The 56,863-nt window shown below is 44.4% G+C and overlaps 1 protein-coding gene across 10 annotated transcripts; it reads right to left on the reverse strand.

Annotated features, from left to right (window-relative positions):
• Positions 1–327: 327 nt before the first annotated feature.
• Positions 328–55,190, reverse strand: arhgap23a (Rho GTPase activating protein 23a). Of its 10 annotated transcripts, none has more exons than XM_026358694.1 (24): positions 55,167–55,190; positions 22,681–22,884; positions 20,370–20,394; positions 19,909–20,001; positions 18,836–18,914; positions 18,011–18,065; positions 14,875–16,507; positions 10,977–11,132; positions 9,023–9,128; positions 8,879–8,906; positions 8,264–8,401; positions 7,861–8,169; positions 7,678–7,739; positions 7,476–7,594; positions 6,939–7,057; positions 6,695–6,847; positions 6,528–6,606; positions 6,334–6,407; positions 6,099–6,188; positions 5,870–5,995; positions 5,741–5,782; positions 4,986–5,079; positions 2,685–2,716; positions 328–2,563 (listed from the first exon to the last, which is right to left on the reverse strand). In XM_026358694.1, exons 1-24 carry the CDS (start codon positions 55,173–55,175, stop codon positions 1,124–1,126), a joined length of 5,265 nt encoding a protein of 1,754 aa, XP_026214479.1. In that variant the 5' UTR covers positions 55,176–55,190; the 3' UTR covers positions 328–1,123. The 10 variants fall into 10 exon arrangements, with proteins under 10 accessions (XP_026214479.1, XP_026214295.1, XP_026214076.1 ...); XM_026358510.1 differs by lacking the exon at positions 55,167–55,190 and adding an exon at positions 43,914–44,194; XM_026358291.1 differs by lacking the exon at positions 55,167–55,190 and adding an exon at positions 28,601–29,831 and having other exon boundaries at positions 4,998–5,079.
• Between the last annotated feature and the right edge of the window lie 1,673 nt (positions 55,191–56,863).

Here is a 56,863-nt window from a genome sequence, read left to right on the forward strand (position 1 = left end):
TTCTGCACAGTGCTGAGAATCAGAAAGGCCATCTATGAGGAAATAAGGAACAGGTTTAGTCATGTTTATCATGTCTCCTTTGAACAGGTGAAATCACAAGTTTTTCTTTACTTTAATACAATATATATATATATATATATATATATATATATATATATATATATATATATAGATATATATATATATTCATGTTGCAAATACAAAACAAAAAAAAAGAATATATTAAGAGAAACATTTCAAGTAACATCTTGAAAAAAAAAAGACTTGTTTGCAGTTTTGTAAACCATAAAAAAAGAACTAAAAAAAAAAAAAAAGTAAAAACAAATATGATAACATAATATTTATATTTACAAGGTTAACTTAACAAGGCTTTGTACAAATGTTACAAAATAATTCATCACAAACACCTGCACGCTCAGACATGATCACAAATATTGTTGCGCAAACACACAGAAATGTTATGAACAAGCAGAGACGACGGTTCCGTGTGTTTCTGACGTTGGAGTAAAAATGAGAGTTGTTTTGTTTTTTTTTACAGTGTGTGTGGTCTGAGGAGTAACATGTTCAGAAGACTGATATGGAAAATCAGATGAAATGGTTTTAACCTGACCGTTACGTTCTTGTAATCGTGTAATAGGAAGTGTGAAACTCCACCTTGTTGAGATGCACCATTCTGCCGTGAACCAGAGGAAGGCTGCACTTCACCATCCACCTCTGGTCACGTGAGGGATTCAATTTAGGAGCCAGGCGGGAAGGAGGCGAGGATTATTTTCCTCAAATGAGAATTATTGGCTGTAACATTGGATGTGATGAGGTTTGTTTGTGTCTCTGTATTATTTCTCTCAAAACACACATAGAGTAGGGAAAAAACAAAAACAAAAACAAAAGCTTTGGCAATACTGGAATGCCCCTTGCCATGCAAACGGAGCTCATCAAAAAGAACTAAAAAAGTCAGGGGGTGTGGGGGTGGGGGCTGTTAAAGACCTGTTCATTAGTGCGCTGTGATGTACCTGGTAACTAATCACAACCCAGTTCATGCTGCTGCTGGTCTACCGATCTGCAGGGAGTCGGGAGAGCCCCCGCCCCTCAGAACCAGCAGCTTCAGCCTCTTTTCTCGCAGGAATCACAGGTACTGGTGGAATCTGGAGGTGGGTGCTTGACGCGTAGCCGGTCCTTGTTCGAGGCCGTCTGCACCCTGAGGCAGCCGTGGTGTTTTGACCTGGTTTTGATTGATGGGAGACGTGGAGAACTCGTTGGCAGTTAGTGGGGGTCTCTTGTTGGATGCCTCGACTGGCGAAGCCACCACAGTGTGTCTGCGCCAGGCCCGTCTCTTCCTCCGTGTCTCAGGCGACAGCGGTTTTCTGAGTCCCACGCTGCGCAGGTCGTCTGCCGAGCCCAGCAGTCGAGCACGAACCTGCTCGGCCAGAGACCTGTTCCCGGGGCCCGTTGGAGTGAAGGAGGCGGCCTCACTGGGTGGCAGAGCAGGTTTGGGTCGAGTCAGGCGCAGACTCTCCTGGCTGCTGCCTGAGGAGGGGTTGGTTCTGAAGGTCTCCCTGCTCACTCTGCGTGGACCTTCGGATCCAGAGCCAGCCCCGTCGCTCTGAGCCACCGTCTCAGACAGCTCCATCAGGTCCAGGGAGCGAGCCTTGTTCTTCTCCGACTTCAGCTTCTTCCTGGCCAGAGTGTCACACTGGATCAACTTGTGGGAGTTGAAGGAAGGCCGCGAGTGTAGTTTGTGAGTGGTGGAGGAGGAGGAGAAGGAGGAAGACGAAGGCGTGGTCGAGCGCGCCCCTCCTTCGCTCCTCTCTGCAGAGTCCTGTGTTTGTGTGAGGGATGTGGTCGGGGGATGCGGGTTTGTGGGCGAGAGAACGGGGGATTTGTAATGTGTGTAGAGGAAGCTGCGTGGAGCTGCTGGTGCTTGCGTGTTCACAGGTGGAGGTGGGTGTTTATCAGGTCTCTCCTGGGTGAGGGAACGTGAGGCGAAGCCGCTCTCGTTGTCCGTCTCGCTTACCAACTCGCTGTGCTCGTCGTCGGCGTCGTCCCCCCTCCCTTCTGACCCAAGACTTCGCCCTAGCGTAGAGAGGGTGGAGTAACCAGAAACAATAGATCGGGCATCATCTGGAGCTCGCCACGGTGGCCCCTTCACCTCTGCCCGTGCCTCTTCGTCGTGTAGCAACAAGGCAGCCTGCCTTCCTCCTGCCTCCTCTTCTTCCTTGCAGCATGTCCGACTGGGAATATCTGCCACCGCCTCCTCTTCTTCTACCTCCTCTTTCTCTCCGCTTTCTACAACTTCCTCGTCCTCCTCTTCCTCTTCCTCGTCGTCATCGTCCTCCTCTCCCTCTGCTCGAGGAGCAGTGTCTCCTACTGGTGACCCCGCCTCCTCTTCCTCCTCCGCACCAAGGTGTCCTGCTTTGATTGGCTCGTGCTCTGAGTCGTCGTCAGTGCTGCTGCCCACGCGCCAGGCGTTACGGCGCTTCCTGCGTTTACGGCCGGTAACAGCCGACATGATGGAGAGAGTCAGGAAGTCCTTGGCGGTAAGATCTTTCTTTGACCCCCACGACCCCTGTAAAGTGGAAAAATAAACAGCTTAATGTGACACATCAGTGTTTAACACCTTAATAACTGTTTACCAGCCTTATATAAGCAACCTGAGGAGCCGTAGTAACCACATAAGGGGATGTTACCTTTGATTTAGCCGAATCACTGTTGGTTGAGTCTGGGGAAAACAAAATAAAAGAAATCAGCGGGTCAGATAAACTGAGGTTCACGAAAGGCCGGCGGAGTCATGGTGAAGGACACAGAGGCAGTTTGTGTGATCATCACTTCTTAAAAAGAAAACTGCTCCTGCACCGCGCTCTCTCTCCTCTACAAACCGTAGTCTTTGATGTCACAGCGGCTGTTTTCCATCAGTCCAGGGGAAAACAGCTGCTGCCACATCGCCGATGGGAAGCGTGGCTAGACTCACAAAGTGTCTCTTTGTAATGAGCAGTGTAGCAGCAGTTTTTTGTGTTTGTCAAAAAATAATCACAATTACATGACCGATTCCTGTAAATTCAAATTGGAGCTAATCTTCCTCTGTGCCTTCTGACCTTGACGGACGCCAGCACAAAGACACTGATTTACACACTGGAGGAGAGACAATGATTGGGGAAGCAGGGTTTGTTGTTGGTGCATTAGGAAGTCACGGCACACAATGATGACATCACTGAAAACACTGATGACATCAATCAGTGAAAGAAGCACTGGGAGGCATGAAGGCAGAAATAATCAAAGAGTGGGAAAAGAATCACATTCCCTCACAAACATACCAATGCAGGAGAAAAACGACGTTTTTGTCCTTCACATAACTTATAAACCAAAAAAAGCCCAAAGGCATGGGAAGGATGGTTCTCTGAAGTGGCTCTAGATGGAGTCGTTTCTTACTGACAATGACATCAGCAGTTAATATTGAGACAAATATAAATGTGTGTGTCTTGGGCGATGATATCACAGGTGGACAGAGCTAAATAAAAGTCCTGTGAAGAAAAAAAAAACATTTCTCTCTATAACCTAGCAGAATAAATATAAAAGTAATATAAAATTAAAATACTCTATTAAAGTTAGGTAATTACCTCAAAAATATACTTCACCTCACCTCTGACAATAACTGATTATTAGGTTTACAAGCAAAAGTATACCTAAATAATACCTTAGGTTAAATATGTGAGTGTTTTTTTAACTGACTTTTACCTTTATATTTTATTAATATAAACAATATCGTGTCGTTTTCTTAATGAAAGATTTCTAACTGTGAATATTTTGTGACTCTAAAGTTTGAGTGACAGTATAATTGCCATCTGACTGGAAGTCCCCACACAAAACTGCCTGGAAAAGAAAAGTCTTTGAAATGGCAGGTCAGAAACGGCGCCATCTAGAGTCCCTTCAGGGCTACAAGTGGGGTTAGGAACCTGATGGTTGGACTACACTGCTCGCATGATTGAGCGGAGCACAGTGTTTGACAACAAGACAGGCCACCAGTGAGGGAGCCGTCTCTCAGGGACAGACCACACTTTACACTCCAGTGTCAGATACAGCGGCTTTGACAGCAGAGAGCATCCAGTCATCCGTTAATGCATTAGTCAGACCGGGATGACACTGAAATGACATGTTTTTACAAAAACTTCCGTCTGACACTGAGAGGGGGGACACTGACTTTCAGGAGACACAAACCATCACCACCACTGACACTCTCTGTCTCACACACACACACACACACACACACACACCCATTATTTCACTTTCTCAACACTGTATGATGCATTGACTCAGTTGAACACACACACACACACACACATATTGCCAGGGGAGTTCCCATCCTACCGCAGCGGCTGCTCCACAGGCTCAGCTAAGAGAAGGAAATGCAGAAACGTACAGAGAAAGTGAAAGATGAGCAACGTGGAGGGGAAAATAAAAGAGGTCAGCAGTACGGAGAGAAGTAGGCATGCTATCAAACACAGAAGCACTCCAAATGCTAACGGATGTTCATTTCTTATGCTGCGTTCCAGTTCTGTTGCAGAGTGGGGAATTCTGGCTTTAAACTGGGACAAACTTTCAACAAGAAATTTCAATCAAGTGAGGAAAGCAGCTGTCTGTCCTAATGCCAATGCTGTAACATTTGAGTTTATTAATATTGATGGTTCATTTTAGAAAACAAAGAACAGAGATTAATCTACTTGTTCATTGAATCAAGCATGCTTTTTTTTCTTGAGACTGTTTAAAAATGATCTGTATTAATAACAACGTGTTTCTAACAAACATTTCTGGCCTGTACGCTGGATTTTTTTTCCTTCTATCAGTGGACACAGATTGTACTTGTTGTTCACAATAGCGGGGAAATTCCTTCTTCTAGCTCTAAACGGAAAGCAGCATTCATTTTAGGTTGTCAGTTACCGCTACTTGAATACAGTGGGTCAGAGCTGTCAGAGAGCAGCAAGAGCGTCGCTCACCTGAGGCCTCACCGAGCAGAGCAGTCCTGCCGATGTTGGACAACAGGTGGTCGATGTTCGGCGCAGGCTGCACATCCTCTGTGTCTACCGGCGTCTGGGTGGACGGACACAGGGCACACATATTTACATAAACAACATGAGCCTGTGACTCACAGTTACGAGTTAAAAAACAGAAAACTGTAATAGAAAATATTGATGTAGCTGCCATCAATGTGCCAGACCATCTAGAGAAGTGGACCTACTGCTGCTTATTGAATTTATATTACAGAAAACAGTAACTGAAAGTACATGAACAAACATTTATGCATAGATTCATACATGGTCGGAGAACCAGTATTAGAATAAACAAGCAGGAAATTCAGTCTATTGTAAGGTATGAGTATGAATGAGTATTCAGTTAAATAATATCAAATACACTTCCTACAAAAGACACAAGTGATTTTATCTGACATGTGTCTCAAAATCTGAAAAAACATCTTCTACTCAGGCAAAACAACGGCGTGTTTTTCTTTAGAAAAAAAAAAAACATACTGAGTACAAGTTCATGAATCACAATAATATTGTTGCCATCATTTGGGAAAGATTCATTATTTCAAACCAGCTAGAAGCATTTGAAGTTATGAAGACTGCAATTACACACACCCTACTGTACTGCTGCAGTGTGTGTGTGTGTGGTAAACTGAGGCTTTCAGTGTGTACATCTAAAAAATTACAGTATTACTGTCTTATAGTCAGAACAATATATAGAAACATACCTTTTCATCCTTATCCATCTCTTCTGTGAAAAACCAGGTGCACTAAAAGAATGACAACAACCATTATTTAGCATGAAAATAACTACTAGTGGTTTGTGTGTGAGTGTGTCTTCATGTGACATCTCTCACATGCTGGATGAGGGTCTCCACTATCTTATAGCGGTCAGGCATGTGTGTGACCATGTCTTTCATGTTGTCCTCAGACGTCCGAACCAGGGTCGGCCCAAACACCAGGGCCAGGTTACGAGGCTCCATCTACACACGCACACACCAGATAAAGGCAAAAAACATTAACACCCAGGTTCTCTCAGGGATGTGTGTTGTTTTCAAATTCCTTTTACATCTGTCTTTCACACACCTTGTTTTTATCTGAGTGGTCCGCTACAGTCTTCAAGTGACTAACCAGGAACTTCAGAGTGTGGTAATAATAATCTGGGAGGTCTCTGATCTACAAAAGAGAAATGACGAGAGTGATAAACCTGTTCAACCAGTCAGACTGCTGCTACACACATGCACAAACAATCGTGCACATGGTAACCGAGCAGAGAAATGACCATGTTCAATCTGAACCATACACACAAACAAATGCGTACCAGTTTCTTCATGGTTTTTAATCTGTCTGATGCATTTTCCAACCGATTGGCATCGATGAAGTCGTTGTACTTGTCTGTAAAAACATTAGAAATATTAAGAGAGATGTATAAAAAGAAGGTTTGATTTCAGTGCACTGTATTGTGAGGCAGTACAAGAAGTGCGATTGTGCTTGTCACAACAAGTTTGGGCTCACCGTTGGTGAAAAGCGGCTCTGGAAGTTTCCTGAAGAAGGATTTGAGTAAACTGCTAACGACGTTGAGGTCCTGCCACTTCTGTTGACAGCACAAGTCCCAGAAAAGAGATCAGAGATCACAGCATCTCACCTTCTCACAACAAATGTGCATGTTTGCTGTTCCTCACCTCCTCAGCAGGGTTGATGTCGACACCCTTGTTGAGCTGCTCCTGGAGCATCGACACCATGGCGTTATTCCCAGGAACTCGGTAGATTCCGGTGTATTCCAGACCCATGTCCTCCACCAGACCGCAGCAGATCTCCACGATCATCGGTATGAACTGAGATACAAGACAGACGAAGAAATATAACATCAATTAGAAAATCTGCGTTAAAGCATTTCGGCAGAGCTGCATGAATACTGTGGCTAACCTTATTATTTGCACCCGGCTGACATTCCTCCAACCTCACACCGAAGGCTTTGGGCCCGGCCTTCTTTGTCTTCTTCATGATGTTGATTCCCCACGGAGACTTGGGAGGGCTGCTCTCATCTGAGGACAGATCGAGGAAGAATTGACTTCATAGTGCTTGAGTTTACCCAATATTAAAGGTTCTCCTCACAGAGTGCTGTCCAATATTCTTATCTCTACCGCCCAGAAAAAGATATTTCTCAATGGAACTGTGGCTCAGTATATGCTGACATCTGATATCTGTCTTTATATATGCTGGTCAACGGCCAAATATAAATAAAGATACATATGCTGGCCAACTGACATTTGTGAGGGGATTTACTTAAAATATTTATTTAATTACCGTTTTACTGAGTGATTTTTATATGTATTTACTGTATAATATGATGTTTTCACATAACATGTTTAGAATAAGAAGAAGACACTGAGTTTCCTTGAGCTACAGTAGAGTGGTCTGATTAATTAAGTTGTGGTAGATATTTCTTTCCCTCGTACTGACCTTTGCCCTCTGGTTTGGGTGAACGTGGCGCTCCAGCAACGTTCTCCGTCTTGGCCAGCAGGAAGGGAGGCTTTATGCGGGACATCCTGGGAGAGGAGTCGGGTTTGCTGCCTGTTGGACTGCAGAGGGAGACACAGAGGTGGGTTTGAGTCTAGCTTTCAATCACGCAAACATACTGTATTATATGTCATAGCTTTATCACCTCTGCTTTCTGTAATTATCCAGTTTCTTATTGATGAGTAGCTGTCTGAAATTGCCCATCTCCTGCAACAAAAAGAAAAACACATCTGCATTGTGAATCTGCAAGCTCTTATTTTCCAATTAAAACACAGACTGGCCTCTAACAACAAGTTCAAATCTGACAACTAGAGCTGTGACCACTGACCTCGTTGTCTGTCTTGCTGTTTTCCCTGATGACCTTTATCCAGTCCAGCATGTCCTCCCGGTCCTCAGCCTGCAACAGGTACTCACAGAAATCCTGGGTGGTCAGTCGCAGGGCATGCTTTCGCTTGGTCTCACTGTATGCAATGTCCACCAGGCAGCCCCGGATGCTGATTGGCTGTTCATCTTCAGCAGCTCCGCTGATCACGGTCCCACCAAACAACGCCTCCCTCTTATCCTTGTAGATGAAGAGAGATTGAGAACGAAGCACAGAAAAGACTCTCTTCCACGGACGCATGCCACTTCCCACCTTCTGTAAAGGAAAGATGAAATGTTATGTGAGTCTTCGGTCGTTTTAAATGCTTTTCTGCCTTCTATTATCTACCTACAAGGCTTGGTGTGCTCACCTTGCCCGTCTCTGTGAGGATCTGTTTGAAGTGCAGCCATCCTTCTCGCCGTACGTCGCTGTAGGTGATGTTTCCGAGCTCTGATGTGGAATGGCGTTTAGATCGAACCTCCTCTGCTGTACCAAATTTGTCCAGAGCCTGAAACACAGACAGGAAAATGTTCAGGAGAAAGTTTGGTTCATGTAATAGACAACATGATAATAGGCATAACATTTCTTGGAGTAAGAAATGATCCCAAACTATTTCAGTACAGCCCCAGAATAAAAATATGAACCCTTTTTCTGTTTACTTTAAGCCTTGTTTCTTTATTTTCTCATTGGCACTACATCATTTTGCAACAGTCGTACCAGTAACTCAGGCAAACTATCTGGCCTCCTTTGTTCCCCTGTATAGTGAGCTGCCTGATAGTCATTCCAGATTATCTGTGATTCAACATAATAAATACCTGAGTAGCTAGACAGTTTGAGGTTTGAAGAACCGTGAATGCCAAAATGAAAACAATCATTACAGTTTCTTAGGGGGAAAAGTTGAGAAAAGCTGGGAAAGCAGATTTTACTAAGTATTGAGTTTCACAGATACACTTTTAGATGGAAAAAAAGACAAAAGTAAACTCACCTTGTCTGGTAAGGAGCTCTTCGCTCTCCTGTGGACAACAAACAACAACAACAATTGTCAAAATGTCTGCATGAACATGTGCCTTATATTATATTTACATCTATAGTTTCATCCTGTAAACCAGCCAGGTGTCTCATTACTCACGTCAAGACTTCTTCTCTGAACGTGTTGAGTCCTTCATCGCATGACTTGGAGCGCTCGGTCGTGATGGCTAGAAGATAGGAGGAACGGCGACTGGATTTAATATTGCCTGCTCGACCACAGGATGAATGAGTGGAGAGAGAGAGAAAAGTAACAAAGGAGAAAGAGACAGAGAGAAAGACCGAATGTTGATGCAATGCCAATCACCAAAGTGGACGGTGTTGGATTAGGAGGTGGGGACAGTGAGGGAGAAGCGGGAGGTGGCGCAGGTGGTCAAATGGTTTGAGTGGCATGTGAACAGGTGAGGCGATGAGGATGGACGCTGGGGAGTTGAACTGGAGTCGTGGGTCACATTAAATTATCTCTGGACTTAACTCACCACTGGCATGCAGGTATAGCCTCTACGAACACAGACTGACATGCTTGTGGGGCATTTAATTAAAGACATGCAAATCTGTCCAGTTTAAACTAGACGGAGACTTTAAAAAAAAAAAGCTTAAAACACACTGAGTCTTCATGCACAGCTATTGGGCCAATCAATGTCTTTGTGTCCGACATGCAATCTATCAAGCCAGCATGCAAAATGTTAGCACTGATAATAAAGTCATCTCTTCAAGATTGTTGGTCTATTCTTGATTATTTCAATTTTTTACCAAAATATGTGCAGGTTTTAAGAAATTTGTAGAAATTAGAATTATAGTGTATTTTGAAATAAAGCAGAAATACAGTGGCATGGAGTTTCTTGGTTTTCTGCATTATTTTTGTCATAAAATGTAATATTATCTTCATTTAAGTTAAGAGTATGAACACATATAATGTAACTAAAGTAATAACACAAAAAAATCAGAGCTTTTATGTCTTTATTGAGAACAACAATAAAAACCTCATAGTGCAAGTGGAGAAAGTATGTGAACCCTTTGAATAATGAGTCAGGTCTTATTGTTTGGAGGTGATAAAAAACACTCTAACATTCTGAGTTTAGGCCACACAATATACTTCTATGAGCTTTCACAGGATCTACGATCAAGAATTGGTGATTTACAAAAAGCTGGAAACGGTTACAAAGTGAGAAGTAGAAAGTAGAAGTAGAAATTCACCAGTCTACAGTTAGACGAACAACCTACAAACTGAGATACTGAGGGACTGTGGCTACTCTATCAAGAAGTGGGCAGTCAGTCAAAATGACCCCAAGAGCACAACAAACACTCGTTAATGAGACAAAGAAGCAACCAAGAGTGACAGCCAAAGATTTGAAGGCATCATTGGAACTGGCTAAGATCTGAGTTCATGAGTCTACAGTAGGTAAAACATTGAATAAGCAGGGTGTCTATGGCAGGACACCATGAAGGAAGCTGCTGCTTATTAAATGATTGCTGCTCGCCTGAAGTTTGTCAAAGAGCACATTGACACTTCACAGCAGTATTGGCATAAGTATGGTGGATGAAACATCATGGTCAACCAGTCATTAATTGCAAGGATTCACATACTTTTTCCACAAGCACTATGCAGTTTTTATGGTTGTTGTCAATAAAGACATGAAAGATCTGAATTTTTTGTGTTATAATTTTAGGTACATTATATTTGTTAATACTCTTTACTTAGATGAAGATCAGATCACATTTTATGACAAATGAATGCAGAAAACCATAAAATCCCAAAAGGTTCACATTTTATTTCTTTCCATTGTATTAGCCAAGTGTGGCACTAGAATAATGAAAAGTTTGTTTTGTCAAAATAAAACCAATAATATGATTTGTGGTAACAAATTAGCGATGAAAACTAATTTTATAATTTAATACACCAACTAAGCAGGAGGCTTTTAAAAATCTCATGCACATTTCATCAATCCCTCTGTGAAGGAAAAGTGCATTTCAAGTAAACACTACAAATCACATACTTTTCTGCTGCAAGTAGTGGGGAGTAAGGGAGGGGAGAAGTGGGAGGAGGGGGCACTCACTGCAGTCGTATGAGAAGAGCCTAGTGAGGGGGAAGGTGAAGGTGGGGGAAGCAGGGCTGGCGACCACAGCGGGTGCCGAACTCAAGCCGCTGGACACGACGGATGACGCTGGCACGTGGCGGGCGCGTAAATCTGCGCCAGGGCTGGTTGGCTCATCTGTTGGGTGGAGGTGAGGGGTTGGAGGGAAGGGAGCCAGAAGAAGAGCAAATGGTGGAAGAGGAGGAGAAAAAGGAAAAAAAAGAACAAGGATAGTATTAGGTGTTAGAGAAAAAGGTCAGAGGGGATGGAAAGGGAAAAGCAGGGGTTAGAATAGGAGAGGTAAGGTGAAGAGAGATTTTTAAGGGAGAGGAGCGACGAGGGACCGCAGGGTTACCATTAGAGATACTGACCAAAATACACATTTCACAGTTTCCCCTTATGTTTAAATTGAATTCTTTCAGAAATTTCAGACTCCTTTTTATCCATAAACACAAACATTGATGGTCAAATCCACAGTTGTGGCTAAACAAAAACACAAATTAGTTTTCAGATAATACAGTACCTGTGTCTCCTGTCGCCATAAGAAGAGCTATTCAGTAGCTGACAGAGAGCATGAGATTTACTGGCTTCAGGTTTCAGTTCTTTATGAAATCTACAGTAGTGTATGATCTGATACAGTACGTGCATGAGAAACTGTCTCAATACCACAAGTAAAAAACACATCATTGTGAGTGACTTGAACGCAGATATTCAGCTCCAGCTTTATGAAATGAATGAAGCCTCAGAGTCCAAGAAGACAAAGGAATAAAACAGAGTCACACATAGTTCTCGCAGGCTTCAAATCAGTAAGAGTTTCAGCTGACGTAAAAGGATATGAAACTGCAACACGCGCAAGCTTTCATGCAAGCACACACAGACTCACACTTCCTGAGTGACAAAGAGGACTAGACGTCATCTTGATGTTTGCATAAAGTGAGGAGAAGCTTGATTTGGGCTGACATTTTAAACTGTCAGGACTGAAATGTTGCAAAGCTGGCCGCGTGTGAAAACAACAGAGGGCAGCACATCCTCAGCTCTGCAGACTGGAAGGGCTCGGTCTGACATCCACTGTCACACAGACCACCACTTAGTCTTTTTTGTTCATTCTTGCTAGGGTTCTCTGATTTTCCATAGCACCTCACACCTGCTCTGGTTTAGCTTTTCCTTCCTCTGCCTCTCCATCTTTTTCTTTAACCACATAACTGTTCTCTCTGTCTCTCCTTCCTACTGGCTTTCTTCCATCTCCCAGCCTTGCTGTGCTATTCTTCTCTATGGTGCATACTAGTGCCCAGCATAAGGCGGAAAACGTTCCCAATCTGGGATAAGGAATCTGCCTGTTTACAGCATGGCCCAGAAATAGCCAGGCTGTGGGTTTAACAAAGGCCGTCATTAAGAGGCAGCTCTGAGAGTGAGCTCAGAGCCATGAGACCCATACAGGCCAGCAGAGGGGAGCAACATACTTCTTTCCATCCATCTATCCATCTATCTAAGCATTCAACAAGGCTCAACAAGTCAGATTAAAGTAAGTATAAAGACTTAAGACTATCTTCCCTTGCTTCCGTAATTAATTATTTGGTTCTATTAAATATCACTAAATAGTGAAATATGTATTTTAGCGTTTCTTGAAAGTCCAGATGAATTGTCTGTTTTGTCAACTCAGAGTAATTCAGTTTATTATCATGCAAGAAATTGAACATGCAGGAAGCTGCAAATCCTGAAAAGTGACTTTGAACTGACTTTGGTTAATCACAGGCGGGTTATGAAAAACCCCCACAAAAGATGAATGACTCATCAAAATATTTATATTACTAAGGATGGAATAACGAACAGTTTCAATGAATTCCTAGACCTACTTAAAATAAGAACAAATTAATGAGAGAAATGAATCGAGATCCAGAAAAAGAAACTGAGACTGGTGAAAGGAAAGAAGCCAGTACAGAAGGTCTTGGTACTAGTCTGTTGTGTTCAGGGTCCAGCTTGTAAAGAGTGAACCCCCACAGAGTCACACACACACAAACCCCTTCATCCTCCAGAGCAGCACAATAGCAGCATTGAGGGCGGGAACTGAGTGTATGGATCCCTACTGTTCCCCTCAAGAACCGCCACAAGAACCTCCTGGTAATTTACAGCTCAGAGTCATGTTGAAAGATTCCAAGTGGGCACAGAGTAACATATGAATCTGTTGTTACATGCCTCCTTCCATTTTATTCACTTTGACCAAGCTACAAAAAATACTTAAAATACTTTTCTCCATACGCGACGTCCTGTGAACATAGTTTCTGTCAGACACAACATGCCTTTGTGCTCACTACCTCGCAGTTTAGAAGAGCTGCTTTTTCAATCACATGTCTTCAAACAGAGCCTGATCATATCATGAAATCTGTCAGAGAGATAAAGACGTGGAGACGGAAAGAATGAGAGAAAACCTAGTTTTTGTCTACGAGGAGAAACTAGCCTAGTTTCAGTTTATGGTCATTAAACGTGTCTCGGCATGTAGCTCCGAATACCAGGTTTCGTTTAATTCAGGTGAAGATACAAGGCAGGAATGTGCTCTGACAGACACAGTGAGATGCAGAGAAATGTCTCCTAATTGAAGATCTACTGGATTTAATGTCTTTAAATGACTTTCTCGGGCTGAGCGTGGTTTGCCTCAACTATTGACGGTCACTGCCAGCTGGTTTCCAAGCGAGCTGATTTGAATCTATTTGGCATTAAGGTAAACGGCGGTTGTTTCCTCAGGCTGTGACAGGTCGATGGAGGCACGGCTTGTCTGACTTCATTTGCCTATGGTTTGACTTAATGTCTACTGTCCATGTCAAGTGATGGTAAAGAATATAAAGCCGGCAGCTCATTTTCTTTCATTCTTTACAGAACTGGAAACAAGCTAAGACATGACTATAGGTAACTCTGACTGACACTAACACTTGTAAGCCATAACTGTACATACTCATGCAAGCATGTACAGAAGCACTTAAGATTAACAGTTCATGGCAAAACCAATCAATCAGTTCTTTTTTTTTTTAATCTGATTTAATTTGACTTTTATACAAACTTTCTAAATACTGCAAATGAAGATTCTAATTAAGTTCATTATCTGCTTGGTCGATCAAATGTGGATTAAATTATTCACAACTGGTCAGAGTGCACATTTTCAGATGATTAGCAACTTGCTAAAGAGAAGAAATATTAAAGTGCACACTTTGACAGGCAAGTACATTTACAGCTTAATAAATAACATCCGATGACTGTATCGGCGAAATACCACGAATCAACCCTTTGTAATGCTGTTAAACTAATTAGATACATTTAAAATAAAAAACTACTAAACTGACTCCACTAATATCAACTTGCAAATTAGACAGGCCAACGACGTACGAGAGGATTTACAGAAAATCTCTGGCACGGCGCTGCTCATGTGCAAACAAAAACACACAGACATTCATAAAGTCAGGCTCCACCTCATTTCATCAACACGGTGAGCTGGCCTTAGAGAGAGGGTATATAGCAGGATTAGTCAAGTCCCAAATATGATTCAAGCTAAACTACTAATACTCTCTGCAAGACTGTGGGAAGTACCAGTATTACCCAATGCAAACACTCACAAACACATGCCAACAGATTCTCAATGAAACTGAACAGACAGACAGGAAAGAAATTAAGGAAACACACACACACACACACTCCCCCAAACACATGATTTTGTCTGAATTATAGTTTTGCATCTCTTTTCTCCTAAACCTTCACTAACAGTCAGTGAACGCTGCATGTGGACTACATTTTAGAACAGATCTAAAGCACTCTAATAGTCAGTCTGAGGTTTTGTGAGGGGATTAAAGTAGCAGAGGAGACACAAGCTGAAACTCAGAAGCTTCTTGCTTACCTATAAATGGGATAGAGGCCAGAGAGTCATCCTCTGTGGAGAGGTGGGAGAGGTTGCCATTTGGTTTGCGTTGGGCTACATCCCCTGTGGAACCAGTGGCATGGTCTGAGTCCTGGGGGTCAGGAGAAAACAAAGAGGGTTCTAGCTCATCCATAGGCAAGGCATAGTGGGGATGGCGCAGGCCGTGGACATTCCTCCGACCAGTGGGAGGTTTCTGCCTCAGCACCACTTCCTGGGCCTGCGCTACCGCCTCTGTCTGCCCCTCCACTGCCCCTCGTTCCCTCTCGTGGTTAGTCGGCCTGTACGCTCTCTCCTGGGATTCAGGAGCGGTGGAGGCAAGAGGAGCAGCTGTAGAGGCCGTGAGGGGTGCCGCTGTGCCCTCTGGTGGGCTCATTTTAGGGGTTGGGTTCCAGTTCAAGTGTGGGCCAGAGTATGAAGGGTCCCTGAAAGAGTGGGCCTGCTGCATGATGCGCCCCGTCTTACGGTAAAAAGAGGGGCTGTAGCTACGGTATCCTACTGGCTGGTCATCCATGCTCTGAGTAGAGGGAAGTCTACGGCTCTGAGAAGCAGCCTGCTGTGGCTTTGGTGGGGACTGAGTTTGGGTGTTTTTCTGTGGGTGGTGTTTAGCCTGCGACTGTCGGGGCATCGGTGGAGCTTGTGCTGCACCAAAACGGCTCCCCTGCCTCAGGTAGGCATCAGTTCTGGGGGGCGGCTGGGGAGCCTGCTGAGACCATGATGGCCTCTCGGACCGAGTTGAGACCAGTCCAGCTGCTGCTCGGTCAAGCATCTCTAACGAACGGCCGTGACGATCGTACTGGGCCAGCAGGTTTTCAGAACGCGTACGAGTATAATTCGAGTCAGAACGACCCCTACCCGGGCCCTCCTCCCAGTCTCCATATGACCAGTAAGGCTCTCCATGGGGTCCAGGTCCTGACTGCTGGAGTAACAGCAGGGTGTCCTGGGAGGCGCTGTGTGGCCAGCCACCTGTACGTTGTTGCTGCCTCCTGGTTTCACTGAGCCGGTCCTGAGAGTAGCTGCGGTGGCGGCTCTGCATGCTGGGTCCTGAGCGCTCAGGCAACTGGCTGTAGTACCAGTCAGAGAGGGCCTGTTGGCACCGCTCATTGCGGCTGTGGCTGAGCTGGGGCAGGGGAGGACTGGTCCAGGCTGAACTGGACTTACGTGGCTGGGCCTGCGAGGAGCTGGAAGCCTGGTGGTTGGGGTAGTGGACTTGTAGCGGGCTGGACAAGGGGCCTCCTGATGAGGAAGATGAAGAATAAGAGCGCCCCCTGATCTGGCCCTGAGGCTGCTGACTGGTCATACCGTACTGGATCTCCTCTGTGCGGTGAGCTGGGCTGCTGTGACCCACACCACCCGGCTCTCCTGCCCGCCCCTCCTGCCAGCTGGCGGGGCTGCCCACAGTGGAGCGGTTGTCCAGGGGTGAAGAGGGACTCGAAGAGCTGGGCCAGCGACTCCAGTTATCCAGCTGGTTCTGGCCCATAGGGGCAGATGAAGGAGCTCCAGCAGGGGGCGTAGTCTTGGTGTGTGGGTAACACAGGGGAGGAGGAGGTGGAAGGTTCTCAGCTCCCCCTGAGTAGGGTTCGTTTCCTGTCAGGTAGGCATCTTGGGAGTACGCCTGGAGGTAGGAAGAGAAATAACAGACACATGACATATGACATGAGAGGAAGTAAAACAACTTTAAATCTAAATATGCTCTCACTGTAAACACGTTTGACAACAAGACAGCTTCCTGCTAATGTACAATACAAAACAAGTCTCTCAGCTCAACCCTTTTGCCACAGCTTGTCCCCAGGGCCTCAGCTCTCAACACAAACACATGCTAGCTAGCTAGAAAAGTGCACAAAATGCCTTCAACGAAAGCCACAACACCGCACAGCAGCCAGCTACAAATACATGTCTCCACCAGTTCTGTCCTATAATAACCTTATTATAAATACACGATAAATACACACACTGTCCTGCCTTAAGAGGACTCCTTGCAAATAACACATTCATAATTAACTTATAGTTTTAACACATTTAAAGCTCTGGTTAAAACTTCATAACTCCAACAAAACAAAACCTCAGGCTAAAGCTGAACATCTTAGTTTACCTAATTGATCTACTGTAGGTGTCCACCGTAATCCAGAGCCTTTCCTGAGTTTTCGTATTACGCTTGTAACACAAACACAAACAGAGGAGGAAGAGCAGAGGACAAGACAGAACACTTCTCCTCACCAACACTCCTGACACGACACTCCTGTGTCCAAAACCTGCCGTCCTTCAAATTTCACGCCCTCGTTCTCTCAGGAACATTTGCTCTTTTGCTTCTTTCTTTTTTTCCTTTATTGTGAGTTTTCTATCTCTTGATCGTCTCGCTTTCTCCTCTATCGGCTCCTTCCAAACTCCCTCTCCCCTCCCTCTCACTCTCGGACTTACTCCACCCTGTGGGAGTGTGGAAGGAGGAGCAGCTTTGGTGATATCATGCAAGGAATGCAGCAGATACAGGCGTAGCAGCGAGGGGAGGAGTATGAGCACTGAAAAGTGGGTTTATAATATTAAGACATGGCTGTGTGCTCAAATTGAAAACCAAGTTTGTGGCTCTTTAGGCAGGAATAGTGATGTTTCTGACTGGTGTGTGAAGGCTCATTATAATGTGATCTTTTGTGTGCTGACATTTTGCTCCAGGTTAATGGGAGGGGCTACGGATGATGCATGTCTGTTCATGTGCGTGAGCGTGGAGCAACCTGTGGAGCGACAAAAATGTGTTCTACAGTAAAGGGGTGTATGAATGAGTACTAAGCTGCATTTTTTTTTTTTCAAAAGTAGGCTTCAACAGAGGTACCATTGGCTTTTAATGAATGTGTGTTGTAATCTAAACATAGAGCCGACAGCCTGAGTCACTCTCCAGCCATTCTAACAAAATCTGCAAATTCTTCAGCAGTGACGGCACAACGCTGCAAAAAGCACCACAACATATAGTGTTTCCCGAATTCCCCTAAATCCTTCAAAATAGCTAGATATATAATATGTCTTTGTTTGCACAGTGCACATATCTGCATGAAGTGCATGATATATGTGATGATAGTCTGAGGTTTTTGAGGATAAGGTGCATGAAAAACCCCATACCCACACTTACCAACTGAAGCACATCTTCATCTTTTGGCATAATGGAAAGCTCCAAAACACTCTCACTAAAGGGAGGAGAGGAAGAGTAAAGAACTAAAGCAAGACACAGTGATAAAAAAAATAGATTGAGGAAACAGAAACATGCTGAAAACTGATGAGTTCAGGCCTCAAATCCTTATCTAGTGTTTAGAGCAAAATGTGGGATTGTTTTTAAGTAAATGAATTTAAGTCTTTGTGTTAATCTCAATAATAAATACTGTGACTAATTTATAAATGGGTTTAAACTAAACTAAATCAAGTCATTCCTGCTTTAATTGGCACCAACTAGTGCTGTCTGAGTCACCACTGACCTCACTGGCCCAGGGTGTACCAGTTACCATTAATGTAATGCCAGTGCATTAAAAACAGTTTGTCAGTATATATAATAAATAATATGTGATATAATAAATTATATCACAAAACCCAAGCTGCAAAAAACCCTGACCTCAATGTCTGTTGAAAACAATACTCATGAGAACCTGATTTATGACTCCAACAAACGTCAATCCAATGGTTAAACTGTAAATTTCAGATTATAACTCAAAGGTATATTTGAATATATTTCTCTTGTAAGATTATCAACCACTAACCATTAACAGAAAGACCATGGGACATATACAGTATGTAAGTCCTTACACTCTCCCTCTAGAGCGTGTTCCTATGTAGAATCCACTGCTTCAGGCTATTCTAGTTATTAGTGTATACATGTCAGTTCTATGATAAGGTTTCAAAGCAGGAGCAAACAAACTAAATGAACACAGCAAAGCTCAAAGTGCAGAAAGGAAGGAGCTCCTACCTGTTCTGGATGAGGGCGATCACCTGCGAGTATGTCTTTCCCAAGATACTTTCTCCGTTCACTTTCACCAGCCGATCCCCTGCAGGACACAGATGTATCATCAGACATGTTGCAGCACATTTAACTAAATAGAGGGGCCTGTGTTGACCTTAGACAGATGGAAACCTCCTGTGATAGTTTTCCAAGCTGGACTAAGGAGACAATGAGCAGAAGCTTAAACGAAAGCTGCTAAAGCAAAAAATGTCAATTCACTATTTTATCTTTATTAACAATGGTCCAATGGCAAATGTGTCTTTAATGTCAACAAACCTAAAAATGTCAGTGCATTATTTGTAATAATAACCCTGTGATAACCTTATAATTTATTATTTATTATGGTAAACAAGGATTAATGCCTCTAAAATGTATTACCTTTGAATAAATACACCAGGAAATATTCTTTGTGATCTCCTCTGTGAGCTTACTCTAAGAGATTACAGCATTAATCAAATAAAAATATCTTTCAAGTCATTATTAAATTGTCCACAGAAAGATTATGATAAATGAAAGGCTGGGATGTCAGCACGTCAGCCTTTTGTGATCTGCAGCCTGTCGAAAGACATTAGATCACTGTGTGATCAAGGTTCATATGATTTTGTTGTGACTTCATGCAAGCTGAACAAATACAAAGTGCTCAGAGTCTGTTTGTTTGCATATGTTCACACAGGCATTTGATTTTCTGGATGTGACAGCTTATGGCCCAACTACCGGTTTGGTTTGCAAGACATGACAAGAGCAGGTCTACAGCTCTGTCACAAGGAAATGCACTTCAGAATTGGAGTTGTCATACTGGTCTCTGCATTATCGATAACAGAGAGGGGGAAAAGTCCTCATTTCCAGTGAAGAAATGATAAACTAATGATTGTGTTAATAAGAAAAATCTGATGTCACTTTTTGTTAAAGCATCTCTCTCTTCTCTCTAATTTCACTGTACATCTGTGTGTGTGTGCAGCATCACATGACCGGAGCTCTCACCAACAGATTTCCAATTCAAATGAGGATGTTTGTGTTCATGCACCATATGTTTCCTTTACCTGTGCACAAGCCCGCCTGGTGGGCTGGACCTTTTTCTCTCACACTCTTGACAAATATCGTGTCCATAGGCTCCAGCCGACCTTTCTGATACCCTACATGGTGGAAAGTGACAGAAAAACAGAGGATAAAATGTAACGTTTAGAGGCTGAACCTGCTGAATTGTAAAAATATAAATAGCCTTTTAAAAATAAAGATTTTGTCTTGACCTTACTCATACTCTTTTTATGACTTTTTATGACTATGCTTTTCTTGATAATTATTCTTGTCATATGTGGAGTTGGATTTTTTATGTTGTGCTGCACAGTGTCCTTTAGGGGGCGCAATGAGGCTGCAGCCCAAAGGTGCCAAGAGGGAATATTTGAGATCCCATTTCATTACATCATCTTTAACCCCTTATACATGGTTTTCAATTGTTGCCTGATGTAACAGAAAGAGTAGGAGCGAGATGGAGGACACTTACCCTTTCCATTGCCGTTCTCCTCATCCTGCAAAGGACAGAAGCAGAAACAATTACTGCTTCAATTCAGAGCCAGTGTAGAATCATAAAATGATGACAGACAGGTGTCATTTATTTTTAACTGTCTGTTATAAGTTAATCAATAATTAAAGCCAATTAAATTGTAAAGAAGTGTGTCTATAGCTGGAAATTTAAAGAGGACAGTAGAGGGAATATCAAGAACAATGAGGAGATAATTGTTCCAAATATCATCACAGGCAAGAATATAACCTGCTGAGGGTTTACATCTAGAAGGACGGGAAGGAAGGAAGGAAAGAAGGAAGGAGGGTAGGAAGGAAGGAAGGAAGGAAGGAGGGTAGGAAGGAAGGTTTTTAATTTATAGGACCATCACAAATAAAGGTGCCTATCTACATTTCACAGTTTTAACTCTTCCTAAGTGAAGCAGAACCTGATACTGGTCTAAACATCGGCATGATGCAATGTTGCAATTAAAAAAACTACCTGTGTATTTAACAAATCACTAGCCTAAAGTTTTAAGTATAACTTTACATCTCTTTCCGCTCCAGCGGAGTTTCTTAGCAACCGTTGTGTTCAACTTCCCTTGAACTTGGAGCCAAGCCTACTGACACCGAGCTGTTTTTATGAGTAATTCATGTTGGAGTGCAGTCGTAACACAGGGACTGATTTTCAGGTTAGACAGTCTGCAGATACTCATGATGTCATGTGTCAAACTCTGGGGCAAACAGAGTTATCAGGAGTAAGGACTTTGGTGGTGAGATTTTATAGCTCTAGTTTGTCAATTATATCCACACACACATACATGGGCGTACTGAGCTGAGTGGACAGTTTGGGCTTAGGTGGGCTGACTGCTGCCTGGCTTTATGCTGCGCTGAGTGGGCTCATTCCACGCTCAGCAGACAATGGCGGGGGGTTTAGCGGCAGAGAAAGGATAGCTGCGGATCCCAGAATGGAGTTCCACGCTTGGGACACTCCAACAACTGACCAGCCCAAGTCTGACCACATCAGGTGGGCACAAGACACCTGCTATTTCCCCCTCGGTCTAAAGAATAAGAGTGCAAACCCACTCATGCCAGTATTTCTGCAGAAATCATTGTAATGTAACCATGGTGGGCACGTTAGATCCCTGATGTTGCTCACTGAAACCCAGAGAAGTTAAAAATCCAGTCTACAGTTGCTTAACCTAACCGGTCCCCCTAAATCCTTATGCACTATTTGTTCAGTAGACAAGGGGTTCTGATTAGCTTGGGCAGTTCCCTCTTTCTTCATCCTCCATATATTTACATTTATTCAGAAAGAGACATAGAAACAAGAGACAAGCCTCAATATTTCAAAGAGAACAATAAGTTCCACGAAAAATAACAAGAAAAAAGAGAGAGAGCAAGTCACAGCAAACGAGGACGTAATCTTGAAAGCAGCTATTTTTGAAGATTGAGAGGGATTCAGCTGGGACCTTTCCTTTAGATAATATACTTGAAAACCCTTGACTTTCAGGACCTGCAGACACCATGTAATGAGTTCCCAATTGGGTCATGCACCCAGTAGGCCTCTGATAATTGGACACTATGAGGGTAATTTGAGAGATTTCCACCGAGGCTCTTCAGATAAAAACGAGTGGCTCTGTGGCTCTGATTGTCCAAAAACACCACGTGACACTGAAGGCAGAGGAGAGGAAGAGTGAACCAGGGCCAAAGGCCAGCAGTGGGTCTATTGTCCAAGGCGGCCTGGTACAGCCTGACTGCCAGTGAGTGGTACCAGGCTAAGACAACAGATCTCATTCAGTTTGTGTCTCTATCTGCAGCTGCTAGCTGGTGGAGTGGTAGAATGATAATGAAGGCCTTGTTTTGGCTGGCTCACCCCACCCGTCTCCAGATGCCTCCGTTTCACATCTGGAGACATTTGCCCCAACACCTCAAAGAGCTAAATAATTTGCTCATTCCAAAAACTCCAGAACAGTCTGGAATTGAAGTGGACTAAAAAGTGTAGTAAACAATTAAGAGGCGCAGTTTTTTTATATTTATATTCGCTTTTGTCGGTCTAGTCTGTTGCCTCTAATCTACTTTCTTTTTTTTGTCTGTGTTCTGCTTTTTCTGCTCAGCTCAACCTCGGCCCGCGGCATGATTGGTCAAAAACTCCTTCAAATACCAGCTATAATGAAATGGAAACCATGTGTGTTGTTAAAGTAAACGTGAAAGTTGAGAAAAGGACATAATAAAGCCCAACACAAAAACATTACACTTCAACACCTTTCAACAGGGTTTTATCTTGATTTAAGGCCTCGTTAAGCTTGCCTCACCTTGAGGTTAGTGTGCAGGGCGGACTCTGGAGGGTAAACGATGAAGTGCCGTAGTGTAAAACCAAAACCCTGGGAGTTCTTATGGAGGACCAGCGTCCGGGGACCCTTCCAGCCCACACCAACCCCATCCCTTCCCGGCCGGGTCGCCAACGGCGGCCGAGGGTTGTCGCTGGCTGAGGAGAGACCATCCCTCCGGCCCTTAGCCTGTAAAAACACACAGGTGGAGGTTCAGTGACATTCTTACAATGACCCTGCTGGTAAAAAAAAATGCAAAAACACAGAAAATCTGAGGAGAAAATTGAAAGAAAATTATATTAAATTACAATGTGCAGGTTTGCAAGTTGAAGTGTGTGATGATGAAATGCGTTTTTCTTCAGGTCCGATAATCACATCATGTAAAACAGTCTGTCTGGTGCACAATCTTAGCTATAAACTATGAAGAAATCAATTATTTAATATCAGTTTTTAAATAAATACTAATAAGGGGTTTTAGCACCAACAATGGGAAAGATTCCACATGTCATACACATTATGATTCTCTGGAGACGCACAGGACAACTCAACACTAGACTGCAGACTATAACATTAGCAGTAGTTTCCTCATGGAGTCCTGAACGTAGCTCAGTCCTTTATGCCATCCAGGCTCAGAACAATAGTCTTTAAACAAACCCGGGGGGGTCGACCATCAGGAAGGGCCCGGTCTAGACAAGACCAAGGAGGGAATGTGCACCTAGTTGTGGCCACCCTGACCTTGGTCTTATCACAGGGAGAGAGGGTCCATGGGGAATCAGAGATACAGGCAGATTTTTTACCCGTTCTCCACATATCATCATTTCTGCTGCTGAGTAAACAACCCCAGAGAGCTCAGCTGACACACACACGTGAAAACTCTCACCCTCATGCTGCCCCAGCGGCCCACATCTGCCACTCAAACACAATCACCTGACCAAACAGGCAGGAGGAGGGGGGGAGTCATCACGTCAGCTCGGAGTTCAGCTTCAGCGTACACTGTATGTTGTCGCTTAGTACAGGGGCTACTTTCTGTCTAACTCATCTGCCTTAGTTATACACTAAAGACAAATATAACTGGGGTTTGATAAAGATTTTACATAATAAAGAATTTACATACACAATTGAGTCTATATTAAATTTGTCGTTGATGGTCATTAACGTCCCACAAGGAAATGCACCACAGAAACTGTTTCCAAAGTTTCCTGATTATTAATGTAAACATTATCTGGTTCAAAGAGTAAAACAATGGAATGAAAAGATTCAATTCTGAAGTAATAGACGAAGAAGTCAATTTTTTTTTTGTCTGCCTGCATAATTCAGCCTAAATAAACCATTAAGTGCTACAGGGCTACGATTATACAAAGCAAACGAGGAGCGTAGAATAGCTATGAACATACGAGTCAAGCTAATTTACTAGATTATTAAGAGATTTTTGAATAGAATAATAGTTTGAGTAACAGAAACATTGTTGTATATTTCTTCAAAATCTGCAGTTGTAGGAATGTGTCTGTTTGTGTATTTTAATGTTAGAAGGTCAGAGGTGAACGTGTCTAGGCTATAACATTGACCCTGCTGAAATGCACACCCCACATTTCACTTCCTGTCTCCCTTCTACACACAAACACTGACATATAACAAACACACAGACATAGGCACACACTTGACCTGGCAGGCTTGTACGTGGCCACACAACAACAGGAAGTGGCAGGCTGGAGGCAGGAATTGGGGTTGCATTGCAGGGCGGGATAACCAGATGCTATTATAAATATAATCGTTCAGAGCTCTTATTCTCCATCATTCTTCACTCCTCTTTCTCCTTCCTTCCTTTGTCCTTCGTTCACTTCTCCTCCCTTCTACCCCTTTTGTGTAATGGAAATCCGGCTGTGCTGACATTTACCACACATTTTCTTCCTCTTCTGCTTTTATGGTTCATCCAAGAATATTACTAAAAATAAGTTTGGACAACCAGCTAAAAAACATGTTTGTACATGCTTTGTGGAGACAACTGAATGTTCTCTTCCACATGTTCCAAAATATTTTTGCTTATTTTCGAAAGCATCCCCAAACACCCTGTAGACAAAATGAAGTGTATTTTGCAGTTTGAGATCCATAAATCCTTCTGACACTGAAAACCTGATCTTAAGGCTGGCAGTCTAAACAGTGTAAAGTAACCCCTGCTATTTTCTCAAAGAGGCGAGCATCAAGGCCCATTATGCGGCATTAGAGTAGCTTTGCACGTGAGGAAGGCAGAGGAGTGTTTGCAGCGTCAAATTAAAATGATAAAAGAAAACTAAAAGATGAGTAAGAAAAAAAAAAAAAAGAGGAAATCATGGAGCAAGAGGCTGAATGGAGAAAGAGACGGAGGTGAATTCCTCAGAGGGAGCGGTTTGGCTTGGGCAAGTTGAGACACACATACTGCAACTGGTAGAGGAGGGGAGAGAGCGTGGAGAGCGCGAACGAGAGGAGAAGGATGAGGAGGACGAACAGGAGGAGGAGTATCGGGCCCCAGCGAGGGACAGGCTCCAGCATGCCGGTTTCGACCACATGGCCCCTCCCGGCACTGGGAATACCAAACCCTGTGATTACCCAAAATACACAGGGTCTAACTTGGTCTCTGAGCGAACACCGTTTCCCACTCGGCTGCTTTGGACTGTGTGGGATGTGCGTTTCTGCTCGGACATTCTGTCGAGTCAACGGAGCCAGAAAAACAGCTCTCTCGTACCTGTGACCTTGATACAACCAGTTTGTCTACTACCACTTCAGTTTTTGCTCAAAAACAAAAAGCGACTCCAACGTGCTGCCATGCCTGGGACTCTCCAGACAGTGAGACACTGAGTTAACCAACCAAGCACTTGGAAAATGTTTTCTGTGGTTTTCAGTCTAAACTTGACTTCCTATACAGGCTCGAAACACTGACAAGGGAAACCTCACTCTTGTTTTACTGAGAAAAGAAGGCTTTTGGTATTTCCTGCTATGCTGCTGGGAATTTCGAGTGATTAACACCCTTTTTTTGCATGAAATCTGGATGAGTTCTCGCCTTTGGAAGTCAGTTACAATAACATACTCTCCTCAGAGATAGTATTACCACCTGTAGATGATGTAATGTAAAAAAAAACACACACACACACAAAAAAAAAAGCCACAATGGAAACAAGTGAATAAGCAAAGCAGCTTGAAATGTCCCTTGACAGCTTCCTGCGTTAAGTAGGTGTTTAGTGGATACAAGCATATGCTTTGACAACACACTCACACAAACACACACTAGTATCCTTCCCTGATGATATTTCTCTTCCTGATTTCAGTTAAGGAGGATACCATTATTAAGATGCATGAAAAAAATGAGGAGAGCAGAGGATATCCGGCTCGTAGGAACACAATTTTCAGACTTTACCTGACAGAGAAATGTAATATAAATATTTAATAATAAACAAAAAATAATAACTCAATGATAATATTTTATAAAAGCCAGTACATTGTTTTCCTATTTGAGGTTTTTTAGCATATGATGATATTGTCATAATGGTCAGTAACAGCATACATGTTGGTTAACACACACTCTCCTCAATCAATCCAGAGGTAAAGCAGAATGGAGGAATGCAGCGGCTGTGTGGGGGGAGCCCGGCTACTGCTAAAACCCCAGCAGGGCAGAACAATAATGCTCTTTTAAACAGCTGAGAGCTGCAACCTGTTTGAAAAGTGGAGCTTTACGGCTGTTACAAATGCTGACGAGCCTTTAATCCCGATAGCTGTAGCTGTCTGCACCCGCGGCCCTGAGCCGAGCTGCCAAGAGGGAACAGGAGAGCGGCGCTGAAAAGTCAAACCATCTCATCCTCAGGGTTCCCGGACTCACCGGCCACACGGAGGGAGTGCTGCACCACCTCTGCAGGTCTAAAAGCATCCTACGTCTGGTGAAGGAGATGCATGATGTGTGTCCGAAAGGGTTCTTTTGCGCTCTTAACACTCCAACCAATAAATACACAAGGTGCCGTTGACAACAGGATTCAAATGAACGCCCAAGTTCAAATACAGTAAATTCCACTGAAATTTACATAACAAGAGGTTTTAGGAGCCACGCATGCGGCTCAAGTGTGTGTCTGTGTTTGCATCCATCTGTGTGTCAACATGAGTATAGTATGTGTGCTCCAAAACCAGTCCAACCCCAGCGTCAGTTTAACCAGGCCAACAGGTGATGATGCAACGACAGTTAAACAGGGTTTTCTACTTGAAGAGCAAAAACACGTTGTATCCTTCTTTCGCCAGAGTGAAACCTGCATCCCTGCCAGCGATGCCTGCACTTTTCTTTATACGTGCGATTTTGACTCAACCCAAGGCCCACAATCATTTCCAGGAGGAGCTGCAGTTTTTAGAATAACTTTTTACAGGATGACCTAGCAGCTCAGTGGGCAGAGGCATGTGGCATGTAGTTAGAGGGTGATGTGGGTTCAAGCAGGATCTGGGACTTTTTATTCTTCCTGTTTCTCCAGTCTGAAAGAACAGAAGCTGCCACAAATGCTTATCTATTTATGGTTTACGTGTATTTCGGAAGAAAAAATGATGCCGACAATGTTCTTGGGACCCGCATGTTCCCTCTGCTCCAGTATCCTCAAGATGCGGGCATGTTCCACCCTATTACAAGATTCCTATCAGGTTGACTTCATACATTTTAAACTTAACAAACTATGAAACTGGGCATGAGGGCAGCTGCAGGTAAATAAATGCAAGACTCATTGCACAAAGGTGGAAGGTATTGTTGTGGTGCTTGAATCACCATGAAAATCTCAACAATGCCACATCAATCAATTATCACACACTTATCTGACAGAAACCACATGATGCAAAGCGTCACGTGGATAAGTATCGACACATCATTAGTAAGATATAGTGACAGCTTAGTGATTAAAAAGTCAGCATTCATCTATATATATGAAAGAGATGTCCTTTCTTTCTTTAAGGGACATCTTTTTCGTAAAAATCGATGCACTAAAAAGTGTTTGCTTGCCCCAGCTGTGTTCGTACAGCCCCTCTCTCTCCTCCCCCCACACTCTCATTCCTGATTGTGGCATTTCTTAAGTGTCAGTGAGGCAGGGGGGATGGTAACAATCAGGAAAAAGGGGAAAAATAGGTGCCCTCGCTAACATGACATCATGTGGGGAACTGATGTCGATAAAGGAATTTTGGGGGGGTAGGGATGCACAATCGCACCTCGCTAAAATGTGCCACTTAGCAGCCTCGTCCTTCATCTGTCTTTGGTCAACGAATTCCAGAGATGCTAAGCGGAGTGAGAATTGACCAGGGAAATCTCTCCAGGCACAAGGAAAACCAAGCAAAGCACAGATGCGGTATAAACAAGCCTACGTGACTGTAACAGCTCAAAGACGGAAAAGATTCTTAATTTTGAGCACAGTCACAGCTGTATGAATGTAGGTCTGTATCTCATGTGACATCAAAGTAGGTTCCAGGAAAGTCAAAAAGAAAGTGAGCGCCAAACAGTAACAGCCTCAAGGCGACATGACTATCAACCTGGAACAGGTTAAAGAATCTGTCAACAGCTGAGTGGTTAACAGACTAAAAACAATGGGTACAGTTACATGGATTGTTTGCTGACAGATGCGTCTGACAAATCCCACACGGCGGCTTGTGGAAGGTTTTTTCTGTTGATATGATTCTGTGATCGTGTTTTTGGAGAACCGCAGAAATCACAGTGGGAAGCACACCATAAATTTCCAGCATCGTCTTAACATATAAAAAGCTCAAAAGGATATAGTTGTATACGTGACATTTCTTTTTTTAGGCATTAAAACATTTGTATTTGTTTTATAAAAGTCCTGCTTACGTCAAACATTTCACTTGGATCACTGTCTTAAAAGACTCCATATCCACTAGATAAAGAAGGATGACCTCTCCTTACCCTGGGCTGATGACATCTGCTGTGCCCAGTGGGCATTTCAGCTGGCGGGGGCACAGTGCCCGTGGTGCCACGCAGCACCGCCAGCCAGATGCAGCGGGGTTCAGGGGAGCTGCAGTCCACACCCACTGGGTTCTGGAAGCTCCAGTCAGACCCCGCTGGTGCAGGGCATGGGAGCATAGTAGCGGGCATTGGAGCGTGAAGTTTGCTCAGATCCGCATCCCTCACTGCCCACATGGGCTCCTCACACACTCAGGCAACTAAATGAGGTGTTGGGCATAAAAATACGAAACATACAATCAAGAAAAGAGAGGGTATGTGGTTTTAGTGGGGCTTGAGAATCCTCCCCTGGAGCCCTCCGGTCATTCACTTGAGACTCTGAACTTCCCGTTCCTGGCTCCAATCCATTGTTGTCACTGCTGAGTCTCCAGAAAAGTTTAATCCCACAAGTTCCACATCACAGCCTCATCCCTCCTGACCTCCAGAACGCAGCTCCCTTAGACTCTAACACACATTCAGACGCTCTCATAGGGTGTCAGTCCAGAGGAAGCAGAAGACAGGCTCCTGAGAGTGGTGCAGGAATCAGAGGTAGGTCTGGTTTCACTACAGACACACACAGAGAACAACTGACAGCGTCCCTCCTAGTGGTGTCCAGTGATGTTCTGCATACAAAGCCACACTGTCCACCCCCAAAATACACACTGCTGTCCTAGAGGGCTGGATCCTCTGTCTCTCCTCCCTCCCACTGCCCTCTCTCTCTATCCTCCCTCTATATTTCTAGGGGCAAACAAATCTGTTCATCTCATTCTGATCTCTATCCCAAACTCTAACTCTTTTATCTCAGCAAACTCCAGACAGTTCGTCCCTCACCCTGCCCCTCCTTGTCTCTTTTGCCTTCTTTTTCTTCCTTGTTTTTGTTACTGAGTATATATCCAAACAACTACTCACACCCTCCACAAAAACCGATCTGGCAGACATCAGCAAAAAACAATGACGCTGTACAGTAAACTGTAGTCTAAGCCAGAAACACTAGACATCACTGAGGAGAGATGTTCAGGCACCAGCACTTAACAATCCAGATGAACGTCCTGTTGGCTGCTGCTGCTAGGTTAAATCCACCGTAGAGCTTTCCTGTGCTGCACGAGGAGGAAACCTGGCGGCTACACGTGCACTGCATGTGTAGCCGCCAGTGACACAAACACAGCCACACAGCCGTGGTCCCGGTGCTAAACTCCACAAAAAGCTGGCCCTGCCTCCACCACCTCCCCTTCAGTCAGAGGAGACAAACAAAAAAAAAAAAAAAAAAAAAAAAAAAAAGAGGGAGAGAGAGAGAGAGAGAGAAAGTGACAAAATTTCCAGAGAGAAAAGAAAACTCTTTCCTAGCTGCTGTGTTCACGGTTTTACTGCCGTTCTTTTTTGCTTAAGAGAGGAAAATGCAGAGCAGGGAAGATGACGATGAGCGGAGAAAAACAGAAAAAGCCGGAGGAGAGAAGGAGCACGAACAGCAAGCGCATAAATCAGCCGCTACTGGATGTCAACATGACCTCTTCATCAAACCTCTACTCCCTTTCTCTCTCTCTCCTATTCACAGGATCCACCCATACAGCACAGTGACACCTAAACACTACACCATTAAATCTGTGGGAAAGGTGACCTGACTGCAACCCCCCCCCCCCCACCCGCCTCTTGCATCCCGTACGCATCGCCTACGCAGCACAGTTCTCACCAAACAGCCAGGAGTCCAGGATACGTGTGACAGCAGCACACAGGTGACTATGCTGTTGCAGATGAGTAACTTCCATCTCCAACACTCATCACAGCTAACACGCCGCATATCCGTTCCCAATGAGGTCAAACAGGTTTCACCTGCCACAGCGGGGCAAGTGTGAACTCGACTGGAGAGGGCCGTCACCTGCACGCAGACTGTGCCCTCTGGATATGCTGCACCATGCCAACAGGAACACACACTGCAGGTTTGAATAGTTTGTACAGTTCAATAAGGCCATAAACTGAAGGAGAGATGATTTAAGAGCTCAGGAATATCAGGCAGCACAATGCCACTATTATAAAAAGTGAACTGTTTTCCTCTTCTTTGTCAAACGTGCCTCTTTAAAACACTTGCAATGATAGCATCACTCTTGATGTTTACTTTGTGTTGGAAATGTCTGAATGTGACAAGCTAAAACGTGTTTATCTGCTACTGGTGTGTTTAACTGAGTAGTCATGTGTCTTTTACTTACATATTTAACTTATCATTTCTTTTTAAAATTGTCTTTACAGAACTCTTTCTGATCTATACTTTGCTTCACACTTTCACTAATAACACACACACACACACACACACACACTGTTTACATGTGGACACAGAAGCTGCATCTCTCGTCCATGCACATACATACAGACGTGCATCACATGTCCCACTGAGTCACAGCTGAGTATAAATACACTAGGCTATGCAATTAGAGTTGCTCGTAAAGTCAGGAGGCTGCGGCTGTGGGGGGTTTCTTTTTTCTTTGTGGTCCAGACGAGAGCTTTCGGGCTGGATGCAGCGGCAGGCGGCAGAACCGCCCTCTATAGAGGCAAGTGGATCGCTGGTGGGTGCAGGAGGAGGTCAGATTCTTCTCCAGGAGGAAGAGATAAGAGATGATGGGAGGTGAGAGACAAGACCATGTCTGTGTACCAGAGAGGAAATCACAGACAACATCCAGTGCATAAAACAGAAGTTGAATCATTGTGCATCCTTGGTGAAAAGCCAGACTATAGTTTAATATCAGAACATACATGAGTGCTGCCCTTTCAACATGCGCAGCACTGAGTGGTGATTTCATTTTCAGTTTACTTTGCACTTCACATTTTTCACAATAACAGTTAGTTTTGGCAAGGAGGGAGCAGTGACTAATTTGGAAAGAAAGGGTCTTTGTCTGTCCAGCTCCCTCTCTTTCTCTCCCTCTCTGTCTTTCTGCTTTCCATGAACCGTGGAGGCATTTACAAAAAGAGGAGGATGAATGTGAAGAGGTGAAAAAAAAACACGTGGTTGACAAAAGAGAAATGAACAAAAAGGCACTGAGTTACAGTTTACATCGAGGGTACACGGTCACACATAAAGAGTTGTCACAACAGCACCCCTTCCATGACTGACTCGCATTGTCTGGAGCATGCCCAAGCAGGCCGACAGCTACACATCCATCATCTGTGTGTCGACGTGAAGTATGTCACCAGGGCATACCACCCTTATCTGGCTTGTAACTATTCGATTGCTGAGTAAACACAGACTTCATATTAGCAGTTTTTTTTTTATCATAACCTGACAGCACAAAGCTCTTGAAGTCAGGAAATCAAAGGCCAACACACGCTGCTAATCTCAGAGGAGAGACGCCTCGTTGCCTCCTGCCCTGGCCCCCTCTGCTCTCTGATAACAAACACATCCGTGGAAAATGAAAGGGGTGAGGAGGGAGGTAATGCAGGATAGAGCAAAGCACGGTTAACGGTGTAACGGGCAGATTTAGTGTGGCGATCTGTTTTAATCCCCCTTCATACTCATAACACAACCAGGAGATTAACACACAGAGGCCTCCTCCTCTTTCTTTCCACTGCGGCTTCTTTACAAGACCAAACAAAGTTTTCCTCCTGTCTGTTGCGCCTACACATTAAAATGCAGAGCTGTGAGAAGGCAAAATTAAATGAGGCTTGATAGAAAATACACAGAAAAGAGGAGAGAGAAGAGACTGCTGAGTGAACTCAACTTATCATTGGCATATCTCAACCCAAACTGCACACTCAACGCTGTGGTAATTTGGAAAAAGTACAAATAACTCCAGTGAAGGACATGCTGAGTTCAGTGCTCTCAATATAATTCCTAAAAATTGACACAACAAAGCATGAATGAGATGGAGCATTTCACCTGTACCTGGAAACTCTTGTTTCCATAGCTCAGAGTGTGAATCCGTCGCAAACAGGAGAGAGAGACACTGCTCTGACACAGTCCTGACTCAGCATCTAGCATGGGAGGTGTTCAAACAGCAGACACAGGAATGATGTGTATCATCACACTATCGCTATATATATATATATATATATAAAAAAACGTTTCGCAAACAAAACCACAAAATATGAATTCATAAGAATTCATAATTAGAGAATTGTGGGGTGGGCAAAAGACTCAATAGATGAGTAATAGGGAGGGGAGAGTAGTAAATATGCTTTTAATGAACACATTTATGTTTTCCTTTATAAGTTATTAGAAAATATATAAAAAAAACGATCATTTGTAAAGGGAAAAATAACCCCTGGTACTAGATAATTCTTCATTTTACAAAGGCTAAAAGAGTTTGGAGCATGGCTATGTATCATTTGGTGCCAGTACAACATTTTTGCAACCTCATCAGTTCAGCACATTATGTTACTTTAATAACTTTACTTAAATAAAAGATGCTAACGCAATCTAATGACAGAGTAAGTCCCTCAAAAATTCTTAAGCTATTTGGTCAGTCTTTAAATATGACTGCGATGTGATACCCACTGCTGGTGGGAAACCACTGATGTGCAGTAATGGAGTCAATCTCTCTGTCTAGACAGACATTATCTGTAATCTGTTGAAGTGGATTGTGCAGAAGCAGACGCTTATGTGGAAAAAAAAAGGGACGCAGCTGTTTTAAGCAGGTTAATTTTAACCTTAATCTCCAGTAAATCCTCAGACCACAGCTCCCTCAGTATAGAGCATCCAGGGTGTAGTTAGCACCAGCAGGCACTAGAGGGCAGCTACAACACAGAGTCTAACAGCAGATGGGTGGGAAACGGGGACACAGGGGACAGAGCAATGGGTGGAGACTCTCATCATGCATGTACAAATGACTGCACTGTTTGTACAGACATCAGGATGTGTGTGCAGTGATTTTTGACCTAAAATAAATCGTGCTCTAATGTCGGTTACTAATGGAGTCAGAGTCGGGGTGGGACACGGCGGCCACAGATCAGGGAGGTCACACCTGTTGTGGGTTTTCGAGGTGGAAACGACTTCAAGAAGTCCAGAGACGAGAGCAGGTGGGTTTAGAGAACGCGTCACCCCACAAGTGATGGGGAGCAGCTGGGTGGTCCACCCCTACCTCCCTCTCTGACTTACCACGACTGATACAACAACAACAACAATACACGTACACACCACAGATCGGAGGATTAAAACTGTTCAGACAGCCCACCTGACCACATGTTCCTCTGCAGGAAGGCATTATACATGCATTCACATTGACCTATTCATGTGTACAGTGGCAAGAAAACGTATGTGAACCTTTTGGAATTTCAAGGTTTTCTGCATTAATTTGTCATAAGATCATCTAAGGCAAGAGTATTAACAAATATAATGTGCCTAAAATTCTGATCGTTCATGTCTTTATGTGGGAACAACCATAAAAAACCTCATTTAGATGTTCTGTAGTTAAACAATCTACAAATGGAGTCACATTGGGAATGTGGCTACTCCACCAAGAAGTGGGCGGCCAGTCAAAATGACCCCAAGAGCACAAAGAACACTTATCAATGAGGCAGCATCCGTGTTCATGAGTCTACAGTATGTAAAACATTGAGCTAACACTGCGTCAGGACACCACAAAGGAAGCTGCTGCTTACTAAAAAGAACATTGCTGCACGCCTGAGGTTTGCAGAGAGAACATTGACACTGCACAGTGGTATTAGCAAAATGTTTTGTGGACTGATGAAACTGTATTAAACTATTTGTAAAGAACACAAAGCACTAAATCTGGCGTAAAAAGGAAACAGCATATCATTATGAAAATATCATCCCAATTGTAAACTGTGGAGGAAACATCATTATTTGGGCCTGCTTTGCTGCATCAGGGTCTGGCCAACTTGCATGCTTTGGGGGAAAGATAATTTCCCAAGAGTATCAACAAATTCTTAGTATAATGTGAGAATGTCTGTACGTCAGCTGAAACTCTGTAGAAGTTGGGTGACGCTACAGGACAATGACCCAAAACACATAACAGAATGGCTTCAGAAAAACAAAATCCACCTTTTGGAGTGGCCAAGTCAGAGCCCAGACTTCAACCCAATAGAGATGCTATAGAACAACTTAAAGAGAGCCACACACGAGACGTCCAAAGCAGATCTACCAGAGGAATGGGCTGAAATTCCTCCTAAACCATGTGCAGGTCTGATCCACAGCTACAGGAAGCACCTGGTTGAGGTAATGGCTGCCAGGGCGGGGGTCAACCAGTCATTAATTCCAAGGGTTCACATATTTTTTCCACTAGCAGCATGATGTTTTCAATAAAGATTTTAATTTTTTGTGTTATTATTTTAGGCACATTATATTTGTTAATACTCTTGACTTAGATGAAGATCAGATCACATCTTATGACAAATTAATGCAGAAAACCATGAAATTCCAAAAGGTTCATATACTTTTTCTTACCACTGCATTTGTGTGTGTGTGTAATGTGTAAGTCAGCCAGTGTGAATGTCATCACAGAAACACTTGATGTAGATGGCGGTAGATTTACATCACCCCTTCACTCATCCAAGATAATAAAACATGCTCTAATTACTGATACAATCTCATGTAACTACAAGGTCAGAGAGACAAAACAGCCCTTTTGTGATATATGACACAAACGTGTTATCGGCTGACTCAGGGAGAGTGGTCGTGTCCATCATGCTACATCTGCCACACAGGAACGTGGGATACTTGAGTCAGTCTGGCAGCCAGCCGGGTGGGGGTTGAAGCGAAAGCTAGGAGGGGCAATACTTACTGAGAATAAAGAAAAAGAGGTCAGAGAATGACATACAGCAAAAACAGAAAGGGAAAAAGTTGGAGAGAGCAGATGGTGAAAAGAGAGCAGAGTAGGTTTTACACATCTGAGCTAAGCCCGCAATGACATGTGCACATATTTACTCACAGATACACTCTAATTTCATCCCATACAAGATGCTCTCCATTCACGCCGATGATGAAGGACCAGACTAAACGCTAAATGAGAACACATTAAAATCAGCCAACAACAATAGCTATGCCTGCAGCATATGCACATCTACCACTTAGGGTTATTGAGAAATTGTGCATTTTTGGGTGAAGTGGTCCTTTAAAACCGCTTCGTCTTGACACACGCCTTCAACCTAATCACAGTCACCCATTAGCCATCAACTCCGTACTGACAGTTGCCATGTGAACCAACAAAGTGCCTCTGTTCGAGCATGGGAAAACCACTGCTGCCAGACAAGTTTGACGACTGAGACACTTGGACTCATTATACGTTGGAAATGAGCTTTCACAGCTGATTTTTCAGAGTGTGAAGGTTCGGCAAGTCTCACATCGCAAATCCACCTCTAGGCCTTTAGCATCATTTGATATGTTTGATTTTTAGGTATGAAGGGGGACGTGCAACTACGAGTGGAGTACTGAGTAGTGCAAGAAAAAAAAACTGTGCGTGGAAAGAAAAATGTTCCAGCTCCGCGTTTGTTGTATACCTGTCGTAGCTTGGAACAAATCTGTCCCAGTTAAAGTTGTGCCCTCACACATGGAAACAGACATTACACGTAGCTTTGCAGTCACATCTCGCTGTTTCTGAGTGCCACCGTGAGGAGGCGGCGGCGGCGGCTGTGTTTCGTCAGGTGAACTCTGCGTCTGTCTCTTCATATGTGAATACCATATATACCATCAGGGCCAATGACGACATCTGGCAAAGAGCTAACCCTCCTCCCCTTACACTGTTCCCCCCTCTCCTCTCTTCTGTACTGACCACAACCGCTGGGAGCAATCACAGTGTCACGTCTGAGCTCCACTGCAATAAGAACCCACCCCTCCCCCTCTTCTTCTTCTTCTTTTTTTTTTTTTGCCTCTTGCTCTTTTCTTCTCTTTCTTTCCTGGTTGTTTTCAGAAACGAGCCAGAGGAGCAGAAAACCACAGGGCTCCAGAAGGCCTCTAAACTCTCTCCACCCCCTCTGTCTGGGGGTGAAGGACGGCCATACTTGGAGCTGCCTCTTTTTGGTTGCTTCCCTCCCCCTCTACCAGCCCAGATGTATATATTTAGCTCATCCCTGCTTCTGTGTAATTAACATATGAAAATTATAACTTTGGGACTCGGCGGTGACGTCGTTGCTCCCCTTGGCTGAAGCTAGATCCAAGCGTGCGTCTCAGCCTGTGGGTCCAAACCCAGGCAGCAATCCAACATTTGGGGCGTGGTGGAGGCGATGCTGTGCCAGCGAAGAAAGAAAGAAGGAGAGAGCAGAACTGCAGAAGGGAGTGTTTAATAGAGCAAGTGAGATGGCCTGCCTGACTCCAACAGCGCTGGAGTTTCCATTTGAGGTCATCTGGTTTTTACATTCCTGCCATGCACCACCGCTCACACCACGCTGAGGAAGTCCACCATCGCTTTGCTCACACAGCATCGTACAGTCCAGCGATTCCTAAATTGGAGTCTAGGGGCGTAGAGGAGCCGTTTCAAGGAGCTCTCAGAGCTGCGAGGGAAAGTTTAATTAAATAAAAAATACTCCTCTATGTACTCTGTGCATGAATATAGTCACCTGGGAATCTGTGGATTATGTCTGGGCATTGGTGATGAGAAAACATTGAAGAATAGCTGGTGTACACACTGCTCCTAACACAGCACGACAAATTCACTTCTGAAAGTCTAAACATTCACCAAGATTTTCTGCTGAGTGTCTTGGGTCATCCCAAATTTCAACCTCCCGACCATCGTGACTCTCTCTGGGCTCGCACTGATAATCAATTACTTCATGAATCCTGAGGTTGAAAAATGTGACGCACGTGATGCAAAGGCACGACCGAAGTTATAACACATGATTCCTCTGGCTTCAACAGGAGCTCCTTCTCTCACACTGTGTAGGCCAATAAACTGGAGATTAAATTCATAATATATCTGCCCTTTGCCTTCCTTCCTCCTTCCTCCTCCTCCTCCTCCTCTCTTTAACATTCCCCAGTGGCACAAAGATGGTACACAGATACTGCACGGCATGTTTTCAATACAGGAGGATTGGTCCACACTATCGTTCATCTGCCTGCTGCTTCCTGTTGACACACTGCACGCTGTAAAATCCAGCTGAAAAACAGGGCATCTCCAAAGAACAGGGATGCTGCTGATGCTGGTGTCTGTCCGTTCATTGTTTTGTGGCTCACCCCAGAGGCACTGCCCTTTTGCATGTTTAATGTAATGATGACATCCATATGTCAAGCTGCTGTTGTGTCTTTAGCCTCTGTCACTCTGAATTAGCGGCCTTTTAATGGTGTCTGCGACGGTTCAGCCTCCAGATATGAACTGTTTTCTGTGGCTTCATGACTAGTTACACCAGACAAAAAGGTCAGAAGTGAAGCCTCAAGGAATCATGGCTCTTTGCTCGTCTCCCTGTTTTGGCTGCCCAGCAGGACAACAGCGAAGGACTGCGACTGTTGACACGGGCGTCACACACACATATGGTCTGAGTCTGTTACTCAGATGACACACTGGCACTGCTTAGAGCAACGGGGAATGTTAATAGAAACAAACTGTCCTGTTAGTCTTCATTCTGTAAACTCAGCAAGCAGAGTGGGAGGCAGTAGATATACAAAAATGATACCCAAACAAAGCCCTCATGGCACAGATTAACAACTGGAGCATTTTTCGTCAAAAAGCAAAACCTGAATTGAGACGAGACATAAAAACTGAACAGGGGGGACCCCGAGAGGAGATGACCAAAGAAGGCAGCAGAGATAGGATCAAAGCCGGCTGCTCTCTGTTAAATGGAAACAGGAAAACAAGAAGGCTGGAATTTGGAAAACCTTAGAGCGTACAAAAGAAAAACGTTGCCATTGAGAAGGATGACGACACACGGAGGAAACAGAAGAGAGGAGAAGAGGGAGAGCGATAGAAACACTGTTCAGCATGTGCAGAGATAGTGTATTTGCATGTGCAAACCAGGCTAATCTGGCAATGGTTATATTTAGGATTAAGTGCTGAGTTTTGAATATCCCTCAAAGCAAACCCATAATTTAAACAGAGCTGCTGTGTACTTAGCTACAAATTAGTCATATTAACAACTGTATTTTTTATTATTGCTACATTGTTTGTAGTAAAGTGAGTAAGTGATGATGTGGTGCAATGCAAATTAATCCGAAGCTGACTATGACAGATTATAGTATTTTTACAATGTTCTCGTCTAATTCTTAGCAAGTGAGTAAAGGAATTCATTTCAAACGATGTGTGTCTCTCGCGCACAAACTAAATGAAAACAACTTGATGATATTAGAGAAACTCGTGCCGGAGCATCAGGAATAAGGAAAACCACAGCGCTCCATCTCTTCCCAGCATCCACAGCCCCTCGTTAGCTTCCTAATAATCTCTGCCCCGTGATTTTGTCCGAACGTCAAAACAACCTTCTCCCTCCCCATCGAGACTGCTTACAAAGTGTTGTGTGTGTTTGTGTGTGTGTATGTGTGTGTGTTCACTCTGCAGCACTGTGGCCCGTGTTGTTTAGGAGGTAGAGATAGAAGTCAGTGAGTCAGCTCACCGACCTCTAAAAAACAACAGTAATTCTCTGCGTCTGGTTTGCAATTCACAGTTCATCAGCTCTCAAGCGGAGCTCTGATGGACTTCAGCTGGCCGCCTGCCACTTACAGTATAAACAAGCCTGAACTGAAAGGAAACATCATCACAGGGATGTTGCCAGAGCTCTTCTTCTTCTGATTAAGAAACCAGAACATGTTGATTAAATGCTTAAACATATTTATACAAATATTTTAACTGTAACATCACTGAAAAACTAAGTAGGAGAGTAGTGAAAGTGGTGCTCACACACTGCTGTAAGCACAATGCACAATACTCTACTGTACAATATACTTGTTTTGCTTTGCTTTTGTTTACTTCACTATGTTCTGGCTATCTCGCTGGCATCATTATCCCCCCGTGACTCATCAGGACTCTCTATACTGTCTTCTCCTCCTTTTGCTCCACATTCCAGCGCAATCCCCGCTGTTCCTAAAAGACGGTGCTCAGCTTTCTGCAAACAAGCGCTCGTCCTTATCGTCCGTGCTCTCTGCAAAAATGTAAACACGATAAGAGTGCTAAATAGTGCATAGTCGATATCGGGGCGTGAGAAAGACAAAACAAGATGCACAGCCCGATCAGCTGAATCTGGCAAACGTGTCTGCGGGGCCACACACCGTGACATGCGTTCCCCCTTAGCCTCTTTAGCCTCTTTTTTGGGGTGTAATAAGGGGGGGGACTAACCTTTGAACCTTCAACCTTCAATGATTGCTGTCTTCAAACTGATCCTGGAGACAGATACAGGCAGAGTCAAGTCTGCATTACAGAGCAAGATCTGACCTGTTCTCCATTCCTTCTCAGCATCGAAGCAACACAAATCCGCTCACGTACAGTACTGTACAGCGGCATCAAATGTTCCTGCACAGAAACAATACACTTCACCCAAGTGTCTCTGCAGGCTCTAATACAAAGGGGCACTGACGCAGACCAGACCATCTACAGGCTGAATCTAATTAGCTCTCATCTGCTTCTGAGAGAGGCTTTGTTTCACACCAAACCTCCCAAGCGCCGGGGAGTCTGATGCCACATGAAAAACACCCAGCTGGGACACAAGAGAGGATGAGTGTTCCCTGCATGAGCACAGTACAAAATATTAATGCACAGGTAGACTTCATGACTAATACAGTAAGTAACACAGTACTGTTTCTTTATTTTTACCTTCACATAGTCAGGACACACACTGTAGCTTCAACAAGGAGTTTGGAACAATTTCATTCACATCTGTATCTTGTTTTATTAACAGGTAAACTCTGATTTGAATGAATTATGTATAGTAAAATCTGGCTCCTGCAAAGAGAAACACTAACTGATCGACTGACTACGACAAGATCAATAAAGTGCCATTAGCAACAGAAACACGCCTGTTTTGCAGAGCTGCGCTACAACAGCCGCTCCCCCTTCCCCACAGTAAACAAGGTCAGTAATGACTGATGTCCTTCGCCCACCTAAACACGGGCTGCACGATATTTGTACAGCATCAAGGACTTCCTTATGCAAACATGAGGGGAGAAGGCCAAAATACAACTCTCCTGAAAAACAGCGTGTGTGTGTGTGTGTGTGTGACCACATTTCACGCACCTGCGCGCAGATTACGAGTTACGCGTGTTTCTATGACCCTTCAAGTGTGATGTAAACATGCTGGAGCGCCTATATTTTTGAACACCTGTGCTCAGCTGTGAGTGTGAGAGTGTGTTTACAGCGTGTCAACACACACACACACACACACACACACACTCTCTACAGGTTAATGATTGTGGATGTAGGTGTGAGCAGCGGCGCAGCTGTCCTTTCGAGGTCAAGGAATGCAGCAGGGGTGACGGTGACGCGGTGGGAGGTCGATGGTGGGATGGTGTGAGAGATGTTTTAATGGTGTTAACGAACTGATGCAGGACACTCTGTAACACACAGGGTATGGTCGGGCTCTTGTGTCCACTGTGGGAAATGAATCCCTGAGTGCACTAATACATCTAATCTAATCCAACCCAATCCACAAATGAATGGAAAACTGGGTTTGTGATGAGTTTGTGACCTTTTCATCTATGAGAGATGCATTGAACTCTCACCATTACTGATGTTTGCTAATACACATCTTGCATCAGTGCATAAGAGTAGAAAAATATACAATACATTAAATTTTATCATTAATAGACTAAAATATAAACCGATTAATCAGGAAAACAAACAACAGACTAAGAGATAATAAAATTAATGGTTCGTTGTTTCCCTAGATTAAAAACAAAAAGCAATTAATCATCACACTACCCCTCAAATATGTTTAGCATGAACTGACCATCAGATGAGAGAGAATATGCAACTAGGACACACTGTGAATAAAAGACAGTGACAGCTCATAAATTCCCAGCGTTGCTGTACCTGCTGTGCCTATGTGCCTACTATGCGATGAAACCATCTGCTAGTGATCATAGAAACGCTTTCCTCTGCAGCATCGTACAGCTGTTTTCAGTCAACGCTGCCTCGAACAGAAACTGATCCTGGAACTGCTGACTTGGTGGGTTTCCGTGGTTTGAGGTGTGCAACCTTTTGAGGTGGTTGTCCTGTGATCAGCTGGATCAGCAGGCATCCAGCTAAAGGCTCTGTCTGGTAGTAGTTGTTACAAATGATCTCCAGGACGTTTTAGCAGACTTTTTGTTGATGGATTTTAGTGTAACAGCAATTCTCAAGTCAGGGGAACGAGCAGGGTTAAAAAAGTCAGGGAGATCAGCAAAAAACGAAATACTCAGATCAGCAGCATGCAAGTCACGTCTGGAGGCAGCAGGATGCTCGTGTGGAGTCAATGTATCAGGCAGGCTGCTACAAAGGATGACATTTAACAATGACCAGCTCAGCCCAGGATTTTCATAAAAGCACTCTCGTGTTTCCTCTTATCAATATACGCTGACATCACGCGGCGCAATGCAGCATTAGACATCAGGCCCACTGCTCATCCTGCCCTCTGCCCTGCCCTGCTGTTCCCTGCCTCATTGATCTCACCCCCTGCTCTGCTACATTAGAGCCGGCCCGCTAACAGCATTAAACTCATCCCACTGGACATCATCATAACTGCTCTCATCAAACAAGACACTTTCAGCCCTTCCTCTCCTCTCTGCTCAGACTCTCGACCAACACACAAAGGCTGATTTACTTTCTCTCATTCTGACAAATTAAACATTTAATCAGATCTGAGCGTAGGTTCGCATCTCGCCGTTGGTCTTCGTCACGTTACCTAAAAGAATTAGTGTTCAATCAGTCAGGGAAGATAAAAGAAGTAAAGATGTGCACTTTATTTCTATGTGTGTTCCTGCATGTACGTACTGGGAGAGTAAGACGACATGTGGGTAATAAAGCCAGACTACACAAGAGCTGGGTGGTGGCTGAGACATACAGGGTCAAAGGTTAGGTATGAAGCGGGTCAGGGACTGAGATTAGACTACTTAAGGTCAACAGAGGCCTCTGTAAGAAGAGACATTTGCTAACAGTTAAGAGAGGGACGCTTGAAAATGGGGTTTTATGAGTTCCTGTTGATTAAAATGACAGTTTTGTGGGCACAACACAGCAGTCGTTACACGTTTCAAGTTTTACTGCAACGCTTTGTGTAACAGGCATAAAACTAAGAAAACGATAAAAGTGTATTCGAAGTGTTTGAAGAAACATTCGCAGCTCCATTACGGTGATACACAACCAGGGAGGTTCAATCAAAGAGGGGGGAAACTTTATTTTTTGCTGGAGGGGTTCGACTAAACCGCAACAGATTAAAAAAAAAAAAAAAAGAGGGAGAGAGAGAGATGCTAATGTCCTGCAGGTGGAGAAACTGAGCACAAAGAACAGCAACGTGAGAGCAGGGGATGATAGATTCACTGATAGTGCAACACACACAGGAGAGACACTATTAAATATAACCTCACACACACACACACACACACACACACACACACACTACTCCACATTCATAATGCAGAGAACCAAAGGAAATATCAGATATCTAAGCAACTCCTTCACATCACTACATCACACACTCACACAGAGGCACACACACCAAACCACCTTTGACAAGCAGACCACCACCGCCCCTCCTGACTCCACAGTGACACATGAGTGCTTCAAAGCGAACACTGATCTTTCAGTGGGAATCCTCAAAAGCGCTTCACCAACTCACTTTCTGCTGTTGAACTTGTTAAGAAGAAATGATGCAGCTGTGGGGAAAACTCATCAACTCCTTTTTGCGTGACACCAGGCCGCTCTGTGTTCTGATTGATCTCCAAAACCTAAAGGCAGGTCATAGTGTTCCCCAGTGATGTGCGAGTGAAGACATCAAACTGACAAATAGCCAGTTGACAAACTCATTTCTCAAATTCATAATCATAAAAAAAAAAAAACAACAACAACACAAATGAGCCCATCAGTTGCACCATCCCCTGTTTGGGACGTCCCGGCGGGAATGACAGCCTCCTGCTGCACAGAGAGGAGGACAAAGACTGAAGCAACCCGGGCGTTTAACGCGACTCTGGATCAGTTTTAGGGTAAAAGGGGGGGGGCGGCTGGACTCATTTGGATTCACAACAAAAGCAGCTGATAAAACACTTGCTTTCTGTGCAGTTTGTCGCTGAGTGTGTGTACACAGCGGCTATGTAAACTAGTGATAATCCTCTTAGGAAATCACGCTCTCTGACCAGCGACACGGGGCTGCGCTTCATGTCCGAACACCATAACGCACAGGTATCAGCGACAGCGGCACGGGAGCGACCGGCGTGTGTGCTGCGGATACTTACGTGGTTCTCAGAGTAGGGTGGTATTCCAACAAGGCAGAAAGCAACTCCATTCATTGGGCAGCAGAAAGTGACTGGCTGCAACGAGGTGAGGCAGATTTGTTGCAGCGCAGGCGGCAACGGAGGCGAGAGTAACGACGCACCGGTCAAACACAAACTTATATCTTCAACACTTATCCAGCTTCCTTCCTCCTTCAAAAAAAACAAAAAAACCCAGTCTGCTCCGTTGTTTCTATCCGCTCACTTTGCTCGCCCTCCTCCTCCTCCTCCTCTTCTTCTTCTTCTTCTTCCGCCGGAGCGCATCAGTCGCACATTACCAAACGCTCCGTGCGCTTCGAGCTGCCTGGAAACCGACTGCAGCACAGTCAAAACACACGGGGGCGCACAGGAAGTCAGGAAACCCTGCCTTCAAAGTAAAGGAGAAGGAATGCGTCTGCATAGTTTTCTGCGATGAGTCATGAATATGGGTAAAGCACACACTAAAAAAAAAAGAAAAAAAACATATTTCTGGAAAAGCCCAGATAACAATAACAACAATAAGCGGACGGTTTGATTTCTCAGGTTTATAATCATGATTTAGTCTCTAAGAAATCAAATACTACTGTGTCACACTGACCTATTAAGTATATTTTAAGAAATATTAATCATTTTGTGGCGACAACTTTAAGTCAAATTAAAAACTTTCCCTCACCGAGACTTTTAAGAACCGGAAGCGCTTCATTTATATCGTGGGTCACTTGACACTACGGGAATGGCAGGGAGTGAAATTAGTGGAGGGTGCGTTGGGTAAATCAATGCGCACCGCCCTGTGGCACACAGCGTGCGGGCTCCCTCTGGCTGTGCCAAGACAGTCGGGTGCTGGATGAGATGGGTGAGTGTCTCCAGCAGGATGAGGCAGTGAAAGCAAGAGTTTGAGAATGAAAATAAGCAAAATGATTAACGTGAGGCAAAATAAACACGTTTAACCAGAATATGCGCCAAAAAGTAAGAGGGGGTCTCTATGTTAAATTATTCAGTCATGGTTATTAATACATTAAGCTGCATCTAATTTTATCATGTCATCTAAGTTAAGTGGATCTTGAAGGTGATTCAAACCATATATCCTATACATTCAGGTTAATCAATTATTTAATTGAGCAAGTGAATGAATTAATCCTAACAAACTAAAAGCCCAACGTCAAAGTCTTCGTTTTCCTTTCACACAAGGCCAGAAACTTAAAAACACACACTCACTTTAAAAACTCCGGTTCAGTGTGTGACTCACTGTGAACACATGGATACAACAGAAAAGAGCTAAACAAAGACCGAAGGTTTATTTACTGGGAGACTGCTCTCCACGCCCATTAGAAGTCTATAATTAATCCATTCTCGTAAAAGTGTGTTGACAAATATGTAGTTTTAGCCGCTTTGGCTGCAGATGAGTATTTTCCATGTGAATAAGCAGACATACGGTGGAGTCAGGGGAAGTTTGATCATCTGTAGAACAGGATATCCAGAGAGTTGCCAAGGAGTTGCGATACATACAGTAAAGCTCTGTTGTAGCTTTGGCTTCACGTGCAGTGTGTGTGTAAATGTGAACTCCAGTCCAGAAGGAATAAAAGTGAGGGAAAAATAAAAGATGATAAAAACGTGGAGATGCGATGCTGGCTTCAGCTGCTGTGATGACTCAAAGAGGGGGGGGGGTCCATGTGGCTACCATTACTCCGGAGGGTGCATGTATCAGAAGGCCACTTCAAAAGGCTGACAGCCTATCGGGGAACAGAGTGGAGTTATAGCAGAGAGCAGGCAGCTTACAGGAGCCTTCCCATGCCAAGAGCTGCAGCTGCCAACTCAGCCCTTCTCATCTCAACATGTCTCCTCTGTCTGCTCACTTTCTCTTCACTGGCCTCCAACCTCTGCATCTGCCCGGCTCTGAGACACACAGTCCCTGAAAGACATGCTTCAAAAGTCCTACACTCACTCAAATCACTTCCTATTTGAGACAGATCATTACCATGTATCCTAAATCCTCCCCCAGGTTACTCATATAGTGCAGCAGGTAGTTTCTGTGAACACCAGATAGGCTGGAAATCCACTGCGGCTGAGTGAAAGCCCAGAGAGACTTGGCAGGAGTATCCAGGTCTTAAGGTGGAAGAAGAGGGCAGATGGTCTCTGAGAAAACAGAGAGTGATGAAGAGTACACGGGAACTCATAGAGCTTGATTTTGGGGCGGTCAAGTAGCGTGAGAGCTGTCACAGCTGGACACTTTCTGTCCTCTCTGGCCTCAAATAAAAATCTAGGCCTGCAGGCTTGCTGCCTCTTTTTGCACTCCATGTGTTTTCTATTCCAACAGATCGAGGGATAAATCGGTCTGCATCCCAACACTTTTCTGTGGGAAGAATGATCCGATGTTAGTGCACTCCTCCTGCGTTGGGGTTTGTCCGCATTTTATGCCAGATTGCACGCGGAGAGAAACATGCTCACGCTACGCATCAGTTTGCCCGTCAGCAGCACAAAATTTGATTTGGTGTTCTATTATTGACGACTGCTGGTTGGCTGAGACCGAGAGGTGCAGGGAGAAGACCGGTGCATTTGAGGTGTTGTGTGTCATTTCTGGGGCAGGTGGGTAAGCATATTTTAAAATGCTGACTTTGAAAAGCCGGAAGGAGCTGTAACTGTATCCAATTTGAGGCTAAAGAAATGTCTTATTTTACATACTAACCTTTATAGTGAGCATCTGGGGACCCAACCCTCTGTGCTGTGTCTCTGGGTCAGCCTTATTTACTGACACACAGCCTCGGGCGTAGAGTATGAATGAGTAATCCCCAATCTGACAATGATGTGAGGCGACACGCCCCAATCTCTTTCCCTTGAGGGCCGGCTGGGGACGGGCAGAGAGCATCCACAGACTGCAAGAGGCCTCCTCTCGGTCATTACATAATCACACACACAGCCTGGCGCCTTGTAGGCCAAACCCATAAACAACCATCATCCTATTTACTTGCTTGACCGCATGCCCCCACCTCCCTCATGTCTCTCCACTGGCCTGGATCGGCAAGTGGTCTCGTCTGGGTGGAACCCGCTTTGCTGCTGAGACAGTGGAGATGAGGAGGAGTGGTGGGTGGGTGTCTTCTGCCATCCCTCATACCATTCTAGGCCACTTCACAGAGTGTGCGCACTGGTATGCTACTATTAATTGTGGTCACGCCATTTATTCCCAGTTCGCCCCTCCAAGGCTTCAGTTCTGCCCCCTGATTCTTTCATATCTACCCTGTTTCACTCCACTTCCCTCAAGTTATTGAGTCTGTCCTCTCAGTAAACGTCCACCACCCTCCTCTGCACACATACTCTTAGTTTGAGGAATGGAGTTGCCAGATCCTTTCAGTATCACTTACTTTAAGCCTCAACAGTCTGTAACACTCATTTCTCTGTTTGAAGCCACACTGTCCCTTCACTTGATACTGCAGCATTTAATGAAGGTGCTTAGATGTTCTTTCAGACCACAAAGAGCCAAAAAGACACAATGGGAAAGTCCTGCCAAGCAACAGTATCGCCTGCTCTCAGCTGATCGAATATAAAGAACAGCTTTCTTTCTGTCCTCAACCAAAATGTAATAAGACGCTGATTATTGCTGCCGGGTTCTGATAACGTGAAATAAGTCAGATGAAAGCTGTATGCAGTCAGTCAGAGCCAGGAGTCGGACAAAAAGTATGTTCAGCTATCCTCTAGAGTAAGTGTGTGGATGGAGATGTAAGTGCTCGTGAATGAGACGTAGATATCTGAACAATGCTGCTGTGCAGCTCACACTCAGTCTGTGTCAGACTGCCTGTTGACGCAGAGGATCCTGTGGCAATCTTTTGAAGGGGGTTTGTGGGAAGCTTGAGGGGGGGGGGGGGGGGGGGGTGACCCCGGCCTGCGTGGATTCCAGCCAGAGCCATAAATTCCCCCTCTCTCTGCGTGTCATGAGTCCCCTTTGTCTGGCTGGACAACTGGCACGAGCGGGAAGAAACAGCTGACCAGTCAGCACAGACGAGCAGCTCTACTGCACTCGCAAACTGAAACTTGACATAAAGTATTTGTCTGAACTGAAGCCTTTACTCAGGAACATCCTACATGTATAAGATTTAGCTCTTTACAACACCACAATCATTTTGGGATTCAGTTCTGTGGGTATATATCAGACTTTGGGCAGTGTCCATTTGTTTCTGTATATTATAAAAATAAATGAGCCGACTCCTGAAGCTTGCTTGAGCTGAGGAATCGATCACAGCCAGCACTAATTTATTTGAGTGGTAATTTAGTTTATGTGCAGATTGATTTTGCACCGGTAGTAAATCATAATTTTGATGACTCAGGGTTCTACTGTGTATTTACTCTATGCAGTCTATGGTATAAACCAACTGAGGCCCTGGAAAAAACACATTGAGATTGAAACACAGACCCATCATTGGCAGATTGATTAGCTGTGATCTAAAGGATACATGAGTTACACAAAGTCAAGCATGTTTTGGTCAGGCACATCTAAAAATTCACCACTTATTTCTTTTTCTGCTTTTATAAATAGAATAGTCAAGAAATAACATCCACCACGTTTCTAAGAATGGTATATTAAGTTAAAAAAAACACTTGTGTCCTTTCACTTCTGTCTTCACTCCCCCCCTTCTCTCTTGCAGCTGCCTCGTTCATTCTTCTTTACTTTGCAGTAACTGCGGCAGAAAACAACCACGAGCCTCAATGACAACTGAATCTGCCGATACAGGGACAAGTTAGGAGCTGGAGCCCTGGATGTCGAAGAGGACGTTAAGTTGAGAAGGATACTGGAGAGAATGAGTCACTGGACACACACACACTCATGTGCACGGACAGAATCACCGTCTTGTGCTTTTGACTGGATGTGCTGATTTGCCACACCTGAAAGCCTTCTGATCATGACTTTAATAACTTTTCTCTTCCATTACAGCCATGTGTCCACTGGTTTTCACCACTTATACAGACATCAGACTCATCTCTTTCCCTTCGACGTGATACACTCTCATCCCTGCGCATGAACTGTTGTTTTCTTTCGAGCGCTGACACAGACCTTACATGGTGAGGGCTGATCAGAGCGGTCATGTGAGAGCATTTCAGATAAAGTAACAAAGAGAAGGAAATGCCCCAAGTGGAACATGGTGAGTAGTTGATGTTCAGGTGTCACAGTTTTCACAAATGACCAAATTCAGTCTCCAGTCTGTCTCGATTGATCTATTCCTCAAACTCCCAGACAAACACAGACAGCATTAAGTGACTCACATCCACTGGCTCTATAAATACTATAAATACATTTTTTCAAAGGACATCCCCATAATGCCCCCCTCCACCTTTTCTTTTCCTCTAAACCTGTTCTGAGGGATAGGGAGTGAAAATAAACACAAGCTCGTAGTTCCAGTAGCAGCTCCTAAAGCTTCCTTCCTGATGCCAGTCACTTCATTGAGCCCGAATATGTTTGCAGTCTCTTTACCTTTCACTTCCTGCCTTTTGCATCACTTCCTGTGGCACATGGAGGGCACACAATGGAAACTAGCTTTAAGGATGACATTTGTCTTCCAGTCACATTCGGGAACTACTTGCCTTCATATCAGCACCAATATTTACATCACATTTCTCTGCTGGTTAGTGATGAGTCAGGAAGGGTCCTAAAATAACTCACACAACAACACACACTTGTTATTAGACTAGGAAAAAGACTAGGTTGTGTTTCCCTGAATACACTAGCCGGAGTAGATAATGGGAAGCGGACACCTGAAAAAGTCCCACAGTTTAAATAAGCTTTAACAAACTAAACTGATGTGATGATGACAAGAAAATTAACTCATTGTCAAAAGACCCGTTACGTTTTAGAATCCAGTGTACAGACCTAATTTGAATGTTAATGGGACTAGCAATAAATAAATAAATAGGCACCCTATGGCCAGTGACAGATCTCCTGAGCAGTCTTGATACAACCAGAGCTATAAGCCACACCTCACGCTGTATATACAATAAACGGAGTAATCCTACATGTTCAACAGGATCATTTCCTAATCCCAGCATTTCCCTGGCCTTAAAACTCAGAGATAAGTTTGTCTAGACATGGCCTTAAAGCAGGGTGTCTCCTTTTGGAGAACACGAGGTCACATAAGATGATTTGATAGAGTTTTAAACCTTCACAAAGCTCCCAGTTTCCATACATTCAACACTTCATGGAAACTGTCGCTAGTCTAATAAAACAGTTCTGTGTTAGTCTTCATACCTAAGTTGTAATAAATAACAGACAAAGACAGTGTAGACAGTGATCATCTTTAAAACCTTTAAATATGTACGAGGATATATACAGAATTTAAGGGTAATGTCAAGATCCACAGTGAGATTCTTTGTTTTAACAAACAAAACTAAAATATGGTGATTACTTTAGATCGCAAGCATCGTTTACATTTAGTTGGATTAAAAATTTAGCAGTAGAACAACTAAATATTGCATTTTCTTTTCTTTAATCGATTACGGTGAGAAGCAAATAGGCAAAGGGAGAATTGTATATTTTCCTTGTGTAATTAAATGTGCCTTGTCATCAGAAAAACAATCTTCTTATTCTAGGTTGAATTCTGTAAAAAGATGACCATCTGTTCCTTTGCTGCTCACTGCAGAGGCCTCCCTAAATAGATAATCCCCAGTCCCACTGAAAAATACTTAAAATGTGCCACAGTTGCACTCTGACGCCACAAGGGGGCTCAGTCAAGCTCTATCACAAAAGAGGTGGGGTGAGGGTGGGAAACGAGAAATTAAGTTGTCCTCACATCTAGCTTTGTGGTGAGTTTTTCATTTTATCCCTGTCAGTGGGATTTAACTGGATTTATGGTTATGATACTAAAGCAACATGAGCTGAAAATATGGCAGAAAGGGCGGCTGAGTGAGCAATAAGCAAAGAAACGGTTCTGCTGTGTGACCCACTAAAATATCAGCTACCGCACAAAAACACCATGAGTGAGAACAAGAGGAGATTCTTCAAAAACACAGATTCTCTTTGATCAAAGATGCTACACTGCTGATTACTACTGACATCGTAGCTCGTCTCTGTGGCCTGTTTAATGATCAGAGTAACGAAACAGCATCAGGCACCAGCTGCACAGCTGTTCATTCCAGGCTGACATCCTCACTCAGCACAGGGACGCTGAAGTCGAAGCTCAAGGACGAAAGAGGAGGAACAGAAGGTTGGAAAACTAACACCAAGAGATAAACAGGCAGCCAGGGTCGGAGGGTGAAGTTAAAAACATGTCAAACAGAGAGCTGTGCACGTCAAACCGGCCCATTAGGTCAAATTGGACCAACCCAGTAACAAGCAGTCTCCTAATTGGATGATCACCTCATGCTACTGAGGAGACTCATCCCTCTGTTTTGTTCCATTTATCTCCTCTCAGCAGCTCTCATCCAGGGTCATCTGCCTGCAAAGTGCTGCTAACAGGAAGAGCTTTTACCACATGGGCTGACCTTTGACCTGCGGGAGAACGCCACCCACAAACCCCCCCAACATCGACCATCTGCATCTTACTCATTGCGTACTACTTAGGTATAAAGTCCAAAGTAGTCGTCCTGAGCTGAGCAGGAACTGTTTGTGGGTGTCCATCATCTGCACGAGGGCATGTACCTGTTGGTTATTACCCACCTGACAGGCCAGTAGAGCCTGAACCAACAGATGAGGGATGGATTTTATAAAAAATAAAAATATACAAACATGACTCTGTAAGCATGATGAACATATTCAACCCAGAGTGACAGTGGTGTTTGCGGTAGGCTGCTTCATCTGCTGCAGCATGCACTGGAATGGTAGCCAGGGTCAGTCCAGAGCTCCGTGCTCCACAAACGTCCCCAGAGAGCTGTGCACGTTCTGCCCACCACATGCAAAAGCAGCTGGAAAAACCTCCCACCTATAGCGTGGTTAATTTTCATTGTAATTTCCCTCCTTTCTGCATTGAGAAAACTGACAAACAGGTCAGACGAGCTGCAGCAGCTCTCAGCATGGGTGAGAAGATTGATATATACGCTTATATTTGTGTGTTTAATTTCAATTTATATGCAAATGCACACGCAAAGTTCATTCCCTCAGAGGCTCTCAGTGTCTACCACTCAGGACAATAGAGTGAGAAATTCCTAGGAGTCCAAAGATTGGAGGGCTGTAGGAGGGGGGGCCATGGGTGGGGCGTCAGATTATACCACCTGTTCCACCATGAGGCGCACAAACTCACACACACTCATTCTTTCCCCTTTATCCTCCTCTCTCTCACACACACACTTGTTCACATTCCCTCTCACTATCTCGTTTGTAACTAAATAAGACCCTTTCTCCTCTCGCACACTCATGAAACATCTCCCACACTGGCCGCTTTGCTCGGAGTTCATTTTGACTGCATTCCATTTCAGTCACATCTATGGGAAAACGGACAAAACTATTTGCAAGGCAACTCCAGCTGAGAGCCACAGACACACACACACACACACACACATATACACACATATTACAGTGAGACGTGTCGCCTTGCCACCCAAATCGAGCCTCTAGGGAGTCATGTTCAGACAGCAGAATAAACACAACAGCGTCAGCCATGTCCACATCACTGAGGCTCATCCGGCAGCATCAGGGATTCCCTCCTCTGCTGTGACACACTTTAAGCTCATCTTCATACAGTAATACCTTCAACTTATTTATTTATTTATTGTGCAGCACAAAGCTTTTCTCTGTAGTTTTCAGGTTGCTACAGCAAAAGAAACCACTCGTTTTTGTCTGATGGATGTGGTCAAACAAGTCCATCTTCACAGGGCAGCGGTGGCCACAGCCCTGCCCTGGTCTGCCCTAATGACTATTGATCGGGAGTAATGACCCAAACTGATTAGCAGTGAGTATGGCACTTTAATCGTCCTCAGGCAAGTGTTCCACAATGAGAACTAGCCTGCTTTCAATCTTTGGGCCTTTGATAAATTTGACATGGGGACATCTTCAGTGAGTATGAGAGACATCATGCGTGCAGCGTTTACTTTGATGAAGCACAGACTCCGAGACAAAGAGGTGTCCCACTGCTGCCTTTCACTGCTGCTCAATGAGCCACTGTCCTCTCTATTACTGTGCTGGTGTGTTTGAACACGTGCGTGTCCGTGCATGGACAGCCACGAAACACATGAAAACAAAGCGGACCAAGAGGAACCCAGATGCAGCATGGTGATGTCCTGTATACTCAAACTGTTTTCAGTAATAGTAAACAAAATATGCCTCTGTTTACATTCAAACAGCCAATTTCCCTGCGTGTGTTCGCTGCCAAATGACAGTGGAGATTTCTCGGACATATCCTGTATATCCACTCATCTCAAAACACCAGGCTGGAGAGGCCACTTTATTGTAAACACGCAAAAAGGCCTAATGCAGGAAACGCAAGAGGAGATAAAGTTACACAGCCACATTGCTAAATGACAATGATATACGGTCATGTGATGAACAGGAAGTACTATAATCATATTTGGCTGTGACATCACAAAACAATCCATCTATTCAAATGACACTGGCCCAGCCTTAGCACTGCGTCAAGGCAACGCAGAGTCAGCATTTCGCAGCACTGCGCAGTTTTATAAATAGTTTTAGTTTCCTGTCCTGTTCGCACTGTAAGCTACACCATTCTTGTTCTTTTCGCTACAGAATGTGATCTGATACTGAAAGCGTGCACGCGTTTGTGTGTGTGTGTGTGTGTGTGTGTGTGTGTGTGTGTGTGTGTGTGTGTGTGTGTGTGTGTGTGTGTGTGTGTGTGTGTGTGTGTGTGTGTGTGTGTGTGCATAACACCTGTGCCAGCAGAATTAGTCAAATATTTTTCTGATCATCACTTGGTTGGATCATCACTGGAGCACAGTCTGGTAAATACAGCATGACAACGTCAACACTGTATTTCTGATGGTTTAATGATCAAAAATGAAACTTATACAATATCTCAAACTTTTGAATGGTGGTGTACATGTGGTCTTCACATGGCAACACAATGTATGCTGTGTGTTACCACACATTACGCACACAGGGGCAAACATGTCATGTATCCTTGCCTACACACACACACACACACACAGTATGACCAGAAGCAGTGATGACATCATCTCTACTAAACTCGGAGGCTAACATCACCCTGACCTGACCAGGCGGACACAGACAGGAGATGTTCCCCCTATGGACAACATGCATAATTCAACCCAAGGAAAGGCTCGGCTGGGGTGTGTCACCCACACACCCTCACAACCTGATGCTCGTTACACTTCTACCTCAGGGGAGAACACACAACGCAACCGAGGAGACGGAGGGAGGGAGGGAGACAGGGGAGGATGAGGTAATCAATGAGCGGGACGCACGGTGGCAGTGCATTTAGGGCAACGGTGGGGAGACGAGGATGGTGTCTCTGAACGCTAAACCATCCATCACACGCTCAGCTAGCAGCAGCTGGTTGCCTTTAGCCTGGATGCAAAAACCTAATATCAGCAGCAGCAATCGGCCTGTGTTTGAAAACAGACAGGGATGTTCACCAAGCATCAGGTGGAAACAGACGTTCTGTCAGAGTGAACAAGTGAAGGTGCGGATGACACTCTGCAAAAGGCTGGTGACATGAGTACACAGTGTTTCAAAGCATCCACTCGCCTGAGTGTCTGTGAATGAACACACCACACACACACACACACACACACACACACACACACACACACAGTTCTGGATGGGAACCCTGTTGCATGACATCCCAACCCCATCACCACCGACTACATGACATATTAGGACGGATCATGACAGAGGATGCCCCGTTAAGACGTCTCACTCAGCCACGCCCCTCCTCTTATGCTTTTCTTTCATTCCCTCTCCTAATTGTTGATCCATCGCCCACTATTACAGATAAGCCGTTGATGTTTTGAGCTGTGTCATTTCTCCAGAGGCCTGGCACTTGCCGGTGGCTGTCTGATGGCAGCACCTCTTCCACCTCCCCGCCCTGAGTGAAACACAGCTCACTGAGGGGGAGAGGGGGAAAGAAAACACACTGTAGTATAAGAGACGTGATGTGCTGTTTGTTTTTGCCCTGAAGGAATAAAAAAAAGAGGGTGATGGATATTATATATGCAGCGGGTGCTGCTGGTGCTGCTCTGTGTGTTTTGTGTCAGCTAGATGTGGATATTTGAAGCACATTAAAGCTGGTGGTCCCCTTCACTTCCCCTTGAGTCCCTCCCCTTGTCTCCTCTCCTCCTCTCCATCCTCACCTGGTCCATGGTTTCAGCGAGCCTCCTCCCTCCTCCTGTTCCCAGTCATGGCACGAGATCACCGGCTCCCTCCCTTGTTTCTTTTCCTTTCCTTGTTTTTGGTATTCCCAAAAGCAATCCAGTCCTGCTCTCCTCACACAGGCGAGGCAGCCTGGCAGCCGACCACTGGTGCTGCACTGCTCCTCCACAGAGGCATGGTCCTGTCTCCTCTTGTGTCTTTGAGGGTGACAGTCTTATGCATCCAGTCAAACACTCTTTCTTTGCCCTTTTCTGTGTCTTTTCTTGCTGCTCTGGGTGGAGGCTGGAGGGTAAACAGGGTGCGCGTGGGATCCTCACCTATCTCCTTGATAACCACACAGATGAGAGAGACTCCCGCTTTCCGTTTTCGTTCTCCAGCTCTTTCACTCGTTCCCTGTGTTAGCTGGCCCTATGCCTCGCCTCCCCTCCCTCCCTTTCTGTCTCCACGTCCCTCCTCTCTTTCCATCTCCCCTCCCCCCTCCTGCTGCAGCCTAAAAGAGCCAGAGTGAGCAAATGGGAGAGAAGGAGTGAGGGAGAGAGGAGGGCGGAGGGCTGAGATTGGCTGCAAAGTGGAGCATGTGACTCCCGACAGAGGACTGAGGGACCCTCTGCCAGCTGTCCAACTCATGCTTCCCTGAAAACCTCTGTTGCCAATGACAACAGCTGCCGTGCAACACACCAACCACAGCTCCCCAGATACAAAGCCATTGGCTGGCAGGCTTTGTGGCCGCCGCCCCCTATTGTGAGGGGAGCATGTTGGGACGTGTAGTCCAATCTGCAATGAGGGTGGACTGTGTATTGAAAAGCAGACATCCCTGTGTCCCTTGGAGGAAGGTTTTCCCTCCGCTCTTGTTTCTCTGCAAAAATGTTTATGCATCAGTGTTTCATTGGCCGACATCTAGAGTGAAAGTGAAGGACTGCAGTTCATATCATCAACATGAAGGAACATTTAAATGAACTTTTATTAAACACACATGAGAAGAGGAAAGACCTCGAGGCCTGGGCATTCTTAGTCAGTCAGGAAAAAGACATCCTCTGTCGTTTTCCTTTTGTTCCTCACAGAGGGAAACTCCCACTCCACAACAACAGGAACTCTGCAGCTGAAGGCCATGGCCAAACACAGAAGCACCCCCTCTTCCCTCCTTTTCTCTCTCTCTCTCTTCCACTTTTCATTGCCACCTTTTGGTTGCAAGAGGTGCCACGGTGCTACTGTATGTTCTCAATTGCGCTGATGGGTGCAGTCCAGGACTTGTTTTGCTTATGTTGTTTGCTTACATGCTGACTTATGTCAATGAGGCTCCTCTTTTACAGTAGATTTATCCCAATATGACTGTTATATTTCTAGATGTGCTTATTGTGGACCTGCGAACACCTGATGTTCATTGTTTATGTTTTACATATCTGACATCTGAAACATCTGTCAGTGAAGTCACATTGTGTATGTTTTGTGTATAATTGATCCACCAGGGGAGTGGAAAAACAAACACATGTCAAAATATGCTCAGAAATGTGAGGTATGCTGCCAGCAGCTGTGGCAGGGCCAGAACACACTACGGCGGATTTGTCCTTTTAAAGTAATCACAAACACTATCACTGCATCTGCCCAAGAATACAGCTCCAGGGGATACCCAAGGCCTCTGCAGCCGAACAACAAAAGAGCACCTGTTCCGGCTTATTTT

The sequence above is a fragment of the Anabas testudineus genome, chromosome 8, assembly GCF_900324465.2.
Source record: "Anabas testudineus chromosome 8, fAnaTes1.2, whole genome shotgun sequence".
In the NCBI taxonomy this organism is placed as follows: domain Eukaryota; kingdom Metazoa; phylum Chordata; class Actinopteri; order Anabantiformes; family Anabantidae; genus Anabas; species Anabas testudineus.

Bases quoted from the DNA above. Each gene is read 5' to 3' on its own strand.
- arhgap23a (XM_026358211.1), bottom strand. From the start codon at position 28,834: ATGTGGGCAGTGAGGGATGCGGATCTGAGCAAACTTCACGCTCCAATG. The intron at 20,002-20,369 runs GTAAGTGTCCTC...TCCACCATGTAG, and splicing joins GGAGAACGGCAATGGAAAGG to GGTATCAGAAAGGTCGGCTG. The intron at 5,783-5,869 runs GTGAGAGATGTC...TCATTCTTTTAG, and splicing joins TGGAGACCCTCATCCAGCAT to TGCACCTGGTTTTTCACAGA.